This window comes from Camelina sativa, chromosome 14, assembly GCF_030686135.1.
Source record: "Camelina sativa cultivar CO46 ecotype springtype chromosome 14, ASM3068613v1".
NCBI lineage: Eukaryota > Viridiplantae > Streptophyta > Magnoliopsida > Brassicales > Brassicaceae > Camelina > Camelina sativa.
In genome coordinates, this window is record NC_141893.1 from 15,894,290 (window position 1) to 15,964,806 (window position 70,517).

At 33.0% G+C, this 70,517-nt stretch overlaps 9 protein-coding genes and 1 long non-coding RNA gene across 13 annotated transcripts; 7 read left to right on the forward strand and 3 right to left on the reverse strand.

The window, feature by feature from the left end:
• The first annotated feature begins 385 nt into the window (after positions 1-385).
• LOC104741793 (aquaporin NIP3-1-like) lies at positions 386-2,340 on the forward strand. 3 transcript variants are annotated; one of them, XM_010462714.2, is made up of 4 exons: positions 386-578; positions 1,127-1,351; positions 1,491-1,771; positions 1,881-2,340. In XM_010462714.2, the coding sequence occupies exons 1-4, from the start codon at positions 447-449 to the stop codon at positions 2,212-2,214; spliced, it is 972 nt and encodes a 323-aa protein (XP_010461016.1). In that variant the 5' UTR covers positions 386-446; the 3' UTR covers positions 2,215-2,340. The 3 variants fall into 3 exon arrangements, with proteins under 3 accessions (XP_010461016.1, XP_019091447.1, XP_087342535.1); XM_019235902.2 differs by lacking the exon at positions 1,491-1,771 and having other exon boundaries at positions 404-578; positions 1,881-2,061; XM_087486409.1 differs by lacking the exon at positions 1,881-2,340 and having other exon boundaries at positions 404-578; positions 1,491-1,775.
• Positions 2,341-3,041: 701 nt separating this feature from the next.
• LOC104777228 (phosphomevalonate kinase, peroxisomal) lies at positions 3,042-6,430 on the forward strand. Its single transcript, XM_010462715.2, has 11 exons — positions 3,042-3,266; positions 3,498-3,558; positions 3,723-3,873; positions 3,997-4,094; positions 4,281-4,387; positions 4,480-4,532; positions 4,653-5,030; positions 5,106-5,210; positions 5,331-5,558; positions 5,649-5,771; positions 5,979-6,430. Exons 2-11 carry the CDS (start codon positions 3,551-3,553, stop codon positions 6,243-6,245), a joined length of 1,518 nt encoding a protein of 505 aa, XP_010461017.2. The 5' UTR covers positions 3,042-3,266; positions 3,498-3,550; the 3' UTR covers positions 6,246-6,430.
• A 93-nt stretch (positions 6,431-6,523) lies between these two features.
• LOC104779023 (pentatricopeptide repeat-containing protein At1g31920) lies at positions 6,524-8,571 on the reverse strand. Its single transcript, XM_087486408.1, has one exon. The coding sequence runs from the start codon at positions 8,363-8,365 to the stop codon at positions 6,542-6,544; it is 1,824 nt and encodes a 607-aa protein (XP_087342534.1). The 5' UTR covers positions 8,366-8,571; the 3' UTR covers positions 6,524-6,541.
• Positions 8,572-9,737: 1,166 nt separating this feature from the next.
• LOC147928280 (extra-large guanine nucleotide-binding protein 3) lies at positions 9,738-14,173 on the forward strand. Its single transcript, XM_087486411.1, has 9 exons — positions 9,738-10,251; positions 10,734-11,783; positions 11,877-12,014; positions 12,108-12,212; positions 12,302-12,481; positions 12,567-12,741; positions 12,835-13,091; positions 13,168-13,340; positions 13,428-14,173. The coding sequence occupies exons 2-9, from the start codon at positions 10,845-10,847 to the stop codon at positions 14,032-14,034; spliced, it is 2,574 nt and encodes an 857-aa protein (XP_087342537.1). The 5' UTR covers positions 9,738-10,251; positions 10,734-10,844; the 3' UTR covers positions 14,035-14,173.
• A 909-nt stretch (positions 14,174-15,082) lies between these two features.
• On the reverse strand, positions 15,083-16,527 carry LOC104741796 (uncharacterized). The gene is made up of 3 exons (XM_010462718.3): positions 16,100-16,527; positions 15,630-15,809; positions 15,083-15,511 (listed from the first exon to the last, which is right to left on the reverse strand). The coding sequence occupies exons 1-3, from the start codon at positions 16,163-16,165 to the stop codon at positions 15,281-15,283; spliced, it is 477 nt and encodes a 158-aa protein (XP_010461020.1). The 5' UTR covers positions 16,166-16,527; the 3' UTR covers positions 15,083-15,280.
• Positions 16,528-21,257: 4,730 nt separating this feature from the next.
• Positions 21,258-22,340, forward strand: LOC147928281 (uncharacterized). Its single transcript, XM_087486082.1, has one exon. It carries the CDS (start codon positions 21,258-21,260, stop codon positions 22,338-22,340), a length of 1,083 nt encoding a protein of 360 aa, XP_087342208.1.
• Positions 22,341-23,455: 1,115 nt separating this feature from the next.
• On the reverse strand, positions 23,456-25,492 carry LOC104741797 (GDSL esterase/lipase At1g31550). Its single transcript, XM_010462719.2, has 5 exons — positions 25,092-25,492; positions 24,578-24,790; positions 24,352-24,500; positions 23,971-24,244; positions 23,456-23,874 (listed from the first exon to the last, which is right to left on the reverse strand). The coding sequence occupies exons 1-5, from the start codon at positions 25,363-25,365 to the stop codon at positions 23,594-23,596; spliced, it is 1,191 nt and encodes a 396-aa protein (XP_010461021.2). The 5' UTR covers positions 25,366-25,492; the 3' UTR covers positions 23,456-23,593.
• Positions 25,493-35,996: 10,504 nt separating this feature from the next.
• LOC104741798 (DEAD-box ATP-dependent RNA helicase 5) lies at positions 35,997-39,031 on the forward strand. 2 transcript variants are annotated; one of them, XM_010462721.3, is made up of 13 exons: positions 35,997-36,618; positions 36,694-36,824; positions 36,920-37,027; positions 37,120-37,200; positions 37,301-37,379; positions 37,474-37,559; positions 37,640-37,696; positions 37,790-37,857; positions 37,942-38,010; positions 38,116-38,209; positions 38,282-38,446; positions 38,543-38,635; positions 38,743-39,031. In XM_010462721.3, exons 1-13 carry the CDS (start codon positions 36,114-36,116, stop codon positions 38,836-38,838), a joined length of 1,632 nt encoding a protein of 543 aa, XP_010461023.1. In that variant the 5' UTR covers positions 35,997-36,113; the 3' UTR covers positions 38,839-39,031. The 2 variants fall into 2 exon arrangements, with proteins under 2 accessions (XP_010461023.1, XP_087341431.1); XM_087485305.1 differs by having other exon boundaries at positions 36,029-36,618; positions 37,640-37,857.
• A 9,944-nt stretch (positions 39,032-48,975) lies between these two features.
• LOC147928282 (uncharacterized) lies at positions 48,976-50,157 on the forward strand. Its single transcript, XR_015579303.1, has 2 exons — positions 48,976-49,234; positions 49,796-50,157. It is a non-coding gene; the product is annotated as an uncharacterized LOC147928282 (long non-coding RNA).
• Positions 50,158-68,290: 18,133 nt separating this feature from the next.
• LOC147928283 (uncharacterized) lies at positions 68,291-68,724 on the forward strand. Its single transcript, XM_087486083.1, has 2 exons — positions 68,291-68,298; positions 68,412-68,724. The coding sequence occupies exons 1-2, from the start codon at positions 68,291-68,293 to the stop codon at positions 68,722-68,724; spliced, it is 321 nt and encodes a 106-aa protein (XP_087342209.1).
• Positions 68,725-70,517: the final 1,793 nt, after the last annotated feature.

Genomic DNA, 70,517 nt, shown 5'->3' on the forward strand with positions numbered 1-70,517 from the left:
TTTGTTGTGTTACTCGTCTATTATAAATTATTTCTGCAATTCCAACCTAAGCTCTATGGAGACAGATTAGCCAAGGTTCTTTAGAGAAGCTGATTGATAAGAATGAAGCAGTAGCAGCAATCCAATAGAAAAAAAAAAATATGAATATAAATTTGACGATAGTATCCGAAATTTTGAAATATAAATCTTATTACTATTCGAAAGTCATTAAAATAAAAATAATTTCTTTAGTTGCCAAACATTGTTACTCCTAAGGGGTTTAAAATATATGAATTTTTAGTTCTTATTCTCAAAGAACTGATTAACATGTTGTATCGAATAAAAAAAAGTCAACTTTAGTATTTCCTTATTTTTTAAGTACAAATTAGAGTTGACTATTATTGGAGATTTTAGATGAGCCAACCATAAAAATGTTTGGAGAAATGTCACCATAGTTCTATATATCAATGGCCGAGATCTCTGATATTACTACTCAGACTCAAATCACCGTCTTGGAAATTGAAGATGGTCAATCCGGGAATCATTCCTCGTCACCGGATTCCTCCGGTCCTCTTGTATCCGTATCGTTCGTTCAAAAGGTGAGAGACATGTTTTTATATTGCGACATGGTTTTCTAAGTTTTATCCTTGTTAGACAAACTTAATCTTGATTTTTGTTCTAATTTTTGGTGACTGAATTTTCTTAGTTTATCAAGTATAAAAGTCAAACCAAACAAACATCTGTATTTCAAATCCGTTTGGTACAAATGTTGGATCTACCACTTGGTCACGTTTAAAATTTGAATTTTATATTTTGATCGTTCATAAGATTGGATGAATATTGTGTTTTCAGGTTTTTGAGAAGTAATGCCATGTAATGCATATGTTAAGATATATAACTAGAATTTATTTTAAAATTAAGACAACCAAAAAACAACAAAAGTACAAATAGTAGCTTAAGTGTCGTTATAGGTTCAATTTATTCTTATCGAACACCTTGAATTTTGGATGTTGCAGGCTTGCAGCATTGTTTGACTCAAAAATGAAATAGTTTTTTTTTTTTTGGTAAAAAAAAAAATGAAATAGTTTCTAAAGAATCTTATACTATAGTATTTAACATATCTTACTATTGTATTCTCTATATATAGTTGATTGGAGAGTTCGTGGGAACATTCACTATGATATTTGCCGGCTGCTCAGCCATCGTGGTAAATGAGACGTACGGTAAACCGGTGACACTTCCTGGTATAGCTTTGGTATGGGGACTAACGGTAATGGTTATGATCTACTCAATTGGTCACGTCTCCGGTGCACATTTCAACCCTGCTGTTTCTATTGCCTTTGCCTCTTCTAAAAGGTTCCCTTTTAATCAGGTGAATTAAAAAACATCTATATCACTAGTAAAAATGCCTCATACTTTTTCTTTCGTTTCCATAACTACCCTAGTACCAACCAGACCGAAAAAATTGTATATGTATGTAATGCATGTGGTTGTAATCGATATCTTTATAGGTTCCAGGGTACATAGCTGCTCAAGTTCTCGGATCAACCTTAGCAGCCGGAACTCTACGGCTTGTTTTCAATCTCAACGACAACGTATGTAGCCTCAAGGGAGATGTATATGTGGGAACATATCCGTCAAACTCTAACACGACATCGTTCATAATGGAGTTCATTGCTACTTTCAATCTAATGTTCGTTATATCTGCTGTTGCTACTGATAAACGAGCAACCGGGTCATTCGCAGGAATTGCTATCGGTGCTACCGTAGTACTCGACATCCTTTTCTCCGGGTAATTAAGCTATAAACCCTTTAATACGTTTTTCAATGGTTATATTGTTAAAATGTACGATGAAACACTATGAACACTATATATATTATGTTTTTCATAAATTGGTTAGGCCAATTTCCGGAGCATCTATGAATCCAGCAAGAAGCTTAGGGCCTGCACTTATATGGGGATGTTATAATGACTTATGGTTATACATAGTTTCACCGATCATCGGGGCACTATCAGGTGCATGGACTTACGATATGTTACGATCCACAAAAAAATCATATAAAGAGATTATTCGTCCAAATTGCGATAAAGTTTCTTCGAGAGATCGCCAAGAAGCTTCTCAAGATGAGAATTGTCTTCTACGAGTGGTTGATCCGTCTAACCAGAATTATTTTATATGTTCATCACCTACTAAAATCGACGACAAATGTAATGTCACATGTAAGTTCGAGTGAAAGATTGATGTACTATTCTCCACACTACTTCAATACCATCTTACATGCGGGTTTTGAGATCTCTCATATATTTCTTGGTGTGTTTGTTTTTTTTGGTTTAATAAAATGGTGTATATATTTTAATTTTATATGCGCTAAACGATAACAATAAAGAATCAAGAAAGTACTGATCTAGTAGTGTAGTTTTCTTGAAAAAAAGCATTAAAACAGATTAAAAAATTATAGATTCGGTGTTTGTTAAAAAAAAAAAAAAATCTAGTGACTTGCACAGACTCATCTGATGTTTTTTTTTTTTTTTTTGGTCACCAGAGTCATCTGATGTTTTACGTGGTTATTATTGTGTCTCATGTTTTTCTTCCTCATGATTTTTATTTGTTTGGACTATCTTCTTATATTAATCTCACTTTGCGTTAAAAAAAAAAAAAAAAGCTTAAATCTAAATTTCGCTGTTGTAACCAAAAAAAAAAATGACGAAGAAGCCTACGTGAATTTATATGTTCAATTTTTTTCCAACATTCAACTTTATATGATAAAATAATATAACGAAAAAACTATTTTCTAGTAGAAAATTTATTTTAATGTGGTAAAGAATTATACACTGTTAATAATAGATTACAATGATATCACCAAAGAATTACAAAATGTTAGTAACTTTTTGGTTTTTTTTTTAATAATAAGAATAATAACTTTTTGGTTGGTCACATTAAAATGTTAATAATCATATTATAAAAAAGAGCTAACAGTAAATATTAATTATGCTTATCCAAAAAACATTTATGAGTCAAAACTTAATTGACTAAAACAAAAAGAAAAAAGCGTCTGTTGTTATTAGTTTTGTTTTCATTGTAAGTTATCCTAATCGATACTTATGTAAACCCATAAATATCCCTAACCACCTTTTAACATTTCTTGTTTCTTTCTCCTTCCCTGCGCCTGATTAGTCCAACAAATCCGATCTACCACCACTCCTCGTCCCGCCGGTCATTTACTGCCGCCGATTCCAAAATTCCGATCAGTTACGGGAGATATCCAATCGCAGACAGTGGTTCTCAGTAAGTTTTCTTATGCTTACTTATACTCTCGTCGATTAAATTGTTTACATAATTTTTACGAAATCAATCTAGCGAATGTTTCAAGGTTGCTCGAGTTCTAGGTCTTCTCAATCGATAACGATATAGATGTTTCTCTGTATGTGTGGATTTATGCATGCCCGCTTTGATTAGTTTTTATTTTATTTTATCTGGTTTTCGCTTCAAGAGTTTTGCAATTTGTTTTGATCGTAGGTACGATCAATCTGGGCTTTTGATCAGCGATCAGTTTTTGTCACTGTTCAGAAATGTCTGTGTGAGTGCTTCTGTAACCCTATTTTCTCGGGATATTATGCTGCCTTTTTATTAGAAATCTCCCAATCTGATGAATCTGCGAAATAGCTTATTCGATTTAAGAGATAGTAAAAGGGATCGGATTTTTTGGAATTCTTTTTTGTTCTTAAAAGATCTTTGATGCAGTGTTGCTTCTGCTCCTGGGAAGGTGTTGATGACTGGAGGCTACCTCATACTTGAGAAGCCAAATGCAGGGCTTGTGTTGAGTACAAATGCACGGTTCTATGCGATTGTGAAGCCGATCAATGAAGAAGTTAAGTCTGAAAGTTGGGCATGGGTATGCATCTTCTTTCTCATTTGTGTGTTATTCGACAAGTAATACAGTTGCAGTGTTGATGGGTTGTTGTGTGAGACGGCTCATAAAACAATTTTTGGTATGTTTGTTTACTTATTTTTCCAGCAATGGACAGATGTCAAATTAACTTCACCACAGCTCTCAAGAGAAAGCATGTATAAACTGTCACTTAAACACTTGACTCTTCAGTGTGTGTCTGCAAGGCAAGACTCGAAAAACTTTTTTCAATTGTCACTTCAACAATTTTTAAATTTTTTTTTATCATAAGTCTTTTAATTTTTTATTTTGGCATATCTGTATGTGTCTGTAGCGAGATGTCACTTGTCAGATATAGCTGGTCATAGAGCACTTGCACTTACATTCTTTTTTATTTTCTGAACAAAAATCAGTGATTCAAGAAACCCCTTTGTAGAGCATGCTATACAGTATGCTATAGCTGCTGCTCATTTGGCAACTGACAAGGACAAAGAAGCATTGCACAAGCTCTTCTTGCAAGGCAATCTTCTAATCCCTGCTTTTCTTTTTAATCATTTCTATTTAATGAAGAAGACATTAGATGATAACTGTTGCTCTAAATGTGTTTTGCAGGTCTTGATATCACAATCTTAGGCTCCAATGACTTCTACTCATATCGGAACCAGGTTTTTTTCTTTGCTGAAAACTGTTGAAAGTACACTTGCATTTGTTGATCTTTCCTTTGATTATTCAAATCCTCTTGAGATGATTGTACAAATAGTTGATAATCGTATTTATTCTCATAGATAGAATCACGTGGGCTTCCATTGACACCAGAGTCGTTGGGTACCCTTGCACCTTTTGCATCAATCACATTCAACGCTGCCGAGTCAAATGGTGCTAACAGCAAGCCTGAAGTAGCAAAAACTGGCTTAGGTTCTTCTGCAGCAATGACTACAGCTGTGGTTGCAGCTCTGCTACATTACCTTGGAGTAGTTGACCTATCCGAACCATGTAGAGAAGGAAAGTTTGGTTGTTCTGATCTAGATGTTATCCATATGATAGCACAAACATCTCATTGTCTTGCACAAGGGAAGGTCGGAAGTGGGTTTGATGTCAGCTGTGCTGTCTATGGGAGTCAGCGTTATGTTCGCTTCTCTCCAGAAGTCTTGTCATCGGCTCAGGTTATATTAACTAGAAGTTTGCTGTAATATATTTTCCGCTTAAGATGGAAGTATTCTGACTCCCAAGTTTTGCAGGTTGCAGTAACAGGTCTGCCATTACATGAAGTTATTGGCAAAATATTGAAGGGAAACTGGGACCATGAGAGAACTGAGATCTCTTTACCGCCACTGATGAATCTTGTAAGCAAACAATCAAACCTAAAGTCTCACCCTGGAAAAACCTGTTGTGAACCTCACCAACTTCTGATATCCTTGACTTTTGTGAAATCTGGTGTAATAACAAAAATGTTGTCTTAATAGTTCCTAGGAGAACCTGGAAGTGGTGGATCCTCCACACCATCAATGGTAGGTGCTGTAAAGAAGTGGCAAATGTCTGATCCAGAGAAGGCACGAGATAATTGGCAGAAGTTGTCAGAAGCAAATTTAGAACTGGAAACTAAGCTAAACATTCTGAGCAAATTAGCTAAAGACCACTGGGATGTTTATCTAGGAGTCATTAAGTCTTGTAGTCTGCTCACTTCTGAAAAGGTATATTTCCTTCGCTGATTTATTGACTTCATTTGACATGTTACATCAAGGAGCAGCTTGGTTGATTTCCTTCTTGTATCTCATTTCTAGTGGGTACTACATGCTACTGAGCCGATCAATGAAGCGATTATTAAAGAACTCTTAGGGGCAAGAGAAGCTATGTTGGGGATCAGAATTCTTATGCGTCAGATGGGTGAGGCTGCTGGAGTTCCGGTAAGTTTTTTATTTATTCTGTTTTGGTACTTGCTTCAGATCTCAACCGACCATTTGTGCATGACAACGTTGTGTTGATGCATAAAATACTCGGCTGGCTGTAGAATTTTAATAGCATACACAAATATAAGGGGTTCCACCTCGTGCATTAGAACAAATTGACTTGTTTTGCATCTTCATTGACCTGGAGGGACCATGGAATTGCAGATAGAGCCTGAATCCCAAACTCAACTTTTGGATTCTACAATGAATGCTGAAGGGGTTCTATTTGCTGGTGTTCCTGGAGCTGGTGGATTTGATGCCATATTTGCAATTACTTTAGGGGATTCCGGCAGCAAACTGACCCAAGCATGGAGTTCACAAAATGTTTTGGCCTTGTTGGTGAGAGAAGATCCACACGGCGTTTGCCTAGAAAGTGGTGATCCACGCACCACAGGTATTACTTCAGGCGTTTCATCAGTTCATCTTGAGTAAGCAACATTGTTTGGTATAGGTGCATCACCGAGTTCGGTTGAGTATACTATTTTGCATATAGAGACTTGGGTGCTAAATTTCTTGGTGTAAGCACTCCACTGTGCATTTTTTCACCCATTGTAAGGTCTTTTTATAACTCTTGGAAAACTTGCGGGAAAATAAAAGTAAGGTTGATTTTGAATGTTCTCGTTTGTGTTTGCTTTCATTCGCTGCTTCTGTTATTGGTATATTCATATGCTTGTAAAGAGTCTGGAACAAGAATTTAAATATAGAGATAATAAACGAATGATCAAAATCTACCAATAATCTTTACAGGAACAAGTTCCACCTTTAAACAGGTGAAATCTGTTTCTATCTCTTACAATAATCTCTCTTTCATAGATTATGGAGATTTTCTTTGTATATGTGTGACAGTCACTACACATCCTGAGGTTTCTAGCTATTTTAATGATAGACCCTGGAGGTGTATACAAAAGTGCAAAGGCAATAGCCACCTTTTGGCTGTGTCCTTTTAGTCTCTCTCTCTTTTCTTCTTCGTCTACGTTTAGCAATACCTGTGTCAAGTCCGGTGAATACCCTTCAAATTTTAGCTGCCATTCCATCTGGTTTAGCATCTTGTAGATTTCTTTGCATCGAGGGTGCGATCTATCTTGTGAAACAAACCTGTGAGTTTTACCTTTTACCTCGACGATGCTAAAACCAGGGGTTTGCTTCAAACCCTTAGTAGCAATTTCTGTTCGAGCTCTAGCTACATCATCCCACATTCTAGCTTGTGAATACATGTTAGAGATCAGCAAATAGTCACCTGTGTTGTGTGAGCCTAACTTAAGCAGTTCACGAGCTGCTATTTGGCCTAGCTCAACGTTCTGATGAACTCTGCACGAGCTTAAGAAGCTTCTCCAGACAACATCGTTTTCCTCGATAGGCATGCTTTGGATAGTTTCCAAGGCTTCCTCGAGCAATCCAGCTCTTCCGAGAAGATCTACAAGACATCCATAATGCTCAGCCGTTGGCTCTACCTTACCTTCCTTTAACATTTCCTTAAAGACTCGACGGCCTTCTTTGACAAGACCAGAATGGCTACAGGCATTGAGAACACTGACATACACAACATGATCAGATTCTAAACCTTCTTGGATCATCTCTGAGAACATTCTTAAAGCTGCTTCTCCTTCTCCGTGCAAAGCAAGTCCTGAGATCATTGCGCTGTAAGTCAAACTGTTCCTACTTTCCATCTTCTTAAATATATGCAACCCCTTGTCTAAGCATCCGCATTTAACGTACATATCTACAAGCGAAGTTTGAACTGCAATGTTGAGTTTGCTTATGTTTCTCAGCAGGAAGCCATGAATGCTCCTTCCCAAATTGAGTGCACCAGTGTTGGCACAAGCTGAGAGAGCACTAACCATTATACTTTCTTCCGCCTTCAACTCCGTTTCTCTACACATTTCACGGAACAGCATCAAACATTCACTCCACATTCCCATTGCTGCACGAGCTGAGACCATTGAGCTCCACGAAGCAGCAGTTTTAAATTCCAGTTTCTCAAAAACAGCAGAAGAGAGTTCCATCTCTCCACATCTTCCATACATGCTGATCAAACTGTTCTGAACAAACACATCATCTTCAAGACCAAGTTTAAACACGTGCCCATGAATCTGCTTCCCTTCTCGAATCGACTTCAAACGAGTGCAAGCCTTGAGAAGAAACGGGTACGTGAAATGATCTGGCTCAATCCCTCTCTCTATCATCTCACTGTAAACACATAAAGCTTCCTCGAAACACGTTTCGTTAACATAACCTCTGATCATTGTATTGAAATCAAAGGTACAGGGATCATCGAGTCCTCTGAAAATGGAAGCTGCGTAATTCATACTGTTGTCCCATCCGGAGTGAGCGCATTTCGCGAGAACGCTGCTAGCTGAGAATGAAGAAGAACAGAGAAAACTTAGCTTGATGAATCTGGCGTGGATTTGCTTGAACTCGTCTACGTCGTTGCATCTCTTCAAAAGGTATAAAATTTCTTGCTCTTTACCTCTAAAGGTGTTGACTGCTTCTGGGTTATGGGTTAAATCGTCTCTGGAAGAAACTAGAGACTGTAGAATTGGTGCCTTAATCATCCTCTCTCTCTAGTAACCATGGGTGTCCGGAATTTTTCAATTTTGTGGAACTTAATTAGAATAAAAGTTTGAAAAGATTTGAATGTTGTTTAGCAGGAGGGGTTTTGAGTCTCATCCCCGGTGAGATTTTCATGGACAATATGAGCCACTAGTTATAAATTTTATTTGGAGAGTTCTGATAAGTTTGTGATGGGTGTGAGAGAACAGAGAGTGGGTGCTTTGGATTCTCTGTCCATGCTTTGTCAGTTTTTGGGACCTACCTTAAGTGGAGATTCAAACACGATTCACCGGTTCGGTTTTTGTGTTAAGCCTATTTCGGTTTGGTTCTATACCTAAAAACTAATAGAAACATGAACGCGCGGGCTTTTTTAAGCAGTCGGAAACCAAAACCAGATAATGTTGACAAATGAATACTCTCACAAACCCTTAGAACTGAAATCAGTTCAAAAGCCTTGTAAAATAAAGAATCAAATCACATGGGTTTCTTTTGGAGTCAAATATAGGTTTTGTAGGTTTTCCGGTATTTTGGATATGAAATATTGGTAACCATATAGGAACCAATTAAATTTTGGTTCAGTTTGGTATGGGTATTGAAATTTGAATAGAATCAGACCCGTAAAAGTTTCGATTCCAATGAGTTCGGTTCTGATTGGTTTACAAATCCAAAAGTAACCAAACAACCTGACCGAATTGAAATCGAAACCTAAGCGAATCCCAAATTTTGGTTTGGTTTGGTTTAAATCTTATAATAAAACCTAACCGAATCCCAAATTTTGATTCGGTTGTTTGCCGTTATCTAGTTTTGTTAGCTAAACTTTAAGACAGTACTATGAATTTTGTGAAAGCTCTTTACAAATAGAATGTCAAATTTGAGTTGGTGAACCATTTTTGTGTTGATATCACATAGATATTTATAGTTAAAGAGAAAAAAATGTTAATAGAGTAGTGAAAAGATAATAGACAGGGTGGGTCGTAGCGCCCATTAAGTTTAGTACTAATTACAAATTTGACTAATTGATAGTGTGTTTCATCTAAACTGGCGCAGAACCTTTTTGTGTGTTTCTGTCAACATTTGAACTCCCACTAACAGAAAGTGAATCAAACCTGCCTTATTAATCACAACAATTTCATTATTTAGGCTCTCCAGAAGATTATGATGAGAGAGAAACAGTATGTAAATAGAGAGATTCTTAATACGGCCAACAACAACGTCACAAACACAATGATAATGTCACCTCTCACATGCTCTTTTTGATTTAAATGACGCAAATATCTAAAAGTCGACAACACTTATGCGCATATTAGTTATAGCATATTACAGTCCCTTCTTGTATTTTGAATGCTAATTAAATTCTCAACGGTTTTCATACACAAGTGGGCAAATAGTAATATTTACTGTAAGATGAAAATCATTAAACGTTGACAAAAAAAAACAAAGATGTGAGTGAGTGTAGTGTAGAGGTACGCGCGTAAAAGCGCGTGGGGGTAAACGTTAACTAGTGTGGTGTTTGGAGCCAAATAATTAGATTGGTCGTGACCACTCGCTAGAAAATAAGAAAGTGAAAGACACGCGCATCACAGAAACCCGTCTCCATCGTCACGAACTATGTAAGGAGAGACTCGTGGGGTCCTTTTTTTCGATTTCATCTGTCTCTATAGATTTCACCGTCTCTCTCTCTCTCTCTCTCTCTCTGTTCTCTCTGCCGTCTCCTTCTCCCTGATTTTTTTTTTTCTCTCAGAGAGAACAAAAACAAATATCACAGCAACCAAAACAGATTCGTTCCTCCTATTACTTCGTCTTCTGAGTTCTTCTTCTCAGATTCAACTTCGCCTTTTTTTTCTTGTTTATTTATTTCCACACTTTTTTCTCTCTGGCTAAAAAAAAGGTAAGATTTTTTCATCTTCTTTTACACAAAAGATTTATTTTTGTTCTGTTTAGCTTTAATTGGTGGCTTTGTGTCTTTCCCTTGAGACAGCTAGCTAACTTTGGTTTCATTCTCTCTCAAAAAGTTGTAATTTTTTCCTCTTAAATTTTGCTTAATCTATAAACAACAACACTCATGATCTGAAAATTTGTTTGCATGTATCCTCAGCAATTTCGATTTGGTAAAGTGGTCTAGTGGGTTTGGTTAGATGTTGAATTATTTTGTTTTCCAGGACAATTGATTTGACCAATGAATTTGTCAAAATGGTATTTAAAAGTATTTTTTTCCTTTTTAGGTTTCAATGAAACGTCCATATTTGCCGGCTCTTTGACTTTGATTTTATTAGAATGTGTGACTAATCCAATTTGATTACATTTAATTACATATCCTGTCCTAATCTACTCTTCTCGTTTTTATTGTCTTTGTGTCTCATGATGAACCAGGAACCTTTGTTTTGTTTTTAAAATGGTGGTGATGTGATTTTGGGAGATTTTAGGGTGTCATCTTGTAAAGTTCCCAATTTGGTGGTTGCTCTTTTGAATCTTTGTAAAAACATGGAGAAGAAAGAAGAAGGTGAAAGCTGGAAAGAGATGGTGAGAAAGATGCTTCCACCTGGAGCTCCTTTACCTGAGAACCCTTCTGAGTTTGATTACTCCATAGCTTTAGAGTACACTGGTCCTACTCCTGTCCACGATATCCCTAGAGTAGCACCTCTTGAGGTTAATTCTCGTGTGAACACTCCCATCCCTTTACCTGTTTCTCGTATAGCCGGAGGAGTCACAAGCTCTTCAGGTCAGAGCCCTAGAGGTTCACCAGCTAGCTCTGAGTCTGTGGTCTCTGTGTTGCATAATAACCCTGAGTCATCATCTGGCTCAGCTTCTGTATCACCAGTTTCTGGTCATCATAGGCAGAATGGGAATCAGGTTAGGAGACCTGTTGTGAAGTTCAAACCTGTAGATGATCATGATCGGGTTGAAGGTAGAGACGCTGCTGCTGAGGAGGAGAACAATGTAGAGGTGGAGACAGAGAGGGAGAGGAAGGTACATGAGTGTACAAATAGGAGTAAGAAGAAGAATAAGAAGAAAAAGAGAGAGTGTTATAGATGTGGGAAAGCAAAATGGGAGAATAAAGAAACTTGTATTGTGTGTGATGAGAAGTACTGTGGGAACTGTGTTCTTAGAGCAATGGGTTCAATGCCTGAAGGAAGAAAGTGTGTGAGTTGCATCGGTCTAGCGATTGACGAATCGAAACGGTCTAAGTTAGGGAAGCATTCGAGGGTTTTGTCACGGTTGCTTAGTCCGTTGGAAGTTAAACAGATAATGAAGGCGGAGAAGGAGTGTACTGCTAATCAGTTGAGACCAGAGCAGCTGATTGTGAATGGGTATCCGTTAAAGTCTGAGGAAATGGCTGAGTTGCTTAATTGTCCTTTACCGCCTGAGAAGTTGAAGCCAGGTAGATATTGGTATGATAAAGAGTCTGGTCTATGGGGCAAGGTAAATTATATATGTATAATGGTTTTGGTACTTGTTTTGGGGTTGGAGTCGCTTTGTTTTGGTGTTTATTGGCTATAATGTTGTTGTGAACAGGAAGGAGAGAAACCTGATAGAGTCATAAGCTCGAATTTGAACTTCACGGGGAAGTTGTGTCCGGATGCTAGCAATGGGAACACTGAAGTTTATATTAACGGTCGGGAGATTACAAAGCTTGAGTTAAGAATCTTAAAGGTAACTTTTGATTTTTTTCTTGTTTGAAGTGTTACATGTCCTGAAACAATCGAAGATAAACCTTGTGTGTGTTTGTGTGTGTATATGTTTCAGCTAGCAAATGTACAGTGTCCACGAGATACTCATTTTTGGGTATACGACGATGGGCGTTATGAGGAAGAAGGGCAGAATAATATCCGAGGAAACATTTGGGAGAAGGTAATGTAATAACTATGTATTAGATCCTTATAAAAGTGTGGCTATTTTTGATAGAACCATTCATGAATTATTTCGTTTGGCTTAATCAGGCATCTACGAGGTTTATGTGTGCACTGTTTTCTTTACCTGTTCCTCAAGGACAACCTCGCGGAACGGTGCAACCACCGAGCAATTATGTTCCTGTTCCGAATTATATAGAGCATAATAAGATACAGAAGCTACTACTTCTTGGTATTGAAGGGTCTGGAACTAGCACTATCTTCAAACAGGTATGTTCAGTGGATGTAATGTGGAAAACATTAAAGAGATAATCATCTGTGGTTGCTTATTGAGTTTACTTGTTGATTGAAACAGGCCAAGTTTTTGTACGGGAACAAGTTTTCAGTGGAAGAGATTCAAGATATTAAGCTGATGGTACAGAGCAATATGTATAGATATCTCAGTATCCTACTTGATGGAAGAGAAAGATTTGAAGAGGAAGCTTTATCGCATACGAGAGGTTTAAGCGCGGTTGAAGGAGATTCAGGAGGTACCATTTTTTTTTTTTGCGTTAGATAACGATGAAATTTGATGTTTTCTTGATGTGTTTCTTGATTTTCTTGAAATGTTTTTGTTCTTGTAGGCGAGGAAGCAAATGAAGATGGAACTATCACTACACCACAATGTGTCTATACCTTGAACCCGAGGTTAAAGCATTTTTCGGATTGGCTTCTAGATATCATAGCAACTGGTGATCTTGATGCGTTTTTCCCAGCCGCAACGCGTGAATACGCTCCCTTGGTTGAAGAAGTTTGGAAAGATCCAGCGATACAAGCAACATATAGACGTAAAGATGAGCTTCATTTCCTTCCTGATGTTGCTGAATACTTCTTAAGCCGGGTATGGGGATGGTTTATGTTTCGGTGTTATGCTTTTCATATTGATTCAAATGTTAAAACTAGGCTTACATTTGCAGGCCATGGAAGTATCGAGCAACGAGTATGAGCCTTCGGAGCGAGATATCGTATACGCGGAAGGTGTTACACAAGGAAATGGTTTAGCTTTCATGGACTTTTCTCTCAATGAACATAGTCCAATGTCTGAATCTTACCAAGAAAACCAAGACGCGTCTACATCTCCGCAGCCAAAGTATCTACTTGGCTCTAACCTTCAATTTCCACAAATCTTGAAACATAAACTTTGGTACTTACTATCACCAATCCTTTCTGTTTTCAGGTACCAGCTTATCCGTGTAAACGCTAAGGGGATGAACGATAGCTGCAAATGGGTAGAGATGTTTGAAGATGTACGAGCAGTCATCTTCTGCATCAGCTTAAGCGATTATGATCAGATAAACATTGCCCCTGAAAGCAGTGGAACAGTCCAGTTTCAGAACAAGATGATCCAAAGCAAAGAACTATTCGAGTCAATGGTTAAGCATCCGTGTTTCAAAGACACTCCTTTTATCTTGATCCTAAACAAGTACGATCAGTTCGAGGAAAAGCTAAACCGTGCACCGTTGACATCTTGCGATTGGTTCAGCGATTTCTTTCCAGTGAGAACGAACAACAACGTGCAGTCACTTGCTTACCAAGCTTTCTTCTACGTAGCGATGAAGTTCAAGCTTCTTTACTCGTCTATCACGGGTCAGAAACTGTTTGTGTGGCAAGCTAGGGCTAGGGACCGTGGGAATGTTGATGAAGGGTTTAAGTATGTGAGAGAGGTTTTGAAATGGGATGAAGAGAAGGAAGAGAGTTACTTAAATGGTGGTGGAGAAGATTCGTTTTATAGTACGGATATGAGTTCTTCCCCATATAGACCGGAGGAAACTCTTGATTCATGATTTGTTGTTGTTATTTTCAACTTTTTAAGTAGAGAGATTATGTGGGAAGAAGAAAAATAAAATTATTTGTAATCTTTGTGTTAAATTTGGTTATTGGTTCGTAGAAATTTTTTATTTAAATGAAATAAGGTTTTGTAAATATTAATGAAATTGGCAAACCAAATTGTTTCTTTGAGATTTTTCACACATACAATGTATATGAAGATAAAAGCTAGTAGAGAGATTAGTTATTTGTCTAGAGAATAAAACATATCTAATCTTGTAAGATGATCAGTGAATTGTTGTGATCCATTTGGACAAAGAATAATATGATATTTTATACAACTTTTAAAACTAGCAAAGAGTAGGAGAAGTTTGGTGAACTGTACAAACACTATCATGTGAATCATGAGAGTAACTTCAATGCAAAGCAAACTTTTTTTTAATTTCCATCTTATCTTCTTTTTCTTCTTTCTATTTATTGTCATCATTTCAACTCTCTCAAACCCATATTTTGCCAATTTTAGTCTGAAAAGGAAAAGAGTAGTAATGGGTCACTTGAAGCTCTCATCTTCTACCACAACTCTTCTTCTTGTTGCCTTGATCCTTTACCTTGTTTTGGTTTCTGCAGATTCTACGAGAACTCGAGCTGATAATGCAATGGACCGTGAAGCCACCGAGGGAAATCAGGCCGTTGGATTGCATAGAAGAGCGAGGATTAATCACGGGAGCAACCGTGGGCCACGGAAACATCTAGTGAATCCAACAGTGGCAGATGTCTACACAGTTCCTGAATCCTCAGTTTGAATTGAAGAATCCATTATACAAGATCAGTTGTTGCAAGCAGTATAACAAGGAATAATATTTCTATGTATTTTCTTCATGTTGAAGTAAAAACCAAAGTGGATATACAAATTACAAAGTTTGTTTAAGTTTAAAAAGTACTTTTCTTTTTTACCATATAAAGGCTGATTTAGTGAAATTTACTTGAGGAGACTCAATGTATAATCCACAAGTGCAAAAGTTAAAGTCTTAAGGGCAAATCATATTGGTGTTGAGACTTGAGATATATAGAGCAATAAGCTTATTGAATCTTTTTACCTATATAATATATATAACATACACTATGATTTGGTTTTGTATTCTCACACACATAAGGGAAATTGTAAAGAACGATACAATAGAGATTCAAGAGTGTTTTGAGGAACAAGTTTGTATCGGTGTGATAATATATTATGAGCTATTTGAGTTTTAAGGAACTTTTTATTCATCCATTCTTAGATGTTACCGGCGGCATGGCATTGCATTCTTCTAACAGATTTAGCAAGTTGTGTTCAGGGGCACTGAGTGATGGCAAGATCGAACGGTTTGGCTGAGGCGGACGAGGCGGTTTTGGTGCGGATCCATCAGATTCAGAAGCAGCCTCATCTTTCACAATCTGCAAATCACCTTTTCTCATCATAGACGCTGATACTCTCTCCTTCCAGATTCTCCCATCCTGTTTTTACGAAAAACAATCACTAACAAGATTACAAAACCAAAACTTTAAGATGCTTTCTATAAACACATGTACACTTAGATCAACAAAAAGAAAACATTTTTGCATAGAGTGTTACATTTAGAATGGATGGTTCAGGCAATGGACACTGAATGGGTAGATCATTGTCCAGAGGCTCGACCGGGTGTTCAACAGGTTTGAACTCTGTAGCTACTTCAATCCCATGAGTAGCAGTTGTTGCAGTTGTGGTAGTTGCTGCAACAACATCAGAATTTGGAGCCAATACTTCCTTATCATCCTGATCAAAAGAGAGAATGAGACATCTTCAGTAACTCAGATTAACCAAACAAAAACCTAATTTGAAAAAGGCCAAAGCTTTTTAAGGTTAATCATGAATCCTTAAAACAAAAACTCATCCTTTGGTTGAATCTTGAAACTGAAACTACACAATTTCAAGAAAATCAAGAAGAGTACTTCGAATCTGATCTAAAGGGGAGATTTTTAAAACCAAACAAAAGATCTACAACATGTTCCATAGATTGAACTTTAGTAAGAATCAAACCCAGAAGCTGTAAAAAGAGAGCTTACGATTGCACTTTGTGTTCGTCGATGACTGCTTCTACCAACAGAGAATCTTGAAAATATACCAACCATGGTTTAATTGAATCTGAAATTTTCTTAGGACTTGTAAAGATTTTAAAAATCTCCCTTGATCTTGATTCTTGACTTGGTAAGAATGCGCCCAAGAATTTATATATAAAGAAGATGAAGATGGAACAACTTATAAGAAGGTTGCTTTATATCTCCAGACGAACTTGGTGAATGAATGGTTGATATATGCTTTTTAATTTTTATTTGTGTTTGTTTGTTTAAACTTTAAAGCTTTGCTTTTTGATTTTGCGTTAGCTTAAGCAGATTATGCCTTCTTCACTCTGTTTCGTTTACTTTTTATTAATTTATTTGTTGTTATTGTCCTCCTTTATTTATTTTTTTTATTTTTATTTTTTTTGTCGTCTGTTATTGTCCTCCTTTAATTTCAGCTTTTCTTGGATTTGGAAAATCTAATAATCATTATTCTAATCGATGTATTTTGTTGTGTCTAATTGGAGAATTAAAAAGTCATAACTGTTATAGATTAGAGTCCAGTTAAGTAAAGATAATTTTGTTATTTATGTCACTATCTAATTCAAACTGATTGAAATAAAGAAAAATGATCTATACTAGTATAATTGTTGTGTCTAATATGTTTTTGAAAACGTTTACCGTTAAATTGCTTATATTTATATCCAAACAAGTTTAGTTAACTTTTTCTATTATCCTTATAACCAAACACAATTAAATATTCGTATATATAATATTCTATAATTAATATACATATTTAAAAGATTTATTCCAAATTTAAAAATTTTATTCTCCTATCATCTCTTTTCGATTTTAAATTTATAGGTAGTGAATCATCAAAATCATATAATACATAAAGTTAATAAAAATAAATCTTTTCTGCATATATTGTGATTTGATTTTTTTAAAACGAACATATATTACTCAATTAATAAAAAAGTGTGTGTTTAAATATATATATATATATATAGTAAATTTACCGTAAATAGTAAATTATAAAATTTTAAGAAATTTATAATTTATAATATATCTAAACTTAATAAAAATAAAAATTATAAGTATTTAAACATATTAAATTTTTAAAATAACACAAACGAGATATATTATATGACGGGTTATATCATATATGACATGACATGATTGAATTGATAATACTACAAAGTAAAATATCATTAATATGATACTTCAATAAGAGCTAAATCCTCATTTTACTATTTTAACAACACTAATATAAAATACGTCGAATCAAAATGATTTAATTAAGATTATATTAAACAAAAATTGTTATGCAATATACCGCAGATTATATACTAAATCACTAAAATTAACAAAATAGTACATTAGCAAAATTAGTATTAATATATTACATTAACAAAAAAATTATGTAAAAACTTGTCACGCGGTATACCGCGGGTTATAATATAGTTTTTAGAGTATAAGGGGAATAAACTATAAAGGATTTGTATGGATATCAAACACCCAATATCTAACTGTAAAATGGATTACTTTACTTTACAAGTCAACTAGTCGTAGACTATTGTGTTGTTTGCTAAAAATCCTCTTTATACTAAAATGGAAGTAGATTATATAATTTTAATAAGTGGATTACAAATAGGTTATATATTAATGATAGATTAATTAGTTACAAATAGGTTATACCGAAAATCTTAAAGAGAATATTCTAAAGAATCATATCATCTAACTTATCATATTAATTTCCTTTATTAAATTATTTATCAAATAAAATATTTTGATATTTAACTTAACATATTAATTTGTTAATTATCATTATACTTCACCTCTCATTTTTATATATGAGTCTATTTTGTGAAATAAATAAATTATCATATTATTTATAATAATTAAAAAATAGTTTTATTTCTGGATATACCATATGTTGAATTTTTAAAAACAAATATAAATTGTTCAATCTATAACATATTCAAGATTTAGTAATATTATTTTTTAAAAATAATATCTATAGAATTAAAAATTTTACTGAGTAACGGGTCAAAATTTGAATATTTAAATTCAATTTCATATTTTTTTTGTTGAATTTTTATAATTTTATATAATATAATAAACTTTAAATAATTTATTTTGAAATATTTTTAATATATTGAAACTTGATATAAAAGTTAGAAACTAGAAACACTCTAAATTGATTTGTTATAGCAATGTCAATAATATGTCACTATAATATGAAAGAATTTCAAGAAACCAAGTATATTAAAACAAAAATATAACAATATTATTAAATTACTCATAATATAATAACTCGCTTTTTAAAAACCAAATTTACAAAATTATGTCTTATAATGACATTCAAGTCATGATGTAGAATATACATTGTTGAAATAACTTCACATATATAACCTAATACAACATATTAAAATTTTATTTTAAAATATAAAATTTATAAAATTTTGTATAAAATAAAATTTGTCCATTGTTATAGCACGGATACTTATCTAAAATCATTAACAATATAAAACTTACAAAATAGGTGTCTTTTTTCAAGTCATTATATTTAGCATATAATTTTATTGCATAATGTTTTATCCAAAAAAACTTTTAAAAACAATCACATAAATTAAAATTTATATATAAAAACATATAAATAAAATGAATTTCAACCCGTGCTCTAGCACGGATCTTAATCTAGTGGATGTTATTATTCAAGAAATTAAATTTGTTTTAATGTAAAGTTACAAGCTGTAATTAATACATTCATAAACATTTTCATATTAAAAAAAATTATACTTTAAAATCTTGCATATCATTTTCAGACTCCATGTAGACTAATTTAGGTTCTAAAAACGTTTTGTATTTAGTCCACTCCAACCAAAATTTATCAATTATAAAATTCAGAATTGGACAGATTTTTCTTGTTATTTCTTCTACGGTCTATATTTTTAGATTAAAAGTTAATAAAATTTAAACGACAATAATCTGATATTAATTTTACCTTGAAATTATCATGTACTGTATGTGAAGGAAGCCTATACTGTCTACACTAATCTGACATCAATTATTTTTCAAAATTAATATATATGGTCTGTGGAGGAAGTCCCAAAACGCAAAATCTCCTTCTAGGACACACGATGCAGTTACTTTCATTCCATAGTAATCTACTGTATGTCTATGAAACACATTGGATTAGTGTTTACTATATAAGGGCAGCTCCATCGGGGTTGCTCATGTTGATGCTTTTATTAAACAAATAATTAAAAGAAGAGAGAAGAGAAAATAAGAAAAACCTAGAGGGCCATTCAAATTTACGAATGCTATCATGTCCTGTCCAGAGTTTCTTTCCACCGTGCAAGCTTTCTGGGATACCTCGGAGAGCCTCTATCACTCTACCTCTGCTATGTTTCGTTTTGTCAAGAAGCTTAAAGCGCTAAAACCTCTATTAAGGTCTTTAAGTCGCCGAAAGCTTAGTAAACTCTCAGAGCAGGTGGAGGTTTCCCACAAGGATCTTTGCCAGAAACAACTTGCTACGCTCTCAAATCCCTCGTCGGCTGCGGAGGAGGCTGAGGACCAAGCATTTCAGCGGTGGAATCATCTGTCTGATCTGGAGGAATGTTTTTTGAAACAACAGTCCAAGTTACACTGGCTATTGGTGGGTGACAAGAACAACAAATTTTTTCACAGAGCTGTCAAGGTTCGACAAGGCCATAATGCTATTCGAGAGATTCTCTGTCAGGATGGCTCCATTGCAAAAACTCAACCGGAGATTAAAGCGGAGGCAGTAAGGTTCTTTGAGGAGTTTCTAACTTTGGAGCCAAATGACTATGAGGGGATGAGTGTTTCTCAGTTAGAGGAGATAGTGTCATTTCGTGTCTCTTCTCCTCAACAGGAGGGTTTGTTGAAGTTGGTTTCTGATGAAGAGATTCGACAAACGCTATTTAAGATGCCGGTTGGTAAGTCCCCTGGTCCGGATGGTTATACTGTTGAGTTCTTTAAGCAAGCATGGTCAGTTATAGGACGAGACTTCGTTGTTGCGGTTCAATCTTTCTTCCTTAAAGGCTTCCTCCCTAAAGGTGTAAACTCAACAATTTTGACTCTCATCCCAAAAAAATCCGACTCTACGGAGATGAAGGATTACCATCCTATTTCTTGCTGCAATGTGTTTTATAAGGTAGTCTCCAAGATTATTGCTAATCGTTTGAAGATTATATTGCCTTCATTCATTGCTCCTAATCAGTCAGCTTTCATAAAGGATAGGCTTATGATGGAGAACCTGTTGCTTGCTTCTGAATTGATGAAGGACTATCACAAGGAGTCCATCTCCCCTCGGTGTATGATGAAGATTGATATCTCCAAGGCCTTTGATTCAGTGCAATGGCCTTTTCTTATCAATATCCTCAAAGCTATTAATGTCCCCGCGGATTTCATTCATTGGATAGAACTTTGTATCTGCTCTGCTTCATTCTCTGTGCAAGTCAATGGGGAGTTAGCTGGTTATTTCCAAAACAAAAGAGGTTTGAGGCAAGGATGTTCTCTATCCCCTTATCTATTTGTCATTTGTATGAATGTCCTGTCCTTAATGCTGGATAAGGCTGCTACTGATCACTGCATTGGTTATCATCCTCGCTGCAAAACAATGAACCTCACACACCTCTGCTTTGCTGATGATATTCTCATCTTTACTGATGGGAGCTCACACTCCATAGCGGCGATTCTAGCTGTTTTTGATAGGTTTGCCGCTGTCTCGGGCCTCAGAATAAACCTTCAGAAATCCACGTTGTTCATGGCTGGTTTTTCAACTCAACATCAACACGACATCCTACAGCACTTCCACTTCTCTGTGGGCTCACTCCCTGTTCGTTACCTGGGACTCCCTCTCCTCACCCGTTCTATGACACATGCTGACTATCTTCCTCTTCTTGAGCGTATTCGTAGTCGTATATCCTGCTGGACTGGTCGGTTTTTGTCCTTTGCAGGTAGACTTTAGTTGATAAAGTTGGTACTATCTAGTCTCACCAATTTCTGGTTCTCTGCTTTCCGTTTGCCGAAGAGATGTCTTCAGGAGATTGATAGTCTCTTCTCGGCTTTCTTGTGGTCTTGTCCGGCTCTAAATACAAAAAAGGCCAGAATCTCTTGGCTTGACGTGTGCAAACCAATGCATGAGGGAGGGCTGGGGCTTCGTCGTCTGCAGGATACGAACACAGTGTGTATTTTGAAACTCATTTGGAGACTAGTGTCTGCTAGTACCTCTCTTTGGGTCAACTGGGTTCGAAGGAACTTGATCCGCACTGGTTCGCTTTTCTCTGTCAATGAGAGGAGTGTTGGTGGATCATGGATGTGGAGGAAGCTTTTGAAATACCGTGACCTTGCAGCGAATCTACATAAAAAGGAGATATCTTCGGGCACTGACACTTCATTCTGGTTTGATGTTTGGAGCCCTATTGGTCCGCTGTTTGCTCAACTTGGGAACCGGGGTAGTATTGATATGGGGATCCCACAGAAGAGTACTGTGGCAGAGGCCCTCTCGCATAGACGACGACGACATCGTGTTGATATTCTGAATCAGATTGAGGGTGCTCTTGACTCTATCCGCCATTCAGTGCAACCTCAAGGTAGTGATCGTCCACTCTGGAAACAAAGGAATGGTTCTTTTAAGAGTATATTCGCTTCCTATGATACTTGGTGTTTGATAAGGCAACCAAACGCTCCCTGTCCCTGGTCTGCAGGCGTTTGGTTCACTCATTCAACACCTAAGTACGCCTTTATAGCTTGGCTTGCTCACCATAATCGGCTCTCTACTGGTGACAAGTTAGTTCAGTGGAATGCTGCTGCAAATGGAGATTGTGTTCTTTGTCAGGGTTGTGGGGAAACGAGAGAACATCTTTTTTTCTCCTGCTCCTATTCCTCGAACGTGTGGTCTACTCTTGTTCACAACTTGATGGGACCCCGGTTCACCACGTCTTGGACGACATTGGCTTCTCTGCTCGTGGACTCTTCTACTCCACGTCTACCCCTGTTTGTCCTGCGGTATGTCTTCCAGTCCACTCTACACAGCCTATGGCGGGAACGTAATGCTCGAAGGCACGGAGAAGCTCCCACTTCGTCATCCACCCTTTGCCGCTTCATCGACAAGCAAGTCCGTAACCGTTTGCTCACACTGACCTCCACCTCTGGCTATGAGAATGGACTCCAACTCTGGTTTCGAAGTCATCCTCTCCAAACCATATCCGTCTCTTAAACTCTTTGGTTGTTAAATTATTGTTCTAAATTGTAAAACCAACTTTGGACCACTGTTGTTTTTTTTGGTGAATATAATTTAACATTCATACAAAAAAAAAAAGAAAATAAGAAAAAACGTTGCTTGTTTGAGAAACTTAAGAAACGTTGCTTGTTTGAAAATAGACATATTTTGTTTGAGAAACTTAAAAAACGTTGCTTGTTTGAAAATAGATATATTTTGTTTGAGAAACTTAAGAAACGTTGCTTGTTTGAAAATAGACATATGTCATTTGTTCATTGGTATACATATTAAAAAATAAATAAAAAAGAAAGATATGTGATAAAAAAATTTTTTTGCCAATAAATATGTTCTGCTTACTCTAATATATATTTTGCTATAGAATGTTTAACATACTTTATTATATCATTTTCATGACCTAATGGGTGTGACATTACCTAGTAATACAATACAATATCTAAAACAAAGGTCTTTAAAGCATATATGGTTTTATCATTATATAAATCTCTCTTGTCTCCAAAAGATTTAGCAAGCTTGTATACGCTAATTATCAAAGAATAGTGTGTGTCTAGCTAGTAGCTAATGACTCCTTTGTTCTTAATTTTTGAGCCTAGGCAGGACCAATCACATACAGTCCCTTGAGTAATCCATCGGCTACTCACTTGTTGTACAACCTAAATCACATGAATGTCACCCCAATTAGCATACTTTGAAGGATCAATACAATTTTCACTCATACACTCCCACATTTTCTACTTAAGGTGAAGCTATGTGGTCCTCCTAAACCACCTAATGGGAAAATATCACATATCTCTAAAAAATATCACATGATCCAAATCCAAAGGAGTCATTGCGTACGTTCGTTTGAGTAATATTACATCAGCTATCCATATGATTTCCGTTTCAATTCACATACTTTGAAGGTTACTGTATCTTTCATTTGTTTACCCAAAAACGAAATTGTATATATCTCTCATTTTAACTACCATGTATCATTAAAACTTTTTTTTTCAAAAAAAATAATATACCTCTTACCAGCTCAAATATAAAAAATTATATATAAGCATATATCTTTTATAGTCTTCTAGTTTAAAATCTACAGTTCGATCACATGATTTAGCTACTAAACACTTCAACCACTTTATTCCAACAACAATACAATATACGATATATGATCCAATACAAGAGAACGCACTATATATATTTTCTTATGGCTATCTCTCATGTTCTTTAATGTTTCAGACAAGCTTATATCAGCTGCTCAGCAGAGAAGTTTGTTTGTCTAATGAATTCTTGTTCTTAATCTTGGAGCTGAGGCATGACCAACTGAAAGGAGGAGTCGCATATGGTCCTTTGAGTAGTCCATCAGCCATTGATTTGTATGCAGCCTCAGTCATATGAATACCATCCCAGGCCACATATTTTGATGGATCATTACAAGATTCCACTCCTACATTCCCACAACCTGTACTAAGGTTGAAGTTGTATGTTCCTCCTACACCGCAACAAGCGGACAAGGGTTCCTTTATGAATCCTGAAAATATCATTAATTTGGGAACTCGGATAATTAACACCTAATCAATCAATTGGTTGTGAAGATGCATGCAGTGGAGGTATCAAGAAGGCTAACCGTATTTCGATGGTTCTTGGTTAAGGCGCAACAGAGTATTGTAATAGTCAGCAAATATGATGTTGACATGAGGGTTGAGCTTCCTAAGTCTCTTGAGTTCTGCCTGAAGCTGCTCGTCGTGGTATTCTGCAAACTTGTTCAGCCATTTCAGACATCCAAAAGAATCGTATTCTTCCAAGTTTGATGTTTGATATAATGTCAAATATGCTACCGAGCATCCCTTAGGGAACTCTCCGGGCACCAGAAATGTTCTTCCTCCCATACCAATCAACTCCTGGATTCAACACAGTCCCAACGCAACCAACACATTATAGTTTTCTGACAAACTAATCAGTTTGTTTTAGTCGTTACTGCGACTAGCAGATCAAGTAAAAGTGTTACCGTAATGGCAGAAGAAATAGTACTAATCACCAACGGAACTAGCTCTTTGACCTCGTCAAAGGGTCTGTGTTCGAAGAATGGCAAATTATAATCATTCGCTCCAATATCTCCCATGAGAATCAAAGCATTTCCAATCATATCTCTACAATCTAAGAACAAATACAAGTGAGCTTTAACTAAATATATATACAGTTACAATTACTCCCCTAATGCTGATCTTCACTACCTGATGGCAAGCCACAAAGATCTGGTAAACTCTCCTTGAAGATCTTAAGCTGAACTCCTAAACTAATGTTGTGACGACAATGGTACCCTCTCTCTGCGAGAAAAGAACTATCCAATGCCGTTGCTGAGGCTACGGCAAAATTAACTCCTTTCTCAAAGGTTCCATTTTTAGATCCGAAGTAAGGAGGCACATAAGGTAGCCCCAAAAATTCAGCTGTAAAGAAAAAAATTGTAGCATCACTTAAGGTTTCACACTATTAACTTGCAGTTCAAGAAAAAAAACAAAACAAAGAAATATTTTACATAAGATTTAAGTGAACTGAAGCCAAAAATATAAAAAAAAAACAAACTCGAAAAAAGCTGCGCCAAAACTAGAAAACAGAGAAAAATTTCACATGAGACAAAACAGATTAGGAAGAAAGAGGCCTTAGTCAATTAGTAACTCATCTCATTTGATTCTTTCTCAGAGTAGTTAAAATACAGACTCAACGTATCAATTATATAAAGAGAAGTACCGATGAAGTCAATGATGAGGCGGCCATCAGAGAAACGACCGGTTGGTTGGTGGAAGAAAGTTTCTCCGTAGGGTGGATAACCGCTCAAAGCAAGATTGTTTGGATCATCCGAGAGACCGAGCAAGTTTCCAGTGTCGCCAATCGAATTACCGAAACTGATGATCGACTCGAAATTGCGGCATTGCGATACCGAGCTTACCGTAGTGACCAAAAGAGTGGATAAAAAGACCAGGCTAATTATTCCCATCAACACATGAGAATCTAGCGATGCCATTCGAAGAGGTCCTAAGTGACTTTCTATCTTTAAAAAAAAAAAAAAAAAAAAAAAAAATCTTTTTATGACTTTCAGAGTAACAGAACTAAATTATATACTTGGCTGGGATGGACCAATAATGAGTTATGAACTAATTGGCTGGGATGGACCGATGACTTATGGACCCATTTCTTGTTGCCTGATCAATAAGGGGTGGTGGCCTGGTGGGGCAAGGCAATTTACTTTCTATGGCCTAACAAACTTTTGTAACCACTCTTTAGAAAATATCTATTTTGATTCATAAAGTCCCTCCAGCTTGAGGAGGGAGTGTACATAGATATGTATAAATGTTAGAATTGTAGTTATTTTATCCTTAAGTAGTCTCATATGTACTTTCGATATATGTACATCAGTAACCTAATAAAGTATTCAGACCATCCTACTGCAATTTATTTTGTCCCGTTTCTATGCAGTGTTATTCAGACCATTTTTAAGTTTTTTTACGAATTATTTGCATGTTTGCATGCTTACAATCACTACAAGTGAAGAGATGTATAGTGTTGGTGACCTGAAAAACAATTGATGCTATTTAGAATTACTTGATAGCAAGTTTCATTTATTATGTGACTTAACATTTACCATAAAAACTGATATCTGTAGTAAATATTCTAACATCGAACGAGAAAATTGTTGCAACTCATGCGCATCCCTTAAACAAAAGCAAAACTGAAGTTATTCTACCATGTCATGGATATTTGTTTATGTTTAAACTAATTAACACTTCGTCATTTCCTTCTACAGTGGAAAAAGTAGACATGTTTGGTTGTAAACCTAGATTGCAAATATGCAATTAAAGGCAATGTAAATGAAGCAACAATTGCTTGGAAGTGGCTAATTGCGAGGATGTCGATTTCTTATCGATAAAGGAACCATTTCATTGAGATAACCTTTGATCCTTCTAATCCAATACCTCTGATACTCTCTCCTGCCACGACTAACTTTTTTTTTTATATGATCGTGGATATAAAGGGCACAAGCAAGATCTCGTGTTGCATGATCCAGAAACCAAATCTAATGATTTAGTTCTCTCTGCCAAATCTATCGAACTTCCTCTTTTATTTTTCTGAATAAAAATAAATAAATAAAGACAGAGAACGGATTTTTTTAATTATGTCTGGAGTTTAATCTCTACTTAATTTATCTCTTTGTATGACCTGATTTTATAATTTCACTTTATCTGTTTATTTTGTCTACTGCACTAGGACTTTTATAAATTAATACTCTTTAAATTAATAGTCATTATATATTAATAAATTCTTCCGGTCCCGAGTTGGACCGGTGTAAAAATTGACACATTTCAATAAAATAATAAAATAATATTTTTTTTTGAAATCTAGATTACAAATATGATCCATCAATATCATAAATTAATAATCAAGTAAACTAATATATATAAGAAAATCTAGTGAAATATATAACTTTGTTGTTTTTTTGCCTAATATTGAATTTGTATTATTTTTGGAGCTCATCTCTAATCTTTCTGACTGCATCAAAATTTATGGTGTTGTGTTCTCAAATCGCATCCAAAAATTGTAAAGAGTATTATACGCAATAATTGCTTCATTACATGTAACTGTTTATTAACGTACCGCAATATCTTCTTCAAATTCATCATCACCATGAAAGATAGTAGCATTGGTTTCTTCTAAACTATGAACTTATACACGTATCATTTTTACCTGGATAATCTAGTAAATTATTGGCATTCATCGTATTACGATAGTCAATATTATTAATCAAATCATCAATTTTATGAATCGTCAACTTCACAATTATTAATTTATTGATAAATTAAAACCTCTATAAATTAATTAAATTTCATAGTTCCAATCTTATTAATTTATAGATATTTTACTGTAATAAATTCAGTTTTCCTTTGATAAAAACAGGAGCCTCTAGACCTTCTTAGGTATAATTATCTTTATTCTAGGATTAAATGGTTCACGCCAATACCTATCCCCTCTGTATGACGAACTTGAACCCCTTATACATGCATGCAGTAAAGAGTCTGCCGGCACTCACTATGGTCCATGGATAGAGTCTTCTTTGCGACATTTTGTTCTGACTACTAATATCGAGAATTAGCCTACGATTGCATCAAAGTTAAAAGATTTTATATCCTTCGTGGTGACATTATGACTTGCAAATTGTGCAAAAGCACGTAATTTCTATTTTTTGGCATCTACGTCCATTAGTCCCCGACTGGCTCTCTTTTAAATGAAGTCACTAACGATAACTTAATATACGGGGTATTAATGTCAACAAGTTTAAAAAAAAAAAAAAAATTTCGAATATCATTTCAAGTTGCAGCCACAATAATTTAGGTTAAAAAAACTCTCTTCCTTTAGTTGTGTCCATATTTGTTTTTCTCATCTCGACAAGAATCATCTTCTTAAATTTAAAGAGTGTTGCTTCTCACCCTCTCTTCACAAATAAATATGCAATCAACAGGATTGTTAATGTTCTCACTAATGGTAACTGCAAAAGACAGCCAAATTTTTCTCTAGATCAGTAAAAGAAGAGGAAATATGTATGTTTTAGTAGTTTTTTTATCGAGCTTACCATGAGCAAAGTTAATGAGAAATCATCGACTCCACCTAATAAAACTGAAAGAGAATGGCGCAAGCAGAGCAGAAGGACGAACTGCACACCAAGACGAAAAAATTATTTCCGTAAACATATAGTTTGAGTCAAGTAAACATATGAATTTCATATGAATTGTCGTGTAACATAACTTTCTAATAATTGGTTATATAACTTACAGTCATTTTTCTTTTAGAGACATCTATTAGAATGATATTTTTACATTTTTAAATTTCGAATTTTCTTATAGTTATGCTTTTTAAAATTTGTTAGAAATACCCTTTTTCGGATACCTCTTTTCAAAAATACTTTTTTTTAAAACATTTTCATTTTTACTCTTTTTACACAATTACAATATGTTAAATATAATTTTTAGATTTTTTTTTAGGTTTGGGTTTTTTATTTTACATTTAAGATACAGTTTTGAGAGGTTAGGGTTTAGTATTTGGAGTTTAGGAAAACAATGTAATATGTTTGTAAAAACTTATTTTGTTAGGTGAGAAAATATGATATATTCTATTTTTTTATATAGAGAGAAATATTTACAATCCTTTTCTTTTTAGGATTAATAATTGATTGGATAATTTCCTTAATTATGCTATTATATTAATTAATTGTGATATTTTTGTAATTATCTTTTAATATTTTTAATTTTTTTTTGTTTATATATATAATAATGAAACAATTCATCCCGTCTTTTTTTAACATGATAATTAACTAGTGATCTCGTACTCACTAACAACCTAGCAACATTCAAGAACAACGAATAACATAAACAACACCAATAATTTAATAAATAACTCAAATAAATAATTAAAACAACAAAGGTCTAACAAATCCAAATCCAACAATGTCAAGAAGCAAACAACCAACATCCTAAGAGCATATGCAATAGGGAGAACCTCTAATAGTCTATCAAATATATTATTTTAATAAATTTTGTATAAGAACTTCGCTAGAAGAGTCGTCAATCTTATGACCTTTTATCCTTAAAAGAGTTCATTCAATATTCATATCCCATGAAAACATATTTTTAAAAGTTCTAACGTCGAATGTTGATTTATATTTTAATGTCAGATTTCTTTCTTCTATCTTTGGTAAAGGTGTTTGATTTCTCTTTTAACAATTGCAAAACTGGGCTTTGGTTTAGGAAGAGGAAAGAAGATTGTCTTGGGAGATCAAAATCCCAAGTCTGTGGTCAGTTCTCAAGGAAAATGTTCGGAAAAGAAGTATGAGAACTGTCGAGGACGACAAGTCTGTGGTTAGTTCTCAAGCAAATTGTTCGACTTTTTGCATATTGATGTTCAAATTTCAAAATAATATATAATTATAAATACTTATATTTTATTAAAAGTTTAAATATTATATATTCAAGTGTATATATATTGCTTTATTTAAAGCCAAAACACTATTTATCTACGATTTCTTGTATTGCGTTGCATCAACAATTTTGTAGGAAACATGTATAACTTTGTTAACTAAAAAGTGATGTTGAGAAGAAATAAAGGGAGATTTGTTAAAGGAGTATGTATTTGAAGCTTTAGTGTTGTACAAATGATGCACTTTTTAGGTCAAAGACAAGGTACCGTTTTATTTCTCAAATTAATAAGCTTCTGTTATGTTGTATCTGCTTCTGTTAAGTAATGTCTGAGTGTATTATGCTTGTTTTTACACATTTTCTGTTTGTACTATGTCATGGGCTATGATTTAGAAAACTATTCTAATGTTTTGAAATATGTTTTGCTTGTTTAAATATGTTTAAACTTTATTGTTTTTGTAACTTTTCCTTTAACTAGGTAAATACCTGCGCTACGCCGCAGGATAATTTTTTAAGCTCATTTTGTTTGATGTAAATATGATTATTAAATTTTTAAATGTTTTTAGAATTTAGTATTTTGTATTTGCTCATTTTAATAATTTTACTTATACTCATATATTTAGATTGAAAAATTCATTCGTATATTTCTAATTCCAAGACCCATTTTTAGATGACAAAAAAATTGTCCAACCAGTTTCATTACTTGTAAGAAGTTTAAGTCTTTGATATAACAACGATAAAATGTTTTTATAATCTATCCATAAGTTATTTTCTAAGAAAAATTTATATATAGAGCAAGCTATACCAGAAAATAAGCATTGGCTGTAAAATAACATTCTATATATATCAAGTTAAACGGATTTTTAAAAAATGTCGATAAGTTAGTTTGTGACAAACTTATATACCAAATTTTCATAAATAAACCTTGGCTAGGATGCAATGATGTTATTAATTTTTATTTTATTTTTGAAGTTTTGTTATATAATTAACGAAATAAATTATAAACAGACTTTCACCTTCATGTAAAAATTTAAAATGACAAAACTGTATATACATGGAATCATGCTGACTCAACGCTATTTTCTAATTGACAAAAGAGAACAAAAATTTACCTTCTTAATGAAGTACTCAACGTTAAGTGTTCCACTCAGGTAATCAGATTTATGCACCTCCGTTAAAGGGACCGACCCATTTTTTTTTTATCACAATATAATTAAATACTCCATAATATTCAATTATAACACAAATTGTAAACCAATATAAACCAATCCCAGATAACCATTTAAACCAACAAATACCAAAACAACAACATGCACAACGGAAACATGAATCATAACCAACAACCTAACACATGTCTATCCAAGGTTCCAACATGAACAATATAACCAACAACACACAAACGAGACCCTAGATCATCCCCCTTCTCATTGCCATTATTCCACGCTACACATTCATTATCTGCACCACAAACACAATGAGATGTGTGAGTATTACCAGAAATACCCAGTGAGACGATCTTTCCATCTACGAGCTATACACACAAGCAAATCAAGAGTGCAACCACAAATAAAACATAGCAAACCAGCCATTGAACAGAGCATCCAATAACACTTTCATCACACCTACACATCATCACACAAAATAAGTCATACAACCCAATCACTCATATAAACACCTTAACAAACTGATTATAACAACAAATACAACCAGTTGAGACTCTCCTAATATCTGAAACAGCGCAGCAACGCCCTACAACAAGCCACACAACCAAAAACGACTTTATAGCAAAACTGGACAGAAACATCATAAAAGAACAGTCTAAAAAACGAAACCGTAAAATAAAAATCAACTGTTAACTATAAAATCCCTCCGGTGAAAAGTTATCCCTAGACGTCACAAAGCTTCCCACAAAATTTCATACCGATCAGAAACCCGTCGAAACCACGATCTCAGTTACAATGCTCGATGGTCCCAACTCGCGTATGAGAAAACGTGTCTCACGAAACTGCCAATAGCTCATTGAATTTACATCCAAATTCACTTCTGTAAAAAGGAGAAAGACTATGAAAGGCTTGGGAATAACTCTACCAAATTTCGTTAGATTTGATATGTCGAAACCGTTTCCTCCCAAAGCCTAACATTATGCTCCTTTGCCTAACAAACCAAAATCTAACCTCCCCTTCCTCACACCTTTTCTCCACAAACAAGTTCTATTTTTTTCTCTCTGCAAGAACGACCACAACCCCAAAAGAGAGTAGAGAAGCGTGAGTTATAGAGAAATTTAGAGTTTCTTGGTTTAATTAAATTAAACCAGAATTTATCTAAACCGATACTAAACTGATTCCACCAAATTTCTGATATAAACTCCAATATTTCATTATTTTTTAGGACACGGACGTTACATCCGTTCTCCACAACGCAGCTGTACCAATATTCACACCTTCATCTTCCTTCTCTTATGCATACAAAGACTTTGACTTAACACAAACGCTATTTTTTTTCTTCCAAAACTATTTATTTTCAACTCCTAAAAAATAACTACCATGTAAAACCAAAAAGGCATCAATTGTGAGTTGTCTTTAGAAACCAAAAATCCATCTAAATTACGGTGAGTTGTCTATTATGATTTCAATTTATAATATAGTGCAATTTACTTTGCTTTTTTTTTGGAATGAATGTAAAATATATTAGGGATAAACCTTGTTTACATCTACGACATCCTAATGCAAATAAGTACAAAAGACCTAATTTGACAAACTAATGAAAACAAAAATAAGTATAGAAGACCTAAGCAAGAAGAAAACACAATACAACTTCCTAAGGACGTGAGCTGAATGTAACGCCCGTGTCCCGAAAAATATGAATATTAGATTTTTATATCAGAAATTTGGTGAAATCGGTTTAGTATCGATTTAAATAAATTCTAGTTTAATTAGATTAAACCAAGGAACCCTAAATTTCTCTATAACTCACACTTCTCTACTCTCTTTTGGGGTTGTGGTCGTTTTTGTAGAGAGGAAAAAGAGAACTTGTTTGTGGAGAAGAGGTGTTAAGGAAGGGGAGGTTAGATTTTAGTGTGTTAGGCAAAGGAGCAGAATCGTTAGGGTTTGAGAGAAAACGGTTTCGACATATCAAATCGTACTCAAAGGTAACGAAATTTGGTAGTGTTATTTCCAAGCCTTTCATCATGATTCTATTTTTTACAGAAGTGTATTTGGATTTAAACTCAATGAGTTATTGGCAGTTTCGTGGGGCGTTTCGTATCAGTCGCGGATTGAGACTAGCAGGTGTTTCGGGATCGATTGCAGTTTAACCTAAGATCTGATGGTGCTGAAATTTTGTGAGAAGCTTCATGACGTCTAGGACTAGCCTTTCACCAGAGATATTTGATAGTTAACGGTTACTTTGTATTTTAGGGTTTCGTCTTTGAGACTGTTATTTTATGATGTTTTTGTCCAGTTTTGCTATAAAGTCGTTTTTGGTTGTGTGGTTTGTTGTAGGGCGTTTTTGGGCTGTTCCAGACGTTAGGAGAGTCTCAACTTGTCATATTTATTATAATCAGGTCGAAAAGGTAAGTGCGTGACCATGAGCTTATCTAAGCGATTGGGTTGTATGACTTGTTTTGTGTGTTGATGTGTAGGTGTGGTGAAAGTGGTATTGGTTGTTCTGTTTAATGGTTGGTTGTTATATTTTATTTGTAGTTGTACTCTTGATTTGCTTGTGTGTATAGCTCGTAGATAGGAGGATCGCCTCACTTGGTATTTCTGGTAATACTCACGCATCTCATTGTGTTTGTGGTGCTGCTAGAGGCAAGGTATGACCGTGGGATCATGGCAATGAAGAGGAAGATGTTCTTGGGACTTATTTAATATGTTTTGGTTTATGCTAGGTTGCTAGAATTGAAATGTTGATGTTAGAATCATGGTTTGAGTTGCTAGTTTTGAGTCTATGATTTTGGTTAATTATTATTGGTATTTTCTGCTGCTTATTTGGTGATCTGAGTTTATGCATATTTAAATAAATATTTTTTTGGGTTATTTATTTATTATTTAATATTATTATTATTTATTATTAAAAAACAGATCAGGTCGTTTCACTGAACCAAAGTCTCAACCCATCCTCCATGAACGATTATTCTGGTTTCCTGAGAGAAGAAGTTTGATTTCTAACCGTCTGATCTTTTCATAGTGAATTGTGACTTGAAAGACGTGCCAAATTATGAATTGCAGTGAACTTGCAAACGATGAATCAATAAGCATAGAAAGGACACTGAAATCTTATTGAAATTTTTTTCATGTGCTCTACCAAAATATTGTAAAGTAAATAATCTAAAGAATCTATTCCAGTCATCAACTAAATATAATTTAGAAAAAACATTTTTAATTTGGCCAAAAAAATAGTATTTAAATACGAAATCAATACTTAAGAGTGTGAAACGACACATTAAGCAAAGCCAATACTTTTTTGGAATTGTGAATATTGACATGTTGGCAAAATTAGAGATGAGTTGTATTAATTGTTATAATTTTATTGGTTACACATTTTAACTGATGTGTCAACTTCTCCTTCAACTAAAAAGCTGATGTGTCAACACATGAGAGAAACTACTTCTTCTTTTATTGTAGGGAGATTTACTCAGATGTCATGCATTTTATGTAATATTACCAGAACCATACAAAACTTTTTTTCATTACTATCATATTTTGAGTATTTTTTTTATACCCAACGTGCCCTTCTTTTATATTACAGAAAAATGTAATTACAAAGAATGCCATTGCCACGTCAGAAATCACTAATATGTATTAAATAACTCAGCCGTAACGCGTTACAGCGGTAATGACGGCAGAGTTACAGTATGTTGCGGCTGATTTGAGTTATGAGAAAACGGCTGACTTACAATCATAACTCAGCCTGTAGTTACGGTTGACTTAACAAAATATGGCTGAGTTATGAGAAAATGGCTGAGTTACGAGCATAACTCAGCCGTAGTTACGGCTGAGTTATTACTCGATGGTTGAGTTGTCAAAAATTTGGCTGAGTTAATACTTCGACACAACTGAATTAACTTTCTCCGGCTGGCTGAGTTATGAACAACGACTGACTTATGAGATATTGTTACGGCTGAGTTATGGTTAAGTACTATAACTCAGCCGTCATATCAGAAAATTCGGCCATCTTACGGCTGACTTAGTAACAAAAGTTTAATTACTAGAATATCATTCAGTTACGGCTGACTTATTAAACGATACGGCTGATTTATTAAACGATACAGCTGAGTAACAGATTTTTAGTTGAGTTATAACATTAAGCGGCTGAGTTTAGCAACCGTTTTTTTTTATTTTTTAATTACTGTAATAGTATTCATGTTGCGGCTGACTTATAATTTTGTTTGATGGCTGATTTAATTAGGCTGATTTACATGTTCGTTTGGTGGCTGATTTGCCACTTCAGACGCATCAGCCATGTCATCATTCCATGTCATCATCTTCTGAGGGAAATACGAAGCGTCGTTTTTTCTACTTCCATCTTCTTCACCTGGTTCAAAAGTGAAGGATTTACATGTTATTTACCTTGTTCTTCACCTTGTTTTGCACTTCTTAATTTTCCTCATTCTTATTAATTTTCTTCGTTCTTTTTCATTTTCCTACATGGATCCAGTTCCGATAATTGTTGTTTCCGGTAATTGGATAAAGAAACACAAATATGTATTTAACACCGACGATAGAGGGTGTAGAGTTGTGCAGATATATGCGGAAACAACGCACGACAAGCTTTTGAAGCTACGTCTTTATGTGGAGTTTTTGGCAAAAGAGTATACCGAAATTAGTGGTAAGGACGGATCGAGAGGAAGGATGAAACGGCTAATAAGTCAGCCACGAAGCATTATAACTCAGCCGTCGTAATAAATCTACGAGACCTTTCGTTTTCCTTTAAATATTATAACTCAGTCGTGAAGTAATATAAATCAGATGTTCACTTTAAGTTTATTTCTTGTTATAAGTCAGCCACCAAGCTTTATAACTCAGCCGTCATATGAATCTAAGAGACGTTTCGTTTTTCCTTAAGAAGTATAACTGAGCCGTAAATTAATATAAATTAGCCGTTTACTTTAAGTTTATTTCTTGTTATAATTCAGCCACCAAGCATAATAACTCAGCCGTCATATGAATCTAAGAGAGCTTTCGTTTTCTCTTAAGTATTATAACTCAGCCATCAAGTAATAAAATTCAGCTGTTTACTTTTATTTCTTGTTATAAGTCAGCTACAAAGTATTATAACTCAGCTGTCATATAAATCTACGAGAGTTTTCTTTTTCTCTTAAGTATTATAATTCAGCCGTGAAGTAATATAAATCAGACGTTTACTTTCAGTTTATTTCTTGTTATAAGTCAGCCACTAAATATTATAACTCAGCCGTCATATGAATCTACGAAACCTTTCGTTTTCCCTTAAGTATAAATATCTGTGAAAATTTTAGAAAATGTATAATATATTAAAAATAAACCTACTTTTTCATAACATCTGAGTAATTTTTTTTTTGTAGTGATTTCTCTATTTATGAACGAAATTTTACTTTTCTTTATTTACCTGTCTAAAATTAAATTCTGGCTTTTATTTTAGAAAACAGGAGTCTAGACCATTTTTACGTAAATATTAAAAATATTGAGACAAAATTGAAAGTATTGAAAATATCTTTTCAACGATGCTTTAAAACCCTAAGAAAAACCTAAATTGAACAAACGACTCTCGTTCAGCCGTTTCAACAAACTCCTCTCTCTGTTCTTTCCCGTCAACAAAAAACAAAGAAATGGCTGGACAAAAGCAAGAGTTTCCCGTCTCCGGCGAACCCTTATCCGTCGAGAGTCCGATGATAAACAAGAAGAAGAAGAAGAGCAAGAAGAACAAACAAGCAAAGGAAGATGATTGTGAAGTCCAAGTGCCTCAAGAGGTCACGAATGGTGCAGAGAAGGAGTTGAGTAACAAAGAGAAGAAGAAGAAGCGTAAGAGAGAGGAGAAAGAGATTGAGAAGAACATCAAGAAGAAGGAAATCGCCGGAGATGTCCCTGAGAAGAAGCTGGAAGCAGCTGAAGATTCGAACAATGGAGAGAGTGAACAACAGAAGGTTGCTGTGTCTGGGAAAGGTGTGGAAGAAGCAAAGTACACAGCTTTGAAGACATTTGCTGAATCGAATTTGCCGGAGAATGTTTTAGATTGCTGTAAGACGTTCCAGAAGCCATCACCGATTCAGTCACATACTTGGCCGTTTTTGTTGGATGGTCGTGATCTTATAGGGATTGCAAAAACTGGGTCAGGTTAGTGTGAAAAGTTTTGAACTTTGGTTTGTAAAAATTGGAACTTTGAGTTTTTTTTGTTGTTGTCAAATTTAGGTAAGACATTGGCGTTTGGGATTCCTGCGATTATGCATATGTTGAATAAGAATAAGAAGATTGGTAAAGGATCAAAGAATGTTAATCCTACTTGTCTTGTTCTCTCGCCGACAAGAGAGTTAGCTGTTCAGGTATGTATATGAATTTGTTTGATCATTTTAGTTATAAGAGGTGAAAGGGAACGTGTGTTTAGTTTATGTGTTTGTTTTGGTTGATTTTTTGGCAGATTTCTGATGTTTTGAGTGAAGCTGGGAAACCTTGTGGTTTAGAATCGATTTGTGTGTATGGTGGAAGCTCTAAAAGGCCTCAAATTAATGCAATTCGATCTGGAGTTGTAAGATTTCTTATTATGTCCTCCTTTAATCAGGACATTGACTTATGCTTTTGGATCAGTCGAGTAATGTTTTTCTTGATTTTATCTGTTAGGATATTGTCATTGGTACGCCTGGTCGTTTGAGAGACTTGATTGAGTCTAATGAGCTTCGTCTCTCGGATGTTTCCTTCGTGGTAAGCAGCAGATCATCTTTTAATAATGTTATTTGACTCAGCCTCGTAGGATCATAGTCATTGCCATTATTAGATGGTAACAGAAGTTCCTACATGTCAGGTATTGGATGAAGCAGATCGAATGCTTGATATGGGTTTCGAGGAGCCTGTCCGGTTTATATTGAGCAAGACAAATAAAGGCAAGTGGTTGTCACATTTCACTTAGCATTCTTGTGAGAAACCAAATTTGGTTCCCGTTAATGAAATTCTTCTTCTTTCTGATCTGTCTTACAGTTCGTCAGATGGTTATGTTCAGTGCAACTTGGCCTTTGGATGTTCACAAATTGGCTCAGGAATTCATGGATCCAAACCCAGTCAAGGTATGTTTCCCTCCTCAATTTATCTGTCCTCACCTGCATCTTGCTCCATTTTCCCGACCATCATTCAAAATTTCGTTCAGGTAGTCATTGGTTCCGAAGACTTAGCTGCCAACCACGACGTTATGCAAATCATTGAGGTATGCTTTCTCGGATCATCCCTGGAGGAAGTAGTCTTTTGTCCTTTACTTGATATTCTTAACAACAGGTCTTTGGTTTGGTTACAAATGCAGGTCTTGGATGAACATGCTCGTGATCAGCGTCTCCTTGCTTTACTAGACAAATACCATAAATCTCAAAAGTAAATCTGCTACTCTATTATCCAACCCCTTCGCAGATCTTTCCTTCTTCACCATACTAACACCAAACATTTTGTTATTTACAGGAATAGGGTTTTGGTATTTGCATTATACAAGGTGGAAGCTGAACGTCTCGAACGTTTTCTTCAACAAAGGTTTGATATTTGAACCCAAACTAATTCCCTCAACAAAAAAGAAAAAGATCATTTATATTTTTGCTCATGAACTGCAATGAGTCTAACATTTACACAACTATTTAGAGGTTGGAAAGCTGTATCTATACACGGAAACAAAGCACAGACTGAACGCACCAGGTCTTTATCATTGTTCAAAGAAGGATCCTGCCCTTTGCTGGTATGTACTCTCATTAAAAATACCTTGGCTGCTTCTGAAACAGAGAATTGACACTGTTTTTATAAATTGCAGGTGGCTACTGATGTAGCAGCAAGAGGACTCGATATCCCCGATGTGGAAGTTGTGATAAACTACAGTTTCCCATTAACAACAGAGGATTATGTACACAGAATCGGGAGGACAGGAAGAGCGGGTAAAAAGGGCGTTGCACACACGTTCTTCACGCATTTGAACAAGGTAATTCTGAAAACACTCTTTTTTTTTTTAGATTCTTTAGGCTTTTTAGTTGAGAATGAGAGAGAGCATTCAAATATGATTGTATCTTTGTTACAGGGTCTTGCCGGAGAACTTGTGAATGTTCTCAGGGAAGCTGGACAAGTCGTGCCAGCTGATCTTTTGAAGTTTGGCACTCATGTAAAGAAAAAGGTTTGGTTTCTTCCATCACATTCTTGATCTCTCCTCACAAAATGCTTCTTCTTCATCAGCATATAGAGTGATTGATCTGTATGTTTTGTTTGATTGAAAAATTGCAGGAATCAAAATTGTATGGAGCTCATTTCAGAGAAATAGCAGCTGATGCCCCAAAAGCTAAGAAGATCACATTCGATAATTCTGATGACGAAGACTAAGTTCAATTTATTTATGATTATCAAAACCTGCCTATGATTTTCGTTCATGTGTGGGTTTGACCCGTATAACATATAAATTTGTCCCAACATTTTCATTATATTTGTATGCGTTATTAGTTATATTCGTTTTCCTTTGACAAATCGAAAAGTCATATTTTTCCTAGAAACATTAAATGGATCATTCGCTTAAAAATCTTCTTGATTATAAATTTATATACTAAGCTTTTGCAATAGTTTAAACTGGTTTTGTTTAAGATCTTACGGTCTTACCACGAAAGAGTTTTTATGCATGTTCTAGTTCACATAATATCATAATTTGTTCGAAGTTTGAGGAACTGTATCGTCTCCACATGCATGAATAACCAAAAGATATATTGAAAAAGCATCTTCTTAGGATCAGTTAAACACCATCATCTTCCCGAGTGATATATTTACAAAACTTTAGTTGCATTAATTTAATATAAGTATGGTTTATCTATTATAAGATTTAGATGAACCATCGGGTAATGGTAACGAAGTCATTTGACTTTGGTTGGTTTTAAATCACGCTTTCAAGACCGGTTTTCAAATTCAGTAAGGTTATCGATTGGATAGTTAGTTTATAGTTTTGTGTAGTTTCTTAAAGAGGTAAAGCTAGTATTCAAACTTCGCGGGGATGTATAGAACGATCATCAGAAAAAATATGCATCCATGCCTGCACATTGATTTTTGATAATTAAAAAGACCCTGAAAACGTGAAGCAACAAGCTGGAAATATGAGCTGAACTCAAAACTGAATACAGTACTAATAAACTTTAGAGCTAGGCAACTAGCCAAAGTAAAATCTCCAACTATTATTACAAAGTTCTAATTTCAATTTTTTATGTGTTTCTTTCACTCAAATTCGCGTCTCTTGTCGAAATTGTCTAAAACTTTGTAAGCAAAACAATTTTCTTATTTGCTTTTCTAGTGGTATATACCAATAGACAAGCAAAATGAGTCTTTATATTGTTATAAAACATAACACAAATATATATAATATTATTATATTACATATGTAATATGTGTGTGAAAGGAGAGAGAGAAGAGGTAAGTGAAAGAATTCATCTTCCTTATTCTTCATGTCTTCATCGACTATATATATATAGTACAATAACTTGGTGACTAAGCTAAAGTACATATATACAATATATATATAAAAGTAACTTGGGGACTAAGATAAAATATTGATAATATTAAAGTTATTTAGAGTAGAAGTAATGTGATGGATAATCACAAGTGTTATTATCCAGTTTATAACACTCCCTCTTGAGTATCCATCATCACTAATGTATTGTATACTGTCTCGTTAAAAAACTTCAATATGGAAAAATCATATAGGATAAAATCCATGATAAGGGAAAAAGAGTACAGTGACATAATCTCTCCTTAGAGCAGACGAGTCTTGTTTTCTTCATAGATTTCGTAGATGACTTACATTTTTCATTCTTTGCTTCGAAAAAATGAGCAGACTTTTCTTCATATCTACCGTAGATGATCCATATCGATCATTCTCTTCATTCTTCTGAAGGGATAGACCTTCACCATTGACGTTCTTCTTTGAGACCAATATTTTGTGTGCTATTTGCTGCCTCGTTAAAAACTTTGTTATGGAAAAACTCAGTGGGATAAAAACCATGATAAGGGAAAAAGAGTGCAGCCACGCGAATCATCATATTCTCCCCCTGGAAGTATCATCTTCAAAAGATGGATTTTGATCTCTGAAGATGCATTATGAATGAGGTAGTCGAAAGCATCTTTGTAAGTAACTTTGCTACATTGTTACTTGAGTTGATGGACTGGCTATCAACTTCTTTATTCTTTTCGAATTCTTGAGTGTAAGAGAGGAATATGTCTTGTTTTGTCGCTCTTGGTGTAGCTTCATTTGATTTGGGCGACATATGCAACATGGTCTTCAAACAGAGATGTTGCCTTTCGGTTGCTTCTTGCTAATGGATCTCAACAAGCATTAACTAGTTGATGCTGACCGAACCCTCAGTTCAAAGTTCTTCGCCAACATGTTACGAGGTTCTTCGGCAACATGTTACGAGGCTCCAGTCTTAGTCAGGTAACTATTGGTTGACGTTCGAGCATCATCTGAGCCATTATGGATTCTCTATATGGCATATGAAGTGCAGTTATTTTAGGATGACTTGAGTAAGCGACGACCAAAGTTTGTCACTAAAACGTCACGAAGTCGTTGTTTTGCTATATATCTTTATATAGATCCGATAAAAATCTTCCATCTGCAAAAACAACTAGACCAAACTCGGGGTTTCTAAACAATAATAAGCCCAAGTCAATCATACATTTACAATAGAAGATACGTTCTAACTCATCTCAAAATCTACTAGTAGAGAATGAGTTATATGCTGCAGGAGATTAGTAGCAAATAATATGCACAATTCATATGATATATAAATGCTCGTCAACATTTATATATGATCGTATATGACTATATATATATATATTTATTTGACTTCCTTTAGAAGTGATTAGTATAACATCTATTTCGATAGATATTTAGTTTGGAATATCTAGAGACATATTTGTCTTTCCAAGATATTTTATTCCAAATAACTCTTCAAGAGTTTTAATGATGTTTAAAATCATCACTATTATGAGTTTTCAAAAACATAATTATGATATCATATATTTTTCGGGATAAGCTCTTCAAGCATTCCATGAGATGTATTTCAAGTCATCATATAAAATCAATTTTGATTGATATAGGGTACTTTAACAAAACATGGCGCGACACACCATTTTGTTATATATCATTATACCCTTTTGATGCTTGGACCACTAGTCCAAAAATTACTCGTCTATTATACGAGTTTATATAGCCTTGACTACCTCTTTTATTGGCCAGTATATATATCTCTATATGCTCACAGAGCGGAGATTTATGATTCTCATTAATCACATTGCGCGATATAATATTTTTCTTGTCGATTATGTCTTTGGTTCCATATTTCCCGTAATGATATGGTTAATCGAGATCTTTTTAATCATTATATAAATGATTTTATTTAGGTACCTGATTTCGTTATTAATCATATCAATCGGTTTCTCTACTTCTCTTGAGAAGTATCTTGCTCCTCTTTAGGAGTCTATGTGCTCCTCTCTGGGAGTCTATTAGCTCTTCTTAAAGAGTCTATCTACTCCTCCTTATGAGTTTATTTGCTCCTATTTTGAGAGTATAATCCTCTTTTTAATTTGCTCCTTTTTCTTTTCGAGGTTTATATTAATCTTAGGAACCAAAGTAGTCTATCACGTTTCTTATGTGTCATAGACTTAGTATGTCATCCGTTAGAGACATTTTTATTTGAGCATTTTTAGCTAGGATGTGAGATTTCTTAGAACTACAAGTTCATATTCATTTATGTGAGGATCAATAATTATATGAAATCTCATCCACCAACTTTTTGCATTTGATATGCAATATATATTTTGAATAGTGATCTGTTGAACTTTTGAACATTCAAGTTCATATCCATTATATTCATTTGTTCAAAGATTCAAACTATTCAATGATTCTTCCATAATGATGGGGAACTTTTATCATCCAACTTGATGATATGCAAATCTTGCAATGCACATCTCTCATAAGATGGCTTTTTATTATTGGCGCGGAGACTCATCTCACGCATCTATATATTTCATCCTCTTTAGATGATATTTTTATGCGGTGTGGATGAGCATTTAAAATAGGTATCCGCACCCATATAAGATTTGAAATAAGATATATTTGATCTCCAATCATGAATATATAACATGGGAGAAATATCAAACTGTTGGCCTCATATATAATATTTATTACATACAAAACTGCATGTTTCATGTAAAAAAAAAGAGATTAAATCACCATGAATCGTTTTGCAATATCTTGAAGTTGCACTATGAGCGATTTATTATAGCTCATTTCAAGAGTGAACATCATGGATGTTCCATTTTATCACATGCGACATATATATGTGATAAACTATAGGATATGACTTCACCATAGTTATATCGCTATGGGGTGTCAAATTCACCAAAGTTTATCGACTTATTCCCGATGTGGAATTTCTATAATTCTCCCCCTCGAGATGATAACTCTTGGAGTTCATTCATCTCGTACTGAATCCCACTTTAGGATCAACAACATACCGATTTCGGTTATGTCTATCATCTTAGATCCTTATAAGATGTGAGATTAGTATTACCCCCTCTCAAGATGATGACTTTTATGTCCATTCACCTTTGATCAAATCTTATCTTAAGAGTGACTTTATTTGGGGTTTAATTTGGGGATTTATGAAAGAAATCAAATCATCATATATCTTATTATATAAACCTTGGTTTTTAAAGTTAGTAACTCACCGGATCGTGACACGTGTTAGTTTTAACGATTAGATATCAAAGTTAAAAACTCACCAGATCGTGACACATGTCAATTTTAACGATTAAATATCAAAGTTAGTAACTCATGTGATCGTGACACATGTCAATTTTAACGATCAGAAATCACAATTTTCAAAGTTTCGTAAAACAAAGCATAAGATAATTGTAATCTTATTATATTAAAAAAAATAACTAAGATAAATATACTATGTTCCATGATTCCATCCATATCAAAGTTTCAATGTTATAAAGATTCTCAACTATTACATGGTAAAATAAATATACTATGTGCCATCCATATTTGGTCGTATAATTATACTATATAACCTCACATTAAATTTTGTGTCTTTATTTACACAAAAAAACAAATAAATAAATTTTATGTCTCTATCGTTAGCCAATTTCGGACACTGAGTACTGCAACAAGATTTGTGAAGGCACATGCGAAAAAACGAAGATAATGAAAAACCGATTGGCAGTCTCAGGAAAAAAGCTTGAACTGAAATTTGAACTTATATTTTTTATTATATTAAAAATTTTATTATATAAAGTTGGGTTTTCAAATTAGCCATTAACATAATCATGACACGTGTCAAGTACACTGATGAGATGTTGACATGTATGAAAAAAATATTATTTTTCAAAACAGCTTATTAAGAAAATAATATTAAATCTAAATAAAATTTACATATTTATATCTAAAAAAAATTCCTAAATCAAAAAGGAAAATTAACAAAACTAATCTATTTTTCATTATAGGTTACTTATATTATACGTGTTTTCTCAATAAGATTTTGACATGTATAAACAAAAAATTAATTCACTAAGCATGTATAGTATTATTAATAAATCAATAGTGAATAACAAATTTAAAAAGAATAACATATTATTTTTTTTGAAACATAATAGGACAGCTAATTAAGAAAATAACATTATATCTACATAACATCACATGTTTATATCGAAAGCTTTGATCTTTGATTTTTTTTTCTGATATAATTTTGTCGATCTATTGCGTGGGTCTTTGATTCGTGCGGGTTTTTCAATGGAAGCTATCAGATGCAATGAAATGAAATCGAAGTATATAATGCCCTCTAATTTAATCGAGGATGGAGACACTGATGGGGGTTCAAAAAGTGATTCTACAGTTAGTAGCATTATAAGTTTGGAAGATAAGTCGGTGGTTGATGTTTCTGGTCAAAATTTAGAGTTGTCTTTTCTGAATAATGTTGATGATTATGGTACTGAAACAATAGCTTGATCGATAAATTGAGAAGCGGTTTCAAATTGGAGAAGTTGGAATCGTATACCATTTTAAAATTGGTTTCAAACTGGATTTATGTGTTTTTTTATCGGATTAGGTTCGTAAACCATTTAAACCACATATATGGAAAAATATATGAGAACTTTTGATTTGGGTAAAAATAAGTTGAGAAGTTATGATTCGAGAATATTTGAGACAAGGTCATAGCTTTAAGTTGTTTTGGTACAATTGGATACTTCTGAAGAGTAAATAGGTCGTTGATCCTTAACGTGATTGTGACATATGTCATGTTTTGGATTGTATTTAAAGTTTCTATTTTGTATCTCTGAATTATGTAAGACTTATATATATCATCATGATTATAATTTTCAAATTTTTATTTTTATTATATTATATTAACTTTCTTTCGATTTCTCAACTTTGATTGGGTTATTCATAAAATCATTGTAATCGAGTAGATTATTTTCACCAGTTATTCATCCAAAATATATTTGGAGTAAAAAAACTTCATGGTTAAAGAAATTATGTCACAAAACAATTTTAGTAATTATAAGATTTATAATTATGTAAAAATGAAAGTAAATCAAAATAAAATTTGTTTAATTTGTTTAGAAGACATTTTATAGGTTGTGATAAAGAGCATACTTTAATAATAAAATAATTTTGCGTGTAAGAACATATTTTTAATGGTAAAACATAGAGTAAAATTATATATGGTTAATTATTAGATGTTGCTTTGATGAATTTGTTGCATGTAAAATATTTTGTGAATAAGTTGTGAAATGTTTTTGAAATTTGACAATAATAATATTTGTTATGATGAGTATTTGCCAAAAGTTTTAGTGGGATTTAATTTAGCTTTAGATTATTTTAATAATTGTTATAATATATTAAAAATATATAAATATAAATAAACGTATGAAGGTAAATACAAATATTCTCTAACTTAAATTATTTATATATTTACTTTAGGAAATAAAATTTCTTTATATATTTTCAAAAAATTGTTTAAGGTTTAGGATTTATTTTTTTAACAATTTTTTAAACCCGCACATCGTGCGGGCCATTATCTAGTATATATATAATGAGCTAGTTAATCCAAAAGGATGGTGAATTGACCAACACTATATGATTCCGGAAGCATAGCCTACTACAGAATTACGGATGAGGTATACAACCATCGACTCCATAAATAATAAACTAATATAAATTCAACATAAATTAGATATTACCTGAAATATGAATAAAGTGTTGTGCTTACAACTTCATGGAATATGAACGGGAACATGCAATACTTTTAAAAGAACTGTTGTTCCTTTAAACAAATTCTCAATGATTTTTAATATCATTGATTGATCGGGATGGCTTGACCGGTAACATTATGCTTGAAGCATTACGGAAATTCATATTTGCTATCATTTTGCCATCTTTTTTTTCTTGTATGATGTAATCATACATGCGTGTCTCCAATATGGTCAAAAATTGTGATACCAATTTTCTTGTGATGCTCATCTAGACGTTCCAATTACTTTTGCACTGTATAAAATATATGTACACGTGCTTTATATATTCTCATCAAAGAAATATATTTTTGATTATAAAGATATTTTATTATCTTTAAATCTTATATAACACATATAGTTATTCTTTACGAATAAATAAAATTAAATAAACAAACATATAAATTCAGAAAATAAAATAAGAGCTATAGACATATATATATAATAATTTAATAGAAATAACTTTTCTTTGATCGTAGAGTAGGCAGAGCCTATCATATATAACGATCAATCCGGAAAAGGCAAAGCTTTTCATTGATCATGAATGAGGCAGAACCTCTATATGTATAACGATCAATCCGGAAATGACATAGCCTTATATTTTATCGTATAGAAAGCAAAGCCAATCTTTCAGGAAAGGACATAGCCTTTTGTTAGATCGTAAAGGAGGGGCGAAGCCTACCATATCAAATGATCAATCCAAATTTTATATAGCTTTATATATGATCGTAAAGGAGGCAATACCTACTATATATGACGATCTATCTATCCAGAAAAGACATAGCTTTTATATTTGATCATATAGGAGGCAAGGCCTACCATTTTTAACGATCTTTCCGGAAAAGATATAGTCTTTTGTTAGATCTGGAAGGAGGCAAAGCCTACCATATAAAACCATCCATCGAAAACTTATATAGCTTTATGTATGATCGTAAAGGAGGCAAAACCTACCATATATAATGATCTATCTATCCGGAAAAGACATAGCTTTTATTTGATCGTGAAGGAGGCAGAGCCTACCATATATCTAACGATCTATCCGAATATGATTTAGCTATAAATTTGATTGTAAAGGAGGCAACGCCTACATCTTATGACGATCAATCCGGAAAAAGGCATAATTTCACGATGTCTATAATATTTATGTTCTATAAATATAAATAGAAACAATATAAATTTACTTACCTCGTAAAAACTTCAACGATAAAGACATCGTGCTGATAACGTGTTATAAAACATAACGCAAATATATATAATATTATTATATTACATATGTAATATGTGTGTGAAACGAGAGAGAAGAGGTAAGTGAAAGAATTCATCTTCCTTATTCTTCTTGTCTTCATCGACTATATATATATATATATATATAGCTAAAGTACATATATACAATCTTATTATATAAAGTTGGGTTTTGAAACATTAACAAGATTTTGACATGTGTCAAAGTATCAATATTAGATTTTGACATGTGTAAAAGTTAATATTTAATAGCAGAAATTTGATTACAACAAAAATAAAATATTTTGTTTTCTTGTAGTATTTTTAAATTGTTTTATTTAATTTCTATTTTCATCTTTGAATTATTTGGGATTCATATATTACTGTGCTTATAATTTTCTACTGTTTCTTTAATTATGTCAAATTAATTTTCTTCTAATTTCTCAACCTTGATTGGTGGGTCATAAACCCTTCTTTTTTTGCAAACATAATTGTTACTATTATTCATTCAATCCTAAAGGGAGATGACGAGTAGAAGCTCATCAACTTAATGGGATAGATAAAATAGGCTAATCAAACACAAGCTTACAACAAACATAGATAGATAGATTAGAAAAACACAAATCGTTGTTGATAGATCTATAAGAGCTCAAAGGTTGTAATACCCTGGTTTGCGGAAAGCCTCTCAGACGTAACAAACCGGCCATCGAATATGGGTGGATCCACGAGCTGGGAACAGATGTAGGGCTCACTTACGAAGGTGGACCCATGGACTGAGAGTGGACGTGGGCTCACTAATAAAAGTGGCGGTTGAGGCGTTACAGAGACAGAGACTACATCACGGTGTGTCAAAGACACTTCCATGAATATATTGGAAAATTTAACATTAGTTACTATCAAAATATTTTGTGACTTTAGAAAAAAGTTTTAATTTTCATTGGTTGTTGGAGCAAGCCATTTTGAGATACCAAAAAGACGTGAACATGTTCTCTCCATACAAGAGGAGAGCAGAGCCAAGGTTCTCTCTATGGTGGAGAAGGTTGGACACAAGGTTATCTCTCCAAGAAATGAAGGTGGAGGAGATTGGACGCAAGGTTCTTTCCATAAGGGATGAGGACAGAGACAAGGTTTTCTCCATGGTGATCATACGTTATTGTGATGATACATTATTGATTAATATATTATTTAATATATTTTATATTCAAAAGATTGTTTGAGCCAATAATTTTAGTAATTAAAAAACTATGCAGAAGTGAAAGTAAATAGTTGGCTTAATATGTTCATATAGACATTTTCTAAGTGGTGATAAAGAATATATTTGTAACATAAAGTATATTTAGGTGTAAAAAATATACTTTTAATAGTAACATACATAAAAGATTTGTAAATGGATATAAATCAATGTATTATAGCAAAAATAAAATTTATAAATAACGTACAACAAATTTTAATATATTTTTGTTAACTTTAATTTAATTTATAAAAACTTTCAACCCATATATTGGACGGGTCCTTATCTAGTATATATACAGCCCTCGATTCAAAGGCATGGCGAGAGGGGCGAAGAACTAGGGGACCACAAAATTTTGGAGTCCAAAATTTATTTTTCCTTAAGAATTATGATCGATTTAAAAAAAAAAAAACCATAAGAAAAAAAAAATTTCTTTGTTCCACAGTCCATAAAAGACCCGTTAATGGTTAAAATTATTTTATTTTTCATTTTTTTCATCTAAAGGGGTCCATAATTGATGAATCATAGACCCTTTTTATAAAAAAGACCCATTTTTTGTGTTTCGCCGAGGGCTTTCGAAAAGTTTGAGACGGGACTGTATATATATAAAAGTAACTTGGGGACTAAGATAAAATATAGATAATATTAAAGTTACTTTAGAGTAGAAGTAGTGTGATGGATAATCACAAGTGTTATTATCCAGTTTATAACATTTTTTTTTTTTTTTTTAATTTTCAATTTACAATGGAGTATCAACTCCTAACACACTTGGAAGCACAAAGCAGAAAAAACAAAAGGGTTTTGCACTCAGAGATAATAACATAAAGCCACACTGTATCATTTGCAAAAAAGGAAAAAGGAGACTTAGTCATATGACTTAATCAGTCTTGCTGGTACTTTGAGTTGCGCCATCAATCTTCTGCGAGTTGGCCTTTCATCTCCTCTGATGCTTCTTCACCTTTAGTACCCTCACCTCGAGGCTCAAATCCTTCAAGTGTAAGACCTCCTCCTTCTTTTATTGTTGCATTAATAGAACAATAATATTTTATAGATCCATCAGATTGAGAAATCCCTAAGAAATCATCCTTACAATGTATCTTGATATAATTTACATATATATTTATATGAATATCTATTTTATCCCAATATGTACTAATTCTAGAATCTGCAACACCAGAATGCTTGCCAAGATTATCATTAAGATAAAGAATTTGAGCCGGATTGGTTTACTTCAGCCGATATCCGTTGAAATCTTCTGGATCATATATGTTAATCTCAGAATATTCATCAGTAGTACTGATATACTCATTAATAACGTTAGTCTCTGAATCAGCAAGAGAATACCCCTTACCACCACCATCACGCGTCATGTATATTTGTACACGCTTCCTAGAACCATTATGAGCTTGAAAATTGGATAGTCTTTGAAAAATAAATTGAATATAGCTCTTATTGGGAATCCAATTGGATAGTCTTTGAAAAATATACAATAAAATTGTCGCTGATTTGACAATAGAGGCGTCTCTGATTTTATACGACCAATGATTGTTTAACCAGCGACAGAAACGTGATAAATAGATGCCACAGGAACGTGACGCTTATCATCGCACAATAATAAGTTCGTGTAATTTACTATCGCTGATGGTGTTTCTGGCAACAACTAAAAGAAGACAGTTTTGAATAGGACTTTGTGCAAGGCTCGTATTAATATTTATAAACTGGGTCATTCTTAATACTAGTTTTTTTTTTCATTGACCGAGTAATAAAAATAATTTGTAATCATTCTAATTAATTCTAATTTAAAATACTTTGCAAGTTTGGTCATTCTTAATAAAAGTAATTTGTGAGCTGGATCTTTCTGTATGATATATTTTTGTAAGTTGGATCATTCTTAACAAACATAATTTATATGTTGACTCTAATAGCGGGAAAGACAATGCCGTCTTGCTTAGAAGTCATGTTGGGCAGGAGGTAGATTGCACCAATTTACAATATCATTGACATTTTTTTTATTTTTTTTATCATTGACATACACCAGTTGCTCCCATTTTTTGCTTATGTGTGAGAAAAGTGGAGACTGGAGAGTAGCGTTGGCGAATGTGTTTCCATCTAAGATTCTTGAAAAACAATAGGAATTAGTGTTAGTGTATATATGGATGAATTAATTGCCCAATCCAACTTGATATGTTGTCGGAGTTTGGTGCACTCTCCCCGCTAGTAAATTGGTTCAGGAGCCAGATTGGAAAGATTCGAGTCACTCGGGTACTGCTGCATACTCTTACCATATTAAACCAGTGAAGACGGTTTTTTCCAAGACAAAGAGCTATAGTAGGAGGGTTGATCTTGTTCGATCTTATCTATTTATGAGACGTGCAAAAGATAAAATTAGCATGAACAAAAAAATTAAACTAAAAAAGAAAAACTCAATCCCAACTTTGTGTAAAACACACAATTTAAATTTTCTATCGATTTTTTTGGAAAATTATCCAAAATGTACGATTGAAAAACACAACTTTTGGTGGCATTTATTCGAGATAGATTCATCATTCCAAAAATTATTTGTTAAATCAATAATGAGAGAAATTTCTTGATTTTTAAAAGAATGAATGCTAGAAAATAATTTAGAAAAATGAATAAACGGTTGAGATTGAAATTTTAATTGATTTTGTGTTATGGCAAAAAAATGAAAACAGTTCAAACAAACAAATATATATAGATTTCAAAAGATATGAATATTCTAATCAACACAACTTTACAGTGAACAGTTGTAACTTTTCTTAAATAACCGTTTTAATGATCCATCAAGACTTTTCAGAAAATATCCAAAAGGTATGATTGAAAAAACACAACGGTTGCTCGCATTTATTCGGTTTATTATTATTATTATTATTATTATTATTATTATTATTATTATGATTATGATTATGATTATGATTATGATTATGATTATGATTATGATTATGATTATGATTATGATTATGATTATGATTATGATTATGATTATGATTATGATTATGATTATGATTATGATTATGATTATGATTATGATTATGATTATGATTATGATTATGATTATGATTATGATTATGATTATGATTATGATTATGATTATGATTATGATTATGATTATGATTATTATTATGATTATTATGATTATTATTATTATTATCATTATTATTATTATTATTATTATTACTATTATTATTATTATTTTGTCTCTTTTTGCAAATAAGAAAGTGGATTTATGTTCTTATATTTAAGGACAAACCCACATTAACTTCTTCTTCTTTTTTGTTTTTTTTTCTGGGCTTTGTGCTTTCCAAGTTTGCAGGAGTTGAGACTCCATTATCAATATAAATAAAAAATAAAAGCAGGTTATGTTTGCTTATTAAAAGAATTGTTTTTGTGTTTTATTACTAGTAGAAATAATAAGATATTAGTTTTGCCAGCCAAATTTTAATTTTTTTTTTGACAAAAAGATAAAAGAAAATTAATTCAAGAAATAAATAAAAATTTATTAACGAACTTTGAGGAAAATACTTGGATATTTTGCTCTCTTTTTCTTTTCAATATGAAACTTTTTGTGCGAGGATTCAAAATATTTGAAGTTGATTTGTGAATGGATCAACAGAGTTTGAAGATTACTTCGACCAAGTTTTTACTAGCTGGATTAAAGAATAAAGAATAGTACTGTTCCAACCAACCGAATCACTCTTGAGTTTACCGGTTTTGGTATATTAATTACTAACAGTGATAAAAACAAAATAAATACAATACAAAAACAGACCGAATTACGTAACTCACTTGTGGTGACCAAATTAGAGAAAGAGGTGAAGAGACAAACTACAATCTCTGAACATATTCCGAAACTACAAATATAAATGCTACTAGTAGCATTTTATTCATTTTGCATAATTCATAATTGCATCATAAGATAAATTCAGTTTTTTTTTTGTTTTAAAACTTTTTGGAGTTAAATATCAATATTTTATGGATATATTAAAAGATTCAAAATCGAATTTAAGAACATTACTAATGTTAGAAGTTTAAAACTCAGAGTGAAAACAAAATTTCATATATACTTTTCTAGTGATATATACACAAGAAAAAGACTTCCTATAGGCAAACAAAAAGCGTCTTTATTCAGTGTTTTATTTTCAATTTACAACGGAGTCTCAACTCCTAACACATTTGGAAGCGCAAAGCAGAAAAGGAGACGTGGGTTTTGCCCTCAGAGATAGGAACATAAAGCCACTGTATTATTTGCAAAAAGAAAACAGAAATAAAAGGGAAAAGGAGACTTAAGTCATAAGTACTTTGAGGTACGCCATCTTCATCTGCTAGTTAGCCTTTCATCTCCGCTGATGGTACTTCATCTTCACCTAGAGGCTCAAATCCTTTAAGTGTAAGACCTCCTCCTTCTTTTCCTTTTACATTAATTTGATTATAATATTTTATAGATCTATCAGATTGAAATATCCCTAAAGTAGAATAATCAGCCCTTATATCGATTGAACTTTTATGTATAAGTATATAAATATTTGTTTTATCCTGATATGTACGAATTTCAGAATCTGCAACGCCATGACTCTTGCCAAGAGTATCATTAAGATAAAGAATTTGAGCCGGATTGGTGTACTTCAGCCGATATCCTTTGAAATCCTGTAAATTAATCTCAGAATATTCATCAGAAACACCGATATAATCATTAATATCTTTAGTTTCTGTATCAGCAATAGTATACCCCATATCACCAGGCTTCATACTCGTATATATTTGTACAAGCTTCGTAGAATTATTATGAACTTGTTTTAGATAAGGAGGCATATTATATATACTATATAGAGATATATTTGCAAAAGATTTTGATGTGAGAACTAATGAAGAACACCTTCTTCTTAAATAGATTTTTCATTGTGAACTCAACGGCTAAGATCTTTCGACACTCCTTCTAATCCAACGGATAAAATCTTGGGACAACTGAAGGAGGAGGTAGTATTATCTTAGACGGCTAAGATTAAGTATTTCATTATAAAAGAATGCTTACATTATACAATGATGTAGTACGTCATGAATAGTATAATCTAACTAAACAACTCTAAATGTTTAGTGCATATAAAAATAACAGCAATTTCTAAAGAAGAGTAAGCAATAACCTTTTTAGTTTATCAAAAAAAAAAAATTACTCTAGTCTTAGTATACAATTAATCACTTCTAACGATATCAACCGACTGTCCGATCCCTTGTCAGTATCCAAAATATGTAACTCTGCGTCATCTTTAGGGGCTATATCTCCATTCATGCTTATTTACAGTTCTCGGACAGACTTAAAAACATATAAAGCAACCAAATACGAACCTGTCCGATCCAACCAGACTCTTGAACCGATGTATCATGTACTAGTACTAATGTGAGTCACATAGGTAAGTCTGGCTTAGTGGGACAGTGTGTTGGTTCAAACCGATACGAAAACATATCACATAGTCTGGAAATAGTCATGTGATTCGAACACCTCCGATACAACAAGACTCTTTAACTGATTTACTACTAATCTACTATGAGTCACATAGATATGCCGGGCAACATATCAAGTGGATATAAGGAGAATCCCTTTGACAAAACGTTGCTCTTGCTGGTAATGGTGTGCGCCCAATTACACTAACATTTCCTCCCGTTTTTTGATGAATGTTTGGCGGAACACATAGTTGTGGAATACATAGATATATTGAAGATGCATTAAAAATTTAAACACATCTAAATGTTCAATGCATCTAGACCATTTCCAATAATTTTTCCTATTTTTTTCTTCTATAATAGAGGTGAGTTTTACTCCAACCACTTTTATTCTCATTTCTAAAATAAAGATTGCTATTTTTTCCTCTATAAATAGAGGAAACCTTTGTAGGAAAAAATAGACTTCCTCTATAAATAAAGAAAAAATAGCAATCTTGATTTTAGAGATAAAAATAGAGGTGGATTGAAGTAAAACTCACTCCTATTATAGAAAATCTCTATTATAAAAGAAAAAAATGAGTACTATTGGAGATGCTTTTAGCAGGGAGAATGCACCGAACTCCGACTATATCGGATTGGATTAGGGAAATCCCCTTTGGCAGGCAAATAATGCTCTTACTTTGGCTCTAATCTGGTAAGGTTATGTAGCCATATGAACTAACACTTCCTATTGCTTTTGAAGAATCATAGATGTAAAACACCTTCGCGGAACTCCACATCCCCTACGTGGAAGCAAAAATGGGAGCAAATGGTGGAAGTTATTTTTTGTAGGCCAACTTATAGATGCTAGAAAAAAATAGATATTAGAGAACCATTAGAGATGCTAGAAAAAAATTGGAAAAACCAGGAAATTGTCTTATAGCAATGGTCTTTCTGTATTTTTACAGCAAATCAAACTATACTTAGATATTAGATTGATTAACCAGCGACCGCAACGTGATAAATAGATGTCGTCGGAACGTGTCGCTAGTCATCAGAAACAAAAAAAAAGCAGTGAATTTATTATCATCGATGGTGTCGCTGGCGACAATTAAAAGATTGAAGAGAGCATGACCTATATGAACATAATTTGAATAGGACTTTTGATATACGTACATATAAATATTTATAAATTGGGTCATTTTAAGAATAGTTTCTTTTCATTGACGAGTAATAAAAATCATTAATAATCATTCTGATTAAAAATACTTTGCAAGTTGGGTCATTCTTAATAAAAGTAATTTGTGAGCTGGGTCTTTATGTATGAAATATTGTTTGTAAGTTGGATCATTCTTAGTAAACAATATTTGTGACTTGGGTCAGTAAAGATAATTTATAACTTGGCCTAATGCATGGCGGAGTGATTGTTCCCCGGGGCGAATCATTGACATACAAAGAATAACTTCCACCATTTGCTCCCATTTTTTGCTTCCACGTAGGGGATGTGGAGTTCCGCGAAGGTGTTTTCCATCTATGATTCTTCAAAAACAATAGGAAGTGTTAGTGCATATGGCTACATACTCTTACCAGATTAGAGCCAAAGTAAGAGCATTATTTGCCTGCCGAAGGGGATTTCCCTAATCCAATCCGATATACGGTCGGAGTTCGGTGCATTCTCCTACTAAGCCAAACTTATACTAGTCAATTGATTAAAGAGCCGGATTAGACAGGTTCAAGTCACTGATTGTTTTTTTCTATATGTATCTAGATGAATAGATGCATTGACTATTTATATATATGTAGGGAGATATCATATTAATAACGTATACATCATCATATGATGTAAGCATTTTGTGATAATGATACACTTATGACTTATAATTGAATGCAATTGCGACTTTGTAGCTCATTTGAGATTGCATCAAAATTTCGTATTTTTTAGGGTCTTCAGGAGCACCAGGTGCTTTGCGTTGGTTCCCATGGATTCCTCTTCAAAGCCATTTCCATCACTATCGTCAGTGGTTTCAGTCCCAAAAGTTAGTAAACTAGAAGAGTTTTTTGAATTTTTCTCTTTCGCGGATGGCATATTTTCGGATGAATTATCTCCTTCGGCTCTCTCATTTCTTGTTTCCGTACACCATTCAATACTAGCAGAAGAACTATATCCTCTCTTTTGAATTTTGTAGAACGATTAGAAGAACCTTCATCGTCACTAGACTCATGCCTTCTAACCTATCTTATTCCTTAAAAGGAATAGGTCAAACGATGATCTATATATATATATATATGTGTATGTAGGGTTGCTTGGCATTTTGAGTCTGAGTGGGTCATAACTCGTAAAAAGGACACAACAATAAGGCCATATTGATGGTTTCTTTATATATATAAAAAAAAGAGAGAACCAAAAGGGTGAGCACAAAAAGTATTCAATTTCTAGAGCAAACTGAGTGAAAGTATCAATGCATTACACAACTCGAGTCTTGCAAGAATATCTGACGCATCGAAAGCTCAAAAATTGGCGCAAACATATCACTGTAAATTGTTCGATTGTGATAGAACAGCCCTCAAAAGGCCATCACAATGTCATCAAAACTATAAGCACCTAATAGATGAAAATATATGGTACACATATGTAAGGTAAGTAGTGTTTGGGAGACACATGCTCAAAAAGACAAAAAGGTAGATTATACAAATAAAAAAGAAAGAACATGGCTCCAACAACACATACTATAATTAGACAATTTATTGCATTTAATATAATAAGTATGAACTATTCGAATGATTTTCTACAAAGTTGTAATTTCAAAAAAAAAAAAAAAAAAATCACTCATTTTGTGTCTCTTGTGAAAGTTATGTAAAACGTTGTTGGCAAAACAAACTTTTTTATTAATACAAAAAACAAGAACAAGTGTTCCAATAGGGAAACAAAATAAGTGTTTATTCAATGCTTTATTTTAGTTTACAATGGAATCACACTTGCAAGCACAAAGTAGAAAAGGAAAAGTGGGTTTTTGCCCTCAGAGATAGGAACATAAAAGCCACTGTATTATTTGCAAAAAGAAAACAGAAATAGAAGAGGAAAAGGAGACTTAGTCGTATGACTTAATCAGTCTTGCTGGTACTTTGGGTTGCGCCATCGTCGAGTTAGCCTTTCATCTCTGCTGATGCTTCTCCATCTTTAGTATCCTTCGCTGGTGGAGGCTCATATCCTTCAAGTGTAAGACCTCCTTTTTCTTCCCGTGTTGCAGATACACAAGTAAAATATTTTATAGTTCCATCAGACTGATGTACCCCTAAAACTTTATCAGTAGCTAGTATCTGGATTAAATTTGGTAGTATCTCTATATTTATGAAAATTGGTTCCGTAAATACAACAATTACAGAATCTGCAACATCAAACTTCTTGCCAACCTGATCATTAAGATAGATTTTGTTCAAATCGTACTTGAGAAGATATTCTTTAACATCTTCTGGATTCTTTATAAGAATCTTTGAATAGAAATCATATTCAGTAGTGATATAATCACTGATCTCTTTGGTATCTCCATAAGCAAGAGCCGACCCCTCACCACCACGCGTCATGTATATGTGTGCAGGCTTCGTAGAATTATTATGAACCTTTTCTACATATGGAGGCTCTGCTGCAGGCTTAGAAACAACCTGTTTTGTACTTTCAGACGCCATATTATAGGAGAAATATTTTCAGATGTATATATTTTGATGTGAGAAGTATCGAAGTAAGCCTTCTTCTTAAATAGACTTCTCATTGTGATCTCAACGGCTCAGATCTTTCAACACTCTTTCTAATCCAACGGATGCAAATCTTGGGAAAACTAAACGGCTAAGTCTAACATTTAAGTTATTCATTACAATAGAGTATAGACTATTTGAATTACATTTGTTCTTTTTGTTAATTATATTTATTAACAATGACCCAACTTACAAGTTATGTTTGATAGAATTATAGAACGATCCAACTTACAAATTATATTCTTTACAGAACAATGTAACTTACAAATAGTATCTAATACAGAAAGACTCAACCTCACAAATTATTCTTATGAAAAGAAGGACCCAGCTTACAAAATTATTACAAATATAACTAAGAATGACCCTTGAGTTCGCCCTAGTTCCTTTTCTCCCAGGCACGACACCCGAGGCGGCCGCTCGTCGAAGCTATGGTGGTTACTTCCACCGGTGTCCTTCTTCAGCCCTCCTAGCCACCTAATCGAAGTTGATCGTCTTTCTCGGGCCCGTCCAAGGACCACGAAGAACCATTTTCTCAATCTCTGTTGGTACATCTGCGATGCCGACGATCTCTATTTCCAACCCCATCGGACTATCTTGACAAATTATCTTCAAATGGGCCATTTATCTTCTCTGGCTTGCGTTTCCCCAATAATAAGTTCGATGGAGAGTGGTTTTATCTCCTCCTCCTTCCTCCCGCAGCTACCCTGAAGCTTGACCAGTCCTCTTTGCTCAAGGTTGGTCGTTTTACTGAAGCAACTCTTGCAGATACTTCTCCGTCTTTACCGGATATTTCTCCGGCAACTCCTTGCTTGCGGTTGAGACAATGTCAATTTGTCTCCAGGTTCGAACCACTGTTGTTGGTTCGTTTTCTGTCCAGTTGTGGCAGAATTTGTTCATCGGATACTTCTCCGATGTAATCATGCCTGTTCGCGTCCAGCTCACCGGATACTTCTCCGGATCCGGCGTCTTCCTGCCCGTGTATGAGGCAGATCTTTCAACGTCACAATGTTTCTTGTCTATCTCTGTGACCATGTCTTTACCAGTCGATGATCTTGTGTTAAATGTTACATCTTTCATGAGAATTCTTGTGATAGTTAGGTTTAACACTTCTCCTGGTTCTCTATCAAGTTTTTTCAAGCTTATGCCTCTATCTATGATTTATGATTCAGTTGTTTTTTCTTTCAAGTTTGGTATTCAGGTGTGTCTGAATTTGCTCCTCTTGCTTGTATCTTTCTAATTCTAATATAAGTTTGGGTGCACAAAAAAAAAAAAAAAAAAAAAAAAAACTAACTAAAAATGACCGAGCTTACAAATCTATATATAATAACAATCCGAATAAATGCGATCACCAATTGTGTTTTTTCAATTGTATTTTTTGGATATTTTCTGAAAAGTCGTGATGAATCATTCGTATCTTTTTCAACAGTTGTGTTGATTGGAACATTCTTATCTTTTGAAATCTATATATATATTTGTCTGTTGAACTGTTTTCATTTTTTTTTGCCATGACACAAAATCAACTAAAATTTCAATTTCAACGGATTATACATTTTTCTAAATTATTTTCTAGCATTCATTCTTTTAAAAGTCAAGTAATTATTGATTTAATAAAAGATTTTTGGAATGATGAATCTAATTTATATCTTTTCGTTAATTTTAAATATAAAAGTTTAATGAAAATACCTAGAGAGTTTTTCCAAGAATTAGATGTATTACATAGTGAGTCTTTGGATTTGACTTTTCAATATGGTAATAATCCGAAGAAATGCCACCAAAGGTTGTGTTATTCAATCGTACATTTTGGATAATCTTCCAAAAAATCTGTAGAAAATTTAAATTATGTGTTTAACAAAAAGTTATGATTGTTCATTGTAACGGTTTTTTTGTAAAGTTGCAACTGCTCATTGTAGAGCTTTGTCTACTCGAATATTCATATCTTTTGAAATATATATATTTGTCTGTTTGAACTGTTTTTATTTTTTTTTTGTCATGACACAAAATAATATAAAATTTCAATCTCAACGGTTTTTACAGATCTCTAGATTATTCTCTAGCATTCATTTTTTTAAAAGTAAAAAATTCCCCCAATTCTTGATTTAACAAAAAAATTTTGGAATGATGATTTTTTTTTTGTCAAACTGTTTGTTTTCATTCATTCAACGCAAATACAAATAGAAAGAGGAAGAGTTCCAAGGTTCAAAATATTACAAGAGAAGGTATTCCCCAATGCCATAAGGTTAAAAGTAGAAATCATCGATTGTAGATCCAAGAGAGCTATGAACCTTGAGTTTGGAAGCACATTGGCACATGTGAGGTCAAGGTAAATCGATAGGCCATCCTTGAACAAATCAAAGGACGGTTGGTTGGTCTTGGTCAAAGGACGCTGAAACGTTGAGAAGAGAGTCGATACTTTGGAGTCCACCGGGGCGAGAAGTATTGCCCACAATATCCAAACAGCAAAGACTTGAGGGACTATGGTTGTGTAGTCGAGAGGGATTAGATCACTTCGATAAACGCATCAAGGACTAATTGGTATGAGATCCGGGTGATGAGAATGGTGGGGAAGAGATGCTTCACATCATCAGATAACCAGCTTAACTGATACCTATCATTGAACCTAAAGGGTTCAACACCATATGTACCACTTTTGCTAGCATAGTTTGAGGAACATAGACCATAACTTCGTATAGGATGATACTCAATCCGCAAACCCCTAAACACAACTACAACAAGGTTCCATACAAGATGTGTGAATGACCAAAGCAGAACTGGTGTTACCTTTCTCCAATGGAGTCTTCGACCATCGGGGAATGATAAATCTAATTTACAACTTTTAGTTAATTTTATATAAAAAATTAATAAAAATACCTATATATAATAGCAATCTGAATAAATGCCACCAAAGTTGTGTTTATTCAATCGTACTTTGTGGATAATTTTCCAAAAAAACATGTAGAAAATTTAAACTGTGTGTTCTACATAAAGTTGTGATTGTTCATTGTAATGGTTTTTTTTGTAAAGTTGCAACTGTTCATTGTAGAGTTGTGTCTATTCGAATATTCGTATCTTTTAAAATCTATATATGTTTGTCTGTTTGAACTATTTTCATTTTTTTGCCATGACACCAAATAATATAAAATTTCAATCTCAACGGTTTTTACAGCTCTGTAAATTATTCTCTAGCATTCATTTTTTTAAAAGTAAAGAGATTCCTCCAATTCTTGATTTAACAAAAGATTTTTGGAATGATGAATCTAATTTACAACTTTTAGTTAATTTTATACATATAGTCTTTTTCAAAGGTTATATGGATTATATAATAAGCTTTTGGATTTAACTTTTGAATATGGTAATAAAGATGTCTTCTATTTAAAAGCAGTTTATATGAGTTTGTAGGTATAATCAAGTGCACACACAACAGTTGCAATTTTTCGTAGTACCTTTTCGTAAAAAAATGTTTTTTTTGTTTTTTTTTAAATTCAAACGGTTGTATCTGTTCATTGTAGAGTTGTGTCTTTTTACTATATTTTATTTATATTTTTTCATCACAACTTTTCATTTTAATAGGGGTGTCTATTTAAATATTCATGCTTTTTGAATTCTCTTTATATTTGTCTCTTCATCACTAACTAACAAATTCGTTCAAACAATTTTTCCATTTTATGCTGAGTCTAGATAATTGAATATATTCTATAATCTAACTAAAATTTTAGAAATGATTATAGCAATAGAGAAATTTTATACAACTTAATATTGAATTTACAATTGTGTCTATTTATCTTAACTTTCCGTTAAAAAAATATTTTAATATTTATAAATAATAACAACAATCTGAATAAATAAGAACAACAGTTGAGACTTTTCGTAGTACTTTTTTGTAAAAAATTAGTTTTATTTGTTCTTTTAAAAAACTCAAACAGTTGTATTTGTTCATTGTAGAGTTGTGTCTTTTCACTATACTTTATTCATATTTTTTCATCACAACTTTTCCTTCTAATAGGTGTGTCTATTTAAATAGTCATATATTTTGAACTCTCTATATATTTGTCTCTTCATCAATAACTAATAAATCATTGTTGTTGAAACAAATTTTTCATTTTATGTTAAATCTAAATAATTTGAATATTAATATCTAATGCTCAATATTATTCTATAATCTAACTAAAATTTTAGAAATGATTATAGTAATATAAAAATTTAATAAAATTTAATATAGAATTTACAGTTGTGTCTATTTATCATCACTTTTCGTTAAACTATTTTAATATTTAAATTTTATTTTATTTTGTTCTTAAGAGTTGTGTATATTAATTTTAATTTTCCATTGATATTGTTTCTCTCATTGTTAAATATATTTTTAATTATAGTTATTTAATAGAATACTACATTACTCATTATAATCATTAGTTCAATATTCTCGTTAAAGATCACTTCGTCATAATTATTTTTTTAGTTGTAGTTCTTTACCCGGATCCCCTATTTACCATAATTTTGCATAAAATTATATTATATTTATAATATTTTAAACAGTATGTTTTGCAAAGATACGTTTATTCTACATAATATTTTTTTGTTATAAGTTTTCATTTTGATGATTGTGTTTTCATTAACAGTTTATGTCTTTAAACTATTCTATTACATTTGAATAATTTCATAATGCACATTTTTAAATTTTAAATTTAAATTATTTTTTTTCTAAAATACTTCCCCGCGACATCGCGGGGTCTGACTCCTAATTAAATTAAAAATGATCCGCCTTACGAATAATAATATTCTATACAGAATGATATACCTTAAGAATAATATATACTATATAGAAAAACCCAACTCACAAATTGTTCTTATAAAAATAATCCGATAATATTTTATATAGGAAAATCTAACTTATGCGTAATATTTTTATACAGAAAAATCCAACCTGCAAATTGTTCCTATAAAAATATGACTTGACTTATATTTTTCTTTTTTTTAAAACTAACATACAAATTATATAACAAAGATGACTACAAATTATTTTTAGCAGCCGTATATATAAAAAAAAAGAAATCAAAGAATGACCTGTGGTTGGTTTTATAAGTTTGTCTACGCCAGGCCATATTCAAATTACTTTCATTTATAACTCATAGTTATCTCTCAGAGGAGACGAAATAACGAAAATTAAACTGATTTATTTGGTTATATTGTATATCACAGGTACAGCCTCACACACTCACAGGCTATCTATAGGCGTTTCCTTTCAATAGATAATTTGAAATATCAGTTTAATTTGTAAAATTAACTTGGTTTTGATCGATATCCAATAACTTGGTTTTGATCGATATCCTCAATTTTCCAAACAGAATAAAGCGTAAATTTCATAGCTAGATATTGTAAAGCAATTACCATAAATGGCCTGTGATAATGTTTAGTAAGTTAATAAAATTTATTTTTTTTAACAAAAAGAAAATTCAGAAAAAGTTGTAATATTTTAGTCTCCATGCTAATGATTATTATATATTGATCGTATATATAATATGTTTTTTGAAAATTGGACAGTCTTTTCATAAAAATAGATATAAATATTAATAAGTTGGGTCATTCTATTTAATACTTTATTTATTAACAAATAATAATAATAATAATAATAATAATAATTTTATTATATAAAGTTGAGTTTTGAAAGTTAGCCATTAAAAAAATTGTGACATGTATCAAATTTATATCAATCTAATAATGATAATAATAATAATAATAATAATATGTAGTCATTCTTAATGTAAATACATTGTAAGTTTGGTCATTCTTAATAAAAATTATTTGTGAGCAGGTCTTTCTATATAAAATATTATTTTTAAGTTGGACCATTCTTAATAAACATAATTTGTAATTTGTATCATTATCAAGAATATATTATGTTTGCGGGTGAATGTGGGAGAACCAATCAAGCATTTATTCAACTTGGGTATCCACGACTTGCACACTCCAACTTGAAGAGGGGAGAAGAGTATTATGGGTACATTCTTGATCACCAAATAACTAAAAGATATCATTATATTTAGATTTATTTTATGTTTTTATATCATTTTATCTATATATAATTGTATTTTGTATAAATACTAGAACGTTATTGGTTTATGATTTAAATAGTATTTTAATAATTTTAAATATTATGTAGAATATGTTGTTATTCAATTAAAATTTTAATAAACTATGTTAAAGTTTAATGTTACTAGTTTTTTATTTGTAAATAAAAATCATCTTTAATTGTCATAAATTTAGAGTAATTGGAGTTAAAATTTTATAAAGAAATAAACTTTTTGTGTAATTCAACTAACACAACAGAGTCTCTGATTATTCATGAATTAACATTATAATGTTATTGATATATACTCTTCTTCACAAAAAACAAAATATTATGAAAGTATCATCAAAATAGAGATATTGTTCAGGAGACTTTACAAGATTATGGAAAAATTAATCAACGTGATTATAAAAAAATCTTTAATAATAGTTTAGAATCTTTCATTTATTTACTTTTATGAATTTATTAAAATCAGCAAAATTCCTTGTAAAGTAGAATCCAATAACACCCTTGATATACAATCAATGACACAAAATAATTTATCTTTACTATTCCAATATATAAGATCGTTTAGGCTTTTTTCCTTGTTCTGCTTTATAAGATTTTCTCAAGTTTTTATGCAATATTTATATTAATTTAATAATTTTTGACTATTTAAACTCTGCAATATTTTTTCTATTGGTTGAATTTAGTTAAATAACAATATTTATTATTTTTTAATTTGTGTGTTTTTAGTCAAAAAAAAACTTATAATTTAGAACATAGTAGTTTCTTGTGTGTAAGCCGATTTTCATACTTGGTGTGGTCCTCGATTGGGAAGTATAATTGTGTGACTGTGTGTAGTTTTTTAAAGAGAGACACACTGCGTGTTATAAACTTGTATTCAAATTTCGTGTGGATGTATAGACCGATCATCCCAAAAAATGTACATCCATGCAAATTATTTTGAGTAGGAAAATGACCATGACAACGTGTGAACAAATCTGTAAATTTGAGTTGAGTTTGAACTCGAACTAAATAAATATAAACTTTCGTGCTATCAATTGAAAATCTCCAATTCATTACATATTTCTAATATCCAATATATATATCCTCAATTTTGTACGTCAAAATGATCTAAAATAAAAGAAAAACCTTGTTAGCAAATTAAAAGAACAAATCTTCCAATAGGCAAAAGAAAAATTCTTTATTCAATGTTTTATTTTTAATGTACAAACTACAAAGAAGTCTCAACTCGTACACACTTGCAAGCACAAAGCAAAAAAACAGGAAACGTGGGTTTTGCCCTCAGAGAGAGGAACACAAAAGCCACTGTATTGTTTGCATAAATAGTCATATGACGTCAGTTTTACTGGTACTTTGGGCTGCGTCGTCTTCATTTTTAGAATTCTCACCTCGAGGCTTATAACCTTCAAGTGTAAGACCTCCTCCTTTGTTTCTCCCTTTTCTTGTTGCAGTAATAGAGGTGTAATATATTATATCTCCATTCGACTGAGTTATCCCCAAATCATCATTCTTACCATATATCTGGATTGAATCCACATATATATTTATATTAATATATGTTTTATCGCACCGAGTACGAATTTCAGAATCTGCTACACTAAAACTCTTACCAAGAGTATCATTAAGATATAGAATCTGAGCCGGATTGGTGTACTTCAGCCGATATCCTTTACAATCTTCAGGATCCATCAGATTAATCTCCGAATATATACATCAGCTTCAGAAGTGATATAATCATTAATAATCTTAGTTTCTGAATCAGCAAGAGGATACCCCATATCACCATGCTTCATACTCGTGTATATGTGTACAAGCTTCGTAGAATCATTATGAGCTTGTTTTATATAAGGAGGCATATTATATATTTGTGTATAGAATAATTTGGTGTGAGAAATAGTGCATTTGGAATCATTATGAGCTTGTTTTAAATAGATTTCTCATTGTGATCTTATCGGTTCAGATCAATGGATTGGACACTCCTAATCCAATGGATGAAATCTTGAGACAACTGAATGAGGAGGTAGTAATATCTAAGACGCAATACGTCCAACGACTAACATTTAAGTGTCTCACTATAATAGAATGCTACATTATACAATTGATGTAGTACGTCACAAATTTAATAATTTACCTAAATGTTCAATGTATCTCTTCATTATTTAATTTAAGAACATACAAAGAAAACCAAAAATTTTAAAGAAGACCAATACAGTTTCTTACTCTAGTTAAATTTTATTATACTATCAAACACTTATAACGATTACAAATGCATCTCAACCGACTTTTTGAACTTCGATCTCTTATCATGTATGATATCCGGTCCGACCTGACTCTTGAACGGAATTACTATACTATGAGTCACACCATATAAGTCGGGCTTAGTTAGTTCACTTTGACAACATATCGAGTGGATCAGGAAAATCCCTTTGGCGAGACGTTACTTTTATTTTGGGGTCAAGCTGGTAAGGTTGTGAGCCCCCATTACAACAAGCAAAGAGCAGAGAGCAACTATTGGAAGTGATATTTATTTTGCCAATGATACCGCGATGTTTGGAGTCGCTTTGTCCGGTTGATTTTGAAGCAAGGCGTGGAAGCGGCATTCCTTCTTGAGAAGCAGCATCCCGCAATCAACCTAATACAAATTCTGTTTATTTATTTTATATTTTTTTGTTAATTATAAGCCCCAACTTACATATTATGTTTATCAAGAACGGTCCAACTTAGGAATAACATTCTATATAGAGTGACATATACGCATACATGTATTAGCCATTTATTAGCCCTTTTTTAGATAAGCACATACATATGTATATTTTTGTTTTCTAAATTTGTGTGAAATGTATTAAAATGACACTATTTGTGAATTATAGGGAGTAATAAACTACAAAGAAAGGATAAAACTAGAAATTTAACAAAACATCTACATTAGAAATTTACAACGATAACTAAACTGAAACGGTGCAAGTATTGGTTGATCTCAATTAAATTTTGATCGAAAATCCTCTGTCACCCATACATAATGTTATAATAAAGTGCCAAATTTTTGTAGATATTGTAATCTTAAATGGATCAATGATCATATATGGCATGCGATTGATGATGAAACCAAATAAATCCACTAAAAAAGTCCATCAAATTTTAATATTTTTGTCTCACACCAATTGATTATTATGTGTTGAGTATTTAAACTATGCTTTTAAAAATTGGACAGTCTTTGAGAGATAAATAAATATTATGAAGATAATCTGAATATGGCGTTGCATAAACGTACATCTAAATACATATAATATATATATATATATATATATATATATATATATATATATATATATAAAAGTTGGCTCATTCTTAATAATAATTTATTTTCTTTGGAAAGTAATAAAAATAATTTGTACGTTATGTCATTCTTAATAAAAATGAGTTTTGAGTTGGGTCTTTCTCTAAGAATTATTATTTGTAAGTTGGATTATTCTTATAAACGTAATTTGTAAGTTGAGTTATTTTTATTAAAGATATTATTCGTAAGTTGGATCCATTATTTTTTTTTTTTTTTTGAAAAACCATAGGAAGTACTAAATTTAAATTTTAATAAAGGAACGTAAATGATTAATGATGTAACGAAATAATTTAATAAAAGTTTAAATCCTTTAGTGAGTAAAAAACATTATATTTCCGTTTCCCCACGATTGATTCTTTTGTGTGTTTTTTTTGTATGAATATTTTTGTGTTATTATATGTTTAACATATATATGTTTTTTAAATTGGGACCGTCTTTGAGATATAAAAAAATCATTTGAATACGACTTTGCATAAACGTACACAAAAATGTTTATAAGTTGGGTCATTCTTAATAATAGTATAGTATATTTTTAATGAACAAGTGCTAAAAATAATTGGTTGTCATTCTGATTAATAATACTATGTAAATTGGGTCATTATTAATAAAGATAAATTTGTGAGCTGTCTCTTTCTATTTAGAATCCCAACGTATCCATGTGATTCATACTAGTAAATTGGTTCAAGAGCTAGGTTGACAGCTTCGGGTCACTTGAATGTTACAAACATGAAAAGCTCGTACTCGTGACCCGATTTACAAAAAGTTGGGTTATAAACCGAAGCTGTCAACCTAGCTTTGGTGCAAGACGGTTTATAAAAAGCTCGTACTCGTGAGCTTTATTATTATTTTTTTCTTTGTAGGGTTGATCTTATATATCTATTTATGACAAGTGCAAAAGATAATATTACATGAATGAAAACTTAAACTAAAAAGAAAAGGATTAAAGCGTGTAGCCTTTAAAAGTAAGGATGAGTTACATATATTGGATCCTGATAATAGATTGGACAACTGGTTGGGATGAGTTTGAAATCATTAGAAATTGGTGTTAGCTAAAACTAGAGTATAAAGAAACAGTTATTAGATACTCTTCTTAAGAAATTTCTGAATTGTTTTGTTCTATATGTATATAGATGATTAGATGCGTTTAACATTTATATATATGCAGGTTGACTATCAAATTTATAATTCTATTATAATCATACATTTAATCTTACATGTTGGATACAATTGCGTCTTATATATAATATGACCTCCTCCTCGTTTCATTGTTCCAAGATATATCATCCGTTAGATTAGAAAAATGTCAAAAGATCTGAGCCATTAAGATCAAAATGTGAAATCTATTTAAGAAGAAGGTTTCCTTTGTTATTTCTCACAACAAAATATTTCTTCTATATAGTAAATATGGCTCCTTTGCTAGAAACGGTTCGTAATTTAACAGGTTACCCTCTATACTTATACATCAATGGTGAGGTAATTGATCTTCATTTTTCGAATGTGCTTGTGTCTGTTAATAAACATATTGACACTGATAACTAAACTAAAATTGAAACAAATTTTGGAGATGTTTATGGCTATTATCTCAGGTACAACGATTTCAATATATATTTTAATGTTGCTCTTGGCAAGCATAATAAAATTTCAGATAAGGCAATTCATACATGGAAGAGTGAAGAGTATGTCAGTATAGACATATATCCAAATTTTCTGAAGATATCGTGCACTTCTCAAGATTTAGGGATCTATCAACCAGATAAGACTACAAAATATTATAATTTTATTACTGCAAAACACAACGGAGATGGAAATGGAGGTATTAGAGTCAAAGGACTTGAGAATATTGCTGGAGAGCCTGTGAATAATATTCCAGATGCTCAAAAGAATGAAGACGAAGACTAAAAAAAAAAGTCATTCGACTACACTTTCCCTTCTTTTAAAAAAAAAATGTGTTTTGCAAATAATACAGTGGATTTTATATATGTCCTTATCTTTAAGGACATAACCACATTTTCTTTTCTTTTCTTTTCTTTTTGCATTGTGCTTCCAAGTTTGTAGGAGTTGATACTCCATAATAAACATGTATAACGAAAATGCAACAAATGAATAAAGGCAGGTTATGTTTGCTTCCTGTAAAGTTGTTCTTTTGTGTTCTTATTACTAGTAAAGTAAATAATAAGATTTTAGTTTCGCTGACAAAGTTTTGAACTATTTTGACAAAAGACAGAAGAAAATTGAATTAAAGAAACAAAACAAAATTTTATTCTGAATATAATTAGCCAAACGGCAATTTCATTAGAATATGTAATGTTCAATGGAACAATGCTCAAGTTCCCAGCATCATCAACCGCGCTTATCAATCAACGGTAACTTGACATCTGCGAGAAAGCTTTGTAGATTAATTGGGTAATCCTGCAAGTGGAGTAAACAAAGAGAAGAGTAAGAAGAGGACGAAGAGAAGAAGAAGCAAAGCGGACAAGAAGAAGATAGTGTCGTGACAGCAAAGGAGTCAACGACAAGGGAACAAGTCAACAAGGAAGAAGAAGTTGGACTTCTGTGTTTTTGTAATAAGGTGTTTGGACCATAAGTGAATTAAGCCCAATGTGTTAAGTGAGTTTAGTTGTATGTAGCATAGTAATTAGGTTAAGAGAAAGAAGTAGTATAAAACTGTAATGTTGTAAGTGCACATTATCCAAGTTTTTAACAATGTAGTCTTTGGAGTAAAACCGTTTCTTGTCTCATCTCTAACAAACAAACCAAATCTGAGAGATAGAGAGAGCAAGACATCTAACCTAAGAGAGGTTAGAACTTAGAAGTAAGAATTCCAACAATTTCAACAATATTCTTAAGCTAGATCATATAATTGTAGGTGATATATATGGAAAGGATAGGAGAGTCATTTATCTAAACCTTATTACCTTTGTACATGTCCTATATATATTGTAAATCCCTCATGTAATGAATCATTCAGCCTCCTATCTTACATGGTATCAGAGCTTACGATCTATACATAATAATACAAACACAATTTTTTTTTCGCCGTCATTCTTTATCCACAATGTCGGCCTCGAGTGAAACTATTCCTATTGTTAGCACTCCTCAACTCCTTAGCGTTAACATGTCTAACGTCATGAAGCTTACGCCTTCTAACTTCATCATGTGGAGCCGCCAGGTTCATGCTCTCCTTGATGGCTATGATCTCGCCAGCTACATCACTAGATCGGGCACTGTCCCACCTCCTACGGTCACTACTAATGGTGCCGTGACTACCAATCCCGGCTACACCTTGTGGAAACGTCAAGATCGCTTGATTTACAGCTCGCTCCTCGGCACTATTGTCACCCATGTCCAGCCTCTTCTCTCTCGTGCCACCACTTCAGCCGAGATCTGGACGACACTCACTAACACTTAGGCTGCACCAAGCCGGAGTCATATTCAACAGATCCGGTATCAGATTTAGGCGTGGACGAAAGGAACGAAACCGGTGGATGAATACTTTATCGGACTCACCATGCGGTTTGATAAACTTGCGGTGTTGGACGCTGCTATGGCTCATGAAGATCAGGTTGAAGGGGTTCTTCGGGGTCTCACTGATGATTACAAAATGGTGGTCGGTCAACTAAGGACGTGAGAAAATACCAACCTTACCAGAAGTTTATGAGAAACTACTGCATCATGAGATTAAGCTTCAAACT

What these genes read in the sequence shown, in the direction of transcription:
- LOC104741793 (XM_010462714.2), top strand. Translation starts at nt 447, where the DNA reads ATGGCCGAGATCTCTGATATTACTACTCAGACTCAAATCACCGTCTTG. An exon ending in CCGTATCGTTCGTTCAAAAG is followed by an intron (nt 579 to 1,126) that starts GTGAGAGACATG and finishes CTCTATATATAG; the next exon opens with TTGATTGGAGAGTTCGTGGG. An exon ending in AAAGGTTCCCTTTTAATCAG is followed by an intron (nt 1,352 to 1,490) that starts GTGAATTAAAAA and finishes ATATCTTTATAG; the next exon opens with GTTCCAGGGTACATAGCTGC.
- LOC104777228 (XM_010462715.2), top strand. An exon ending in AGTCTGAAAGTTGGGCATGG is followed by an intron (nt 3,874 to 3,996) that starts GTATGCATCTTC and finishes TTATTTTTCCAG; the next exon opens with CAATGGACAGATGTCAAATT. An exon ending in GTGAGGCTGCTGGAGTTCCG is followed by an intron (nt 5,772 to 5,978) that starts GTAAGTTTTTTA and finishes ATGGAATTGCAG; the next exon opens with ATAGAGCCTGAATCCCAAAC.
- LOC104779023 (XM_087486408.1), bottom strand. Translation starts at nt 8,365, where the DNA reads ATGATTAAGGCACCAATTCTACAGTCTCTAGTTTCTTCCAGAGACGAT.
- LOC147928280 (XM_087486411.1), top strand. Translation starts at nt 10,845, where the DNA reads ATGGAGAAGAAAGAAGAAGGTGAAAGCTGGAAAGAGATGGTGAGAAAG. An exon ending in GGTTGAAGGAGATTCAGGAG is followed by an intron (nt 12,742 to 12,834) that starts GTACCATTTTTT and finishes TTGTTCTTGTAG; the next exon opens with GCGAGGAAGCAAATGAAGAT. An exon ending in CTGAATACTTCTTAAGCCGG is followed by an intron (nt 13,092 to 13,167) that starts GTATGGGGATGG and finishes TTACATTTGCAG; the next exon opens with GCCATGGAAGTATCGAGCAA.
- LOC104741796 (XM_010462718.3), bottom strand. Translation starts at nt 16,165, where the DNA reads ATGGTTGGTATATTTTCAAGATTCTCTGTTGGTAGAAGCAGTCATCGA. An exon ending in GACGAACACAAAGTGCAATC is followed by an intron (nt 15,810 to 16,099) that starts GTAAGCTCTCTT and finishes TCTTTTGATCAG; the next exon opens with GATGATAAGGAAGTATTGGC. An exon ending in CTGAACCATCCATTCTAAAT is followed by an intron (nt 15,512 to 15,629) that starts GTAACACTCTAT and finishes TCGTAAAAACAG; the next exon opens with GATGGGAGAATCTGGAAGGA.
- LOC147928281 (XM_087486082.1), top strand. Translation starts at nt 21,258, where the DNA reads ATGCATGAGGGAGGGCTGGGGCTTCGTCGTCTGCAGGATACGAACACA.
- LOC104741797 (XM_010462719.2), bottom strand. Translation starts at nt 25,365, where the DNA reads ATGGCATCGCTAGATTCTCATGTGTTGATGGGAATAATTAGCCTGGTC. An exon ending in CCTCATCATTGACTTCATCG is followed by an intron (nt 24,791 to 25,091) that starts GTACTTCTCTTT and finishes TTTTCTTTACAG; the next exon opens with CTGAATTTTTGGGGCTACCT. An exon ending in CTATTTCTTCTGCCATTACG is followed by an intron (nt 24,245 to 24,351) that starts GTAACACTTTTA and finishes TGTTGAATCCAG; the next exon opens with GAGTTGATTGGTATGGGAGG.
- LOC104741798 (XM_087485305.1), top strand. Translation starts at nt 36,114, where the DNA reads ATGGCTGGACAAAAGCAAGAGTTTCCCGTCTCCGGCGAACCCTTATCC. An exon ending in AAGGATCCTGCCCTTTGCTG is followed by an intron (nt 38,210 to 38,281) that starts GTATGTACTCTC and finishes TATAAATTGCAG; the next exon opens with GTGGCTACTGATGTAGCAGC. An exon ending in TCTTCACGCATTTGAACAAG is followed by an intron (nt 38,447 to 38,542) that starts GTAATTCTGAAA and finishes TCTTTGTTACAG; the next exon opens with GGTCTTGCCGGAGAACTTGT.